The sequence below is a fragment of the Ambystoma mexicanum genome, chromosome 14 (assembly GCF_040938575.1).
Source record: "Ambystoma mexicanum isolate Mex_15411 chromosome 14, UKY_AmexF1_1, whole genome shotgun sequence".
NCBI classification, from domain to species: Eukaryota; Metazoa; Chordata; class Amphibia; order Caudata; family Ambystomatidae; genus Ambystoma; species Ambystoma mexicanum.
In genome coordinates this window covers 55,564,754-55,636,842 of record NC_090940.1, presented here as the reverse complement: position 1 = coordinate 55,636,842, position 72,089 = coordinate 55,564,754, and positions in this window count along the sequence as shown.

Sequence of the window (72,089 nt, the reverse complement as noted above, 5' to 3'; positions counted from 1 at the left end):
CATACTTTATGATGTTAAATTTGATCATCTCTCCATGGTGGTTTATTGAGAGCTGTATCTCTTTGGTTTGAAGGGTTATGGGTCCTGAAGAGAGGGGTCTTCCGTCAATTGCCTCTACAGGTTGCGTGATGTCTCGGTTTTTATATGGAATGTGGTGGTTAGTGACCCAATCTTGATCTATAAAAATCCCCATGGCTCCACAATCCACCAATGCCAAAATGGGGTAGGATTCGTTCTTGGATGGCGATAGAAAGGCCTGTAAAATCACAAGATTGTTTTGTCCAGGAGAGTTCAAGGATGGAATAGATGTGGAGCAAACATCTCTCTCCCAAAGATGCCCTCCATCTAGGATCGGGAGCTGGCGTTTCCCGAACGCCGTGGAGGAGCTAAAGGACATTCTCTCACTAGATGTTTATCTGAGGCACAATACATAGATAACCCTGTGTGGATCCGTCGCATTCTTTCTTGCGGGGATATGGGTCCACGGAAGGCCCCTAGTTGCTTGGGTTCTGGTTCATTGGCAGGGGCAGGAGTGGGCTCAGCCTTCGAAGAAGTTTCTATAGGATTTTTCTGGAAAGGCATTCTAGTTTTCTTCTTCTCTGCCTTCCTTTCCTGGATATGGAAGTCTATCTGTAGAGAGAGATCCATAAGAGCCTGGAATGAACCTGGGCGAGCCACTCTGGCAAGTTTGTCCTTGATATCTTCATTTAGCCCTCTTCGAAAAAGAGTAAAGCAGGCTTCTGAGGACCAATCCGCTTCTTTAGCCAATTGCTTAAAGCGTGTTACATAAGTAAGCCTGTCTTGGGAACCTTGTTGCAAATCAAGTAGGCATTCTTGGGCACTACAGACCTGTTCTGGGCAGTCAAACATGGTCTTAAGAGCCTTATGAATCCGTCGTAGTCATCCTGGAGGGCATCTCCAGAATTAACTAAAGGCGTAGCCCAAGTTAATGCATTCCCGGAAAGATGCGAAATCATAAAGCCCACCTTAGCCCTGGGGGTAGAAAATATGTAGGGCTTAAAAGTAAAGTGGACTAAACACGAGTCAAGGAATCCATGAAGGGTTTTTTCAGAGCCGTCGTATTTATCAACTACACCACCCAAAAATACGCTTTCTTTGGTAGCGGAATCACGGGACAAGACTAATTGTTTTAACGCAGCATTCTCGGCTTTCAGATTCTGCACTTCAGTCGTTAATTCCTGCATGCCGCGCATGAGTTCTTGAACAGCCACCTCCATGTCCGTATCGACTTCAGTTAGTTGGCGTCTCAATCTGTCACAGGTTTCCCCCTTTCTCACCTGTCTTCGTTGTTTACTGGAATTCTTTGAAGGAGCCTTCTTGCGTACGGGTCAGGTTTTGTACAACCCTGTGCGAGCGTCTTCGGTTTCCAGCGTGCGTTTAGCGTTCCGAATCCTAGAATGCTTAGAATGTCCGGGAAATCCAGGAAGTGAATGATAGTGTACTCGGAGACGGGTACACTGAAGTTTGGGATACAAGATAGGGTATAGAGGAAGGGAATGATAGAGGAAGGAAAACTAGGGCCCAGGAACCAGGAATCAAATGAGTTCAGTGAAGGCGAACTACGGAACACATGTCTATCCACTGCAAGCGGTATCGTTGAGACACACAGGGCCGCGGGCGTGGCTTCTTTATAGAATGTGCTACGTCTGGCGTGGAGGCTGGTGGACAGCGTTCTGTGTTAGACGGCCATGTTGGAATTACTACAGAGTGCAAGCTCCGATGTGTCAGGGACCAGGAAGTCCAAAAGGGACGCGTCCTACGGTTCATGACATGGAGCAGGTGTTTTGCTGGAAGTTTGAAGGGGGTTATTGCCCCTTTGGCAAAATCTGCAGATTTAAACACACAGGTGGCAAAGGTGCAGGGAACCACAGCATGCCTCCTGATGAGGGAAAGTGGTAGCGCAAAACCCAAAGAGAAGGCTAAGCGTAATTGAAACTCTCTTGCCCATGCCCATACCCATACTCCTGCATAAATTGATTCCATTCTTGAATGCATATCACAATACAGCCGACGCTAAAGTGCTTTGGGACGGTTTCAGGTGGGAGATTAAGGATCCCTTACAATGGGTCTGTGGGGAGCAGGGAAGCAGACAATTTAAAATCAGCAATGAGAATGCCTGAGGTTGAGTCACAGAAGGTTGCTAAGGAGGTCAAGCTGGGTAGGGTTGCGGGCTCATTCACGTGTCTGCAGTTGGAGAATTTTGTAGTATCGCCCCTGGGTTTGGTATCAAAGAAGGTGGAGAGGCAGTTCCTCCTCAGACAGCACCTTTCCTTCCGCAAAGGTGCGTCTTTTAACGATGGCATAGCCAAAGAGGAGTGTAGGGTTCATTATTCTTCATTTGACAATGCCATAGAATTGGTGAGAGCATCAGGGAAAGGCACTTTGGTGGGGAAGGCCGACATTGAGTCTGCCTTCAGGCTACTACCGATTCACAAGGAAAGCTATAATTTGCTGGGCTTCAAGGTAAAAGACTCTTTCTACTATGACAGGTGATTACCAATGGAGTGCGCTATTTCTTGCACATACTTTGAAAAGTTTAGTACCTTTCTGGAGTATGCTTTAAAGCAGAGGGCACAGGGCAGGGGAGTAATGCATTACCTCGATTATTTCTTGTTAATTGGGAGAGAAGGGACCGAAAAATGTGGGTCACTCATGAGCATGTTCCAGGCATTGATGGAGGAGATGGGGGGCTCCTCCCTCTGCTCTGCTGCCTCCCAACTGTCATCAGGAACTGAAAGGCCCCGTCCCTCTGCTCCGCTGCCTCCTAACTCTCAGCAGGAACTGAAAGGAGGCCCCTCCTCTGCTCCGCTGCCTCCAAACTCTCAGCAGGAACTGAAAGGCCCCTCCCTCTGCTCCACCACCTCCCAAATCTCAGCAGGAACTGAAAGGCCCCGTCCCTCTGCTCCGCTGACTCCTAACTCTGAGCAGGAACTGAAAGGCCCCTCCCTCTGCTACGCTGCCTCCTAACTCTCAGCAGGAACTGAAAGGCCCCTCCCTCTGCTCCACCACCTCCCAAATCTCAGCAGGAACTAAAAGGCCCCGTCCCTCTGCTCTGCTGACTCCTAACTCTGAGCAGGAACTGAAAGGCCCCATCCCTCTGCTCTGCTGCCTCCTAACTCTCAGCAGGAACTGAAAGGCCCCTCCCTCTGCTACGCTGCCTCCTAACTCTCAGCATGAACTGAAAAGCCCCTCCCTCTGCTCCACCACCTCCCAAATCTCAGCAGGAACTGAAAGGCCCCGTCCCTCTGCTCCGCTGCTTCCTAACTCTCAGCAGGAACGGAAAGCCCCATCCCTCTGCTCCGCTGACTCCTAACTCTGAGCAGGAACTGAAAGGCCCCATCCCTCTGCTGCCTCCTAACTCTCAGCAGGAACTGAAAGGCCCCTCCCTCTGCTACGCTGCCTCCTAACTCCCAGCAGGAACTGAAAGGCCTCTCCCTCTGCTCTGCTGACTCCTAACTCTCAGCAGGAACCGAAAGGCCCCTCCCTCTGCTACGCTGCCTCCTAACTCCCAGCAGGAACTCAAAGGCCCCTCCCTCTGCTACGCTGCCTCCTAACTCTCAGCATGAACTGAAAGGCCCCTCCCTCTGCTCCACCACCTCCCAACTCTCAGCAGGAACTGAAAGGCCCGTCCCTCTGCTCTGCTGACTCCTAACTCTCAGCAGGAACCGAAAGGCCCCTCCCTCTGCTACGCTGCCTCCTAACTCCCAGCAGGAACTCAAAGGCCCCTCCCTCTGCTACGCTGCCTCCTAACTCTCAGCATGAACTGAAAGGCCCCTCCCTCTGCTCCACCACCTCCCAACTCCCAGCAGGAACTGAAAGGCCCCTCCCTCTGCTACGCTGCCTCCTAACTCTCAGCATGAACTGAAAGGCCCCTCCCTCTGCTCCACCACCTCCCAACTCTCAGCAGGAACTGAAAGGCCCCTCCCTCTGCTACGCTGCCTCCTAACTCTCAGCAGGAACTGAAAGGAGGCCCCTCCTCTGCTCCCCTGCCTCCAAACTCTCAGCAGGAACTGAAAGGCCCCTCCCTCTGCTCCACCACCTCCCAAATCTCAGCAGGAACTGAAAGGCCCCTCCCTCTGCTCTGCTGCTTCCTAACTCTCAGCAGGAACGGAAAGCCCCATCCCTCTGCTCCGTTGACTCCTAACTCTGAGCAGGAACTTAAAGGCCCCATCCCTCTGCTCTGCTTCCTCCTAACTCTCAGCAGGAACTGAAAGGCCCCTCCCTCTGCTGCGCTGCCTCCTAACTCCCAGCAGGAACTGAAAGGCCCCTCCCTCTGCTACGCTGCCTCCTAACTCTCAGCATGAACTGAAAGGCCCCTCCCTCTGCTACGCTGCCTCCTAACTCTCAGCATGAACTGAAAGGCCCCTCCCTCTGCTCCACCACCTCCCAGCTCTCAGCAGGAACTGAAAGGCCCGTCCCTCTGCTCTGCTGACTCCTAACTCTCAGCAGGAACTGAAAGGCCCCTCCCTCTGCTACGCTGCCTCCTAACTCCCAGCAGGAACTCAAAGGCCCCTCCCTCTGCTACGCTGCCTCCTAACTCTCAGCATGAACTGAAAGGCCCCTCCCTCTGCTCCACCACCTCCCAACTCTCAGCAGGAACTGAAAGGCTCCTCCCTCTGCTCCACCACCTCCTAACTCTCAGCAGGAACTGAAAGGAACCTCCCTCTGCTACGCTGCCTCCTAACTCCCAGCAGGAACTCAAAGGCCCCTCCCTCTGCTACGCTGCCTCCTAACTCTCAGCATGAACTGAAAGGCTCCTCCCTCTGCTACGCTGCCTCCTAACTCCCAGCAGGAACTCAAAGGCCCCTCCCTCTGCTGCCTCCTAACTCTCAACAGGAACTCAAAGGCCCCCATCCCTTTGCTCCGCTGCCTCCTAACTCTCAGCAGGAACTGAAAGGCCCCTCCCTCTGCTCTGCTGCCTCCTAGCTCTCAGCAGGAACGGAAAGGCTGCATCCCTCTGCTCTGCTGCCTCCTACCTCTCAGCAGGAACTGAAAGGCCCCTCCCTCTGCTCTGCTGCCTCCTAACTCTCAGCATGAACTGAAAGGCTCCTCCCTCTGCTCTGCTGCCTCCTAACTCTGAGGAGGCACTGAAAGGCCCCTCCCTCTGCTCCGCTGCCTCCTAACTCTCAGCAGGAACTGAAAGGCCCCTCCCTCTGCTCCACCACCTCCCAACTCTCAGCAGGAACTGAAAGGCCCCTCCCTCTGCTCCGCTGCCTCCTAACTCTCAGCAGGAACTGAAAGGCCCCTCCCTCTGCTCCAGCACCTCCCAACTCTCAGCAGGAACTGAAAGGCCCCTCCCTCTGCTCTGCTGCCTCCTAGCTCTCAGCAGACCTTTAAAGCACCCATCCATCTGCGCCACCGCCTTCTAGAGTTTCTCAGGAACTGAAAGGCACTAATCTACACCTTTCTTTCCTCAGTCAAGGAAGAGTATCTACATGAATTCATTACAGGTCCTTAAAATAATTCTAAGCTTTCTTGTTGTTGTCTTTTCACATGCACTGCAGATCTGCCCCATAAACGGACACAGGGTGAAGCCTCCAAACACATTCCCATTCTTGGATGCACAACTGCTTCCTTGTACTTGATCCACAAAGCCTAAAACTAGAGGACATCTGGATATGCCTGGGGCACTTGTGAGATGCATAAGTGTAAAGTAATTCGCAAAGATGTGCCCTCCTGATTGGCTCCCGTCAAACCTTTATGAATGAAGCCAGTAATATATTACCATGGGAAGGGAATGCATGCTCCAGTGGATTTCGAGTCTGAAGCCACCGGGCGTATTCCAAGCCTTCTCGATGCAGGCCACGTGCCGGCCACCCCCGGAAATGACTATGATGCTAATTATGCACTGGTGTGCTGGGATATGTCAGCATGCCTTCAGCTCTAGCACCTGCTGGCATGTGAAATACCCTGCCCGAGACCTGGCAGCCTTGTGAAGGCAGCGCCTGTCACAGATAGCCTGATCTCCCTGCAGGCCAGGCAGCCTTTCAGTGTGCTTGCTGCACAGGCCCTCTTCTGCCTTTGAAGCATCCCAGACAGCTGGCATTGTGACAGCAGCCCTTCCAAACCTGCCCACCCCACCTTAAAATCAGCATTTGAAAGGCATACTCTCTCCAAGCCTTTGAAACAGCACCATCGCCTGCTAAAAAACTGTCCTTTTGATGCAAGGGGGGCATTATTCAGGTGTTCGCATTTCATGTCAACACCTTTCCCTTGGCAAAAAAAAAAAAAGAACTCCACTCTACACTGCGCGTACACTTTGCTCACATCCGTGTTCACTGGCAGCGTGTCCACCCGTGCCAGGGTGTGATGTGCAAACTACTGATTGCACCCTGCAGCCATCTTGGGGGTACATGGGGCTCCTCACTTAAAGAAAATATCTGCAAAGAGCAGGAGATCCTGTGACAAAATGGCCATCAGTCTGCTAGTGTTCAGGGATGAGTAGTGACTAACCTGCCTTCTCAGCACCACACGTGAGCTATACCTCCCTCGCCTCTTTGGTAGCGCAGGCTGAGAGCAGGCTACATCGCCAGGAGAGGTGCAATCTGATAACAGTAGCAGCCCAAACAGTTGAAGTACAATAGTGCAATATATAATAATGTCCAATCAAAGTTCTATACAAATATAGACTTTTAATCTAACAATAAAATGCAAACAAATGAATTAAAAAACACCAGATAAACTCATCCCTGTAAAAGAAACACATAGAATGCAGATGTTTGTGAAAAGGCTCTCTGGGCAGAAGAGCAAGAAATTGGCAACAATGTCACTGTTCAAGGATATGTAGTTGTACAAGTTAGAGAAGTGGGGCTTAAAAGTCACTATGGTCCCCAAAAGTGGACCTGGGGCCAAGACCTCTCTCTCTTTACATTACCTTAATTCTTATCTTTGATGCTTAACAATGTCAAGTTGGGCTTCTGGTCACGATGCAGTTGAGGCGATGTTGGGGTGTTCGATTTGACGCGAACCAAATGTCAGTCGGCGTCAAGTCGGTTTGAAGGTGCGGGCTCCTGATCAGTCGATGCAGCATTCAAGATGGTGTGTTGATGGCGCCCAACAGTTTGGGGCTGCGGTCCAGTCGGCGGAGTGATGATACCTCTGCAGGGTTAATTCACCATTGAAGATGGCGAGGGTATCAGCTTGCAGTAGTCAAATCAGCATTCAAGTCAATTGCTCCCTTGATTTTCATCCTGCGTTGGGATCAGGATGTTGTCCCGGGAGGATATTTCAGAGGCAATGTGTTTGCCTTGGAAACAAGATAACACAAAGCAACACAGGTTCGATCCCCGGGTCGGTGCTTAGAAACCTCTGGGTATTAAGCCCGTTATAAATAAGCAACCAAGACATATTCCTGTAACAGTGCCTCAATGCCCCCGGGCTGTGTGAGCACTATAAAAATGTAAATAAATAAATAAATGAGTCAGCCTGCTTCAGGGGATCAACCCAGCGCCTGGAGGGCTTGAAATACAAGCCGTTTGAAGATGCATAGAGTGCCAAAAACAGCCCTGCCACTGCTATGGTGGCTCGAAGTGCATCGGGAATGACCGATCCAGCTCGAAGATGTCTCAAAGTGACGAAACAGGATTCCAGCTGATTCTGGCCTTCTGGGTTGCTCAGAGTCCCAATACAGGGGCTTCCAGACAAAAAGAGTATGTCTGTTTTGCTTGGCTGGCACCTGCAAGGGATCCTTCACATCCAGTGCTCAGGGTCCTGGCACCAGTGCAGTCATTGAGGCCTTGGTGCACAGCGCTTCACTCCCATTGTTCCCCTGGGATGGTTAGGGGACATGGATCGCCTCTGCCTTTGATGCCTTCTGTCTTCACCTCCCTGGGAGGGGACTTCGGGATATACTGTATCCCCAAAAGAGGTCCAATGAATTCTTCTTGTTCTTCAGTGAGTCCAGAGATGAATCAAAGTAAGAAGGAGGACCTCTTCTTTGTGAAGGAAACATGTCACAGTAGGTTGATTCAATGCAAACCATCTGTAAGTGTACCAATCCAGGCTGTTGTCACAAGTGCCCTTTGACTTCATACCTAGAGTGCCTTGCCTGCACAAAATGAGGGTAGTAGAATTAATAGAATCAAAGAGGTGGAACCCTTCTCTCAGACCACCTGCTCTAACTGTGCCCTCTTACCATGTCTGCTGACTTAAAAGTGTCTCCACCTCTCAGCACCCTGGTGTGAGTGTGGCTTTGGTATGGCAGTGCTGGATTTGAAGCATCAATTGACAAGAGCCCCTCTGGTGGAGGTGTCTGTCACCCATTGTCCCCCATAGCAGCTGTGGAGCCAGTCACACTAGACACTAATACATATCATTCCTGTCATAGCTGTGGCCCTGTACAGAGAACTAACACTAGATGTACATCAAATCTCTGTTGGTGTATAATTGTGTTCTCTTAGGGGTCACCATGCCACAATGAAGCATGGCTTATATTTAAACATGTACATTCCACCAGAGGGATTAAGGCATACAATTATTACATTTGAGAACAGAGGTGCACACGATTATAAATCAAACTCTGCCTGTGGGAACCTTGTTCTCCAGCAGCACTCAGGAATGCAGATGTGACTTTTTAACCCCCTGTGTTCTATTGCAGGGCTGGAGCAGCAAAGGGACACATGTTCACTTTCATTTTAGCAGGGAACATTAACAAAATGGGGGGCTGATTGGCAGACCTCCCTTTCAGAGACAGAATGACATCTTTTTATGTTAATCAAAATAAAGAAAGCTATGGCTTTCACACCCTCACAGATGGCAATCCATCACAGGTCCTGAATGCAAGAACAAGTGTCTTGCAGCCCATCCTGTTGCATATGTAAATGTGAGACATGTGTCCATTGTTCACATGGGCATTTAAGTGGGAGGGGGCTAGTTGGAGCAGCTCAGTGGCATTGCCCAAAGACTGACACCAAGCTGGCCCCCCTCACTCCCCAACTAATAATCACCTGAGACAGTTTAACCGGCGTGCTTGTGGAAACTCAAAAATAACTGACAGTTGCAGGGGCCAGTGATCTATTCAGACAATGTGAAAGGAATGGGGAAATGAGAAGTCGCCTTCTATTCAAGGAGGGAAAACCACATCTCTCCACCAAAAGTTGAAGTTGTCTAAATGAGTAAAAGTGTCTCGAGGCGTGCCGACACTTTACTGTTAGTCTAACTGACATGACAAATGAAATGAGAGGCAAGCCCTGTGGTAAATAAATGCACAGAAGGGGTTTGTGCTTCAATCACTCTGAACAACATATTTGTAAAATGTTCAAATCTGTGGTCATTTTCATGTTACTTAAATGCTCTTTGATTTTATGCACAGCAGGCCAGAAACGACTTTGTTGCTATTTGACCCCTCTACGTTTCTCCGAGGTGATTTATTCACAGAAAGAGGGTCAGTTAGTCACTCACTGAGATGTTTGCATACTGAGTGAGTGTTTTATTTACATATAGCAATGTATTTACAAACCAAGCCAGAGAGAAGAATTTAGAATATGCACACTTGATCCAAGCTGGACCTCTTAAGACAATTCCTAGGGACCCAAAATGCATGCTTTCAGGATCTCATTGTGCATTGTTTGGGGCAAGTGGACCTCTCCTTTAGACCATTCCTAGCACTTAGGTCAGGACCCCTTGTTAGAGTCTGCCTCATTTTCACATCCCACTGAAAGCACTGTTCAAAACAAAACCTTGGCAATTAACCTGGCCATTTCCATGGTTGTGCCTGAACCACCATTACACAAGGAGGGCTCATCAAGCACACAGCAAAGAATGCCTGGGCTCTCTTAATGCGAGGTCTTCCTGACGCCCTGCATGACCCAGCAGGCTTCTGAAGACCTCGAAGTATTCACTTCTTCACACTGTCCTGTTCCAGACCAGGTACTTTGTTCCCTTAGGCACTTTTTTTTTTAACAATTTGTTTTATTGACAACATACATATAGGGCTGAAAGAAACGGTCCGTTCCACCAGTAAAGCACAGAAGAATAAAAGAAACAGGTTGTCAGTTTTTCCAATATTAACTCCCTTCCCACCACCCTCTTCCCTCCCACCCTAACCCAATGTCAACATACCAAGTTTTGAGAGTTCGCGAACAATAATAGCTCTGGGGAGAACGGTTGTTTTTTGCCAAGTACCAATTAGACAAATCACTTGACACAGTGGGTTCAGCTTGTTAATTGACCGGAGGGAAACAATCACAGTCTCAAGGAAGAATGGAGATAGGCATCTTGTGGAGGCAACCTAAGATACAGTCTACAGGCGCATAGAAATACAATCCTCGTGGAGAAGAACTGCAGTCCATTCTTGCACAAAGTCCGTCATGGTGTCGCACGTTATTGCGGTAATCTTTTCATATATGAAAATCGACCTGAGTTTGCAGAGCCATTCCTCTTTGGACGGGGCCAATGCACTTTTCCACTTTTGGGCGAGCGCTAGCCTCCCTGCTCTCAACATGGCCCCAATGACCTTAGGGAACGCATTCAGTTCTGTCTCCGGTGCAGGGGTGCCCAGGAGGATTTCCAATGGCAGTAAGGTCTGGCAGAACCCCTCAATTTCCTTAATCCAGCTAAGTAGTTCCGACCAATAAACCTGAATGACTGGGCATTCCCACCACATATGAAACCATGTGCCCCGTTGTTGACACCCTCTGGGGCAAAAGGGGGACACGTCCCTAAACATTTTGGACAGGGTGGCCGGGGGGCGGTTCCATGAATGGAGAATTTTGAAGTTATCTTCCATAGCAGCCGTATACAGAGAACCCGTGAAAATGCATTTAAAAATTGCCCTCCACGTATGATCATCCAGAGGCATGCCCAGCCTAGTTTCCCAGATCTTTTTGAAAGGTTGTCTACCCTCCAAGTCCGCTGTTATCAAGACGCTATAGAATAAAGATAAGGAGCCCCTCCAAGTTGTGCTTTTGGTCAGGATAGTCTCGAAAGAGGTGAGGGGGCGTTTGAGACGATCGGCCCAGCGAGGGTGGGTCAAGATCTCCTTCAAGCGTAGGTATTCGAAGACTGAGGGTGGGTTGTCCGCTAATTTGGTTCGTAACCTCTGCAATTCCTCCCATTTCCCAGGGAACATCTGTGTTTTTAATTTCCCCACTGGTTGCCTCTATCTTTTCCCTTAGTGATTTCTCCTCCCGGGCTCTTTACATCTTTTTCCCCGACCCTATCCCAATGAGGGTGCCTCTAATAGTAGCCTTAAATGCCTCCCATACTCCCATGACCCCCATGACTCCCATGACCCCAACCTCACCGTTATTATTGAGGGAAAAATAGTCCTCAATGGCCACCAGAAGGGATTGGCGGACCTCTTTGTCCTGCAGAAGAAGGTCATTACACCTCCACCGGGAACCTACTGCTGGGGCAGGGGGGAGACCCAGTCTAATTTTCACCATGTCATGGTCAGTCCAGGGGACAATCTCCACTCCCGAGTCAGTGACCTCCCTCAGAAGCGAGGTCTGAACCAAAATGTAATCAATACGAGAGAAAGCTGCGTGAGGCCTTGAGTAAAAGGTATAGTCGGGATTCCGACCCTGCTTGCAGGTGCATGTGTCATTCAGGCCCAGTTCCCTGTTCACTTCGCGAAAGGCCACAGCAAGTCTCTCGTGAAGGCGCATGTTTGGGGAGGGTCTAGCAGATTTCCTATCCCTCTCGGGGCATAGAACCGTATTAAAATCTCCCCCAACCAATAGGGTACCCTCCGAGAATGATATTATTATTTCTTTCATTCCAACCCAGAAGGTATCTTGTGCTTCATTCGGGGCATAAATGCACACCAGTGTAAACAGCCGACCCCGCACCTCCCCCTTAACCATGAGATATCGTCCATCTGGATCTTATTTCAAAGCTTTAAGCACAAAATGGGCCCCGGGGGATACCACCAAGGCTACTCCTCGCTTTTTTGACTGAGAAGATGCTGTGAATACCTGATCAATAGTTTTAGCCCTGAGCTTTGGTTCCTTGCCCCGAACCCAGTGAGTTTCCTGTACAAATAAGAAGTGAAGCCGAAGCCTTGCAAATTCCCACACCAACAACGACCTCTTTGTAGGCGAGTTGAGCCCCCGCACATTTAGCGATCCCACTGTCAAGTATTGGAGCAGATCATCCATTAATACTCTGATAAAAGCTCATAGCTCCCCTCGACAAACAACAACAGTTCCTACTCCCACCGTGCATGCCTACCCCATTAGAGGCTCGTGAAAGCCCTGGGGGTGCGTAGTAGACCCCAAAACTTGGCATTCCATAACTGTAACCCCAACATCCCAACCCCCTTACTTTCCCCCCTCCTCTCCCCTCCCCCTTGATCGCCTGGCAGGTCGTTGGTGTCATTCTATCGCCAACCAGGCCACCATTGTCTCCCCCTCCGGGCTCAATAACTCTTGAATAACAACAACTCGAGCCCCCCCCACCCCCAAGGTCATCCTTGGGTATAAACAATTGTTTCCCCCATCCACTCACGAAGTCGATTGCAGGCTTTTTCATTAAACACCACGGTTCGTTTCATGTGTCCAGGAGCCCCGGGGATGCCGGGGCCAGTCTCCTGAATTTCCTTTGGCCTCGAACCCTACGTCTTTCCCTTGGGGCCCTGGTCCCTTTTGGGACTGTCGGAGCTCGCTCACCCTCCTGGTCCCCCAGCTCCATATTCAGACCGGCCAATAGTTCGCCTGACACTCTCTGGATGTCGTCCTCCATCACCAGGGCATACTTATAGCCTTCAATCTCGAAAGAGAGTGAGAAGGGGTATCCCCACCTGTACCGGACCCCCTTGGACTGGAGCATTTTGGTCAGCTGAGAGCATAATTGGCACCTTGCCAAAGTAAAAGCTGACAGATCCTGATAGATTGAAATTTGGGCCCCTTCCCACTCCACTGGGCCTGTCTTGCGAGCCAGTTCGAGAATCTTGCTTTTCTCGGCAAAATAGTAAAAGCGAACAAGAATGGACCTGGGGCCTCTGGAGGATGCGCCCGCTCTGTGGGCCCTGTCGATGGTGGGCACATTCGTGTTGGCCCCTCCGAACAGCAGACCGACCACTGCGCTAACAGCTTTATTGATGTCCGCTTGCGTTTCACCTTCGTGCTCCGGGAATCCTAGAAAGCGCAAGTTACACCGCCGTTCCCTGTTCTCTAAGTCATCCAACTTCAAGGAGCATTTCTCTTCCCTCCTTTCAAGCTCCGCAAGGCGCATATCAAATTGGGTCTCGAAGATATCCTTGGAAGCAGTGTTATTCTCGAGTGCAAGAACTCTATCGTCTATTTTGTCAACTTTCTTGTCCAGGGTGTCCAGTCGCAGCGCTATATCTGCCCTGAAGCCTGTGATTTCCTCCAGGAGGGCCGCCATGCCCCTGGTGACAGTGCTGGTGTCCGTCGCTTCCTGGTGTGTCTGTGCCGCCATTTCAGGACGTATTTGGGGGCCCGGGGACGGACGGCGAAATCTCTGTAGTGCCTCCTTCCAGCTCATAGGCCCCCTCCGAACATCTCTGACTCGAGGGGTCTGCCTCCAATAAGCGTGTGTTCAGGGGGCCTCACCACCGGCTTCCCCTCATAGGTGCAGAATGCACCGCCACTGGTATACCACCTTGTACCTGCACTTCTGCGTCTTTCCTTGTCCTGCAAATGGGCTCTCCACCTCAGCCAGGCGGGAGATGCAAGGAGACTCCCCCAATACCCCTCCAGGTTCAATGGGAGGGGTAGTGGGCCACCCCCAGTGTTGCTCCGTTTCCTTCCACGATCTTGGGGGTTCTCAGGGTGCCGTTCTTGGTCTCCTCACCTCGTGGGCCCGCTGGTGCCACCCCGTGGGGTTGATGCCGTAACCAATCTGAGCGGGCCAGGTCCAAGTTATCCGTTTTCGTGCCTCTCTCGGCACAGTAAGCCCTCGGCGGGGCTCTCTTATTCTGCCCGATCCTGCTTTCCACGGGCCTCGCGGCTGCTCTCCAGGCTCAGGGGGACCCAGCGGCGCCGCTCCGGGCCCTCCCCAGAAGTTGCAGGCGGCTTGCGTCTGCCCCAGGGGGCGCGGGTCCAGCTACAACCCGGGTGCGCCCTGCCACCACTACCTCCCTCCGGGGAGAAGGGGGAAGGCGCCAGCCAGCGTCGCTCGGCCTAGTCACAGGCCGCTCTCTAGCCCGGGCTCCGCGTAGTTCCTCGTGGAGCCGCGGCGCCGAAGGGGGGAGGGGTCACTCTCCCTCCAAACTTCAACGGGTCACGGCTCTGCAGCGGCTCCACCGCGGAAGTCCAAATTTCGGGGTGATGTGCCCACCAACGTTGGCAAGGTGGGGGTATGGTTTGCTCCTCACTCCGGGGGTGTTGGGGGGGGCTCAAGACCCTCAAACGGTGCCCTTCGGAGGAGACGAGCTGAGATGATTCAGCACATCTCTGCGCCCCCTGGTGGATCCCCCCTTAGGCACTTTTACCTACTACCACACATTGACGTGTCCCACAGTTTAGTCCAGAATCCAGTTGTCCACTCGGGATTATGAAAATCATTTGCCACTGTGCAGGTACCTGGACGATGTGCTATGCTCCCATGATCATCCTGAGTGATTTTTTCTGGGTGTTTTATTCCGGAATTGTCCTTCCTCTTTTCCTTTATGGTGGAACCCTCCCCCCCATAATCCCATCAGCTTCAACCGTACACCCTTGCCATCTAAGCGTACACCTCTTTCCCTCTATTTTTTTTCTTCCTTTTTATTTTGCCCAAAAGTATATTTCATTTTCAAGGGGGTTTTGCACATTTCCAGAGAGTTGAATGAATTAAATAGTTGCAGACCCCCTTGTGCAATTCACTTACAGACTGGGACAACTCTATAATTAATTTGTCAATGTGTGACTACAAGAAGAGTGCAGGGCACAAGCTGTTACACTCCCAAATTAAAGGCCAGAACTGGCCTTCTAATCACCTCAGCAAGATTTTGGTAGGTGGAATAAAAGATTGAGTGAAAAGATACTGGACGACCCCCGTACTTCTACCTGCCCTCCGTGTCATATAGATCATCTTTGTTTTAAAACCGAGAGGCGGGTCTCTCGTAGAGGCTTGGAGGTGCTATGCTGTTCTGAGGAGATCAAATATTCTATAAGATCCTGGCACATTAATGTATCGTGTTATCAGACTCCTTTCCCTCTCCCATGTCATTTATTCTGTAGATGGAGAGGATTGAGGTTCTGACAGACTGCAGTAGTGTATGGGGCCCACTTTCACGGCATCAACATTTTTATAGGTGCTAACGCCCGTGCTTCCGGCCTTAGTCAAGCCTTCCTTTTGATAGGGTTTTAATATAAAGTGAATAGGAATGTTCTATAAAAATGATATCAGAAATGATATTGATTTGATATAAAATTGATATTTTATATAAAGTGGGTATAAAACGGTTATCAAAATGTTTTAATATTATTTTGAGATGATTTGATATAAAGTGAATATACATTTTATGGAAACATGTGTATAAACATTGGAGCAGTGGGTGGCGGTGCTGCCTAGATGACTATGGAGGTCGAAGTGAGCTCTGAAGACACAGCCTGTGAACTTAGGGTTTTGCATAGTGATGCAGCTATGACATCAGAGAGGGGTTTACCCTTTAATGTTATATGAAGTGGATATACATTTTATAGATATTATAGATGATGTAATGATTTTTTTATCATTTTAATGACACAGGCTAAAGAGTTAGCTTCAATGGCTAGTAACATTAAACCTAGATTTAGCTTGGATATTGAGTGCAAATATAGGCTGGCATGGGCAGCCCTATGCAAATTTGCTTCATAGACAAAGTTTGCTTTTATAGTGCTAATATAAAAGGCTTACAACTATTGGTTTTGGACAAAGCCTGTTGCTTTTAAAAAATGAAAGTATTTATGGGCAAATTGTGTTTCCTAGAGTCCATACAAAAGTACAAACTATTACCTTTGACAATGCATGTTTCTTTTAAATAATGAAAAAATATTAGCTTTATAAGGAAAGTGCATTTCACAGAGCCTATATAAAAGTCAAAAATATTGCCTCTAAAAATGTGTGTTTCTTTGAAATAATGAAAGCAATCCGCTTTATAAGCAATGTGTGCTTCCCAGAGCCCGTACAAAGTCCAAACTATTACCTTTACAATGCACGTTTCTTTTAAATATTGAAAACAATTGGCTTTACAAGCGAAGTGTGTTTCACAGAGCCTATATAAACGTCCAAAATATTGTCTTTAAAAATGCGTGTTTCTTTGAAATATTGAAAGCAGTTAGCTTTATAAGCAATGTGTGCTTTCCAGAGCCCATACAAAAGTCCAAACTATTGCCTTTGACAATGTATGTTTTTTTAAAAAAAAATAATGAAAGCAATTCCTGACCCTGTGACTATTCAGGAAATATACACGAGTCACTTGGTCTTTGCTCAACACTGAAATGCAGCCATCGGCCAATTTTTGTAGGAAGCAACAACTAGTCCCTGGCAAACTCTATAGCCACCATCTTTCTTTGGAAGCATTTCACAAATACCGGTTGTTATGGATAGAGTACACTCTCTGAATTTCAACCACAATGACAAAATATACAGATGTTGTACAAAATATTTAAATTTTTTTCTGACAGCAGTCTTGCAAGATCACAAAGTCCCAAATATTTCACTTCCAGAATGCAACATATTCAGGCTTAGCATGCTACACTTTTACCGCTCAACATTCTTTTGTTCTACATGTATTGGAAACAGGCTAAAAATAAGATGTAGGTGTATGCTCCAGAACAACATGCCAAAGAGATTCTTTCTAACACATGGGGAAAATAATGTTGGCAGACAGCCGGTTGTGAAGGCCTGAACACACTTAGCAATTAGTGTCAGCCCTATATAAGTACTGCAGGCATGAAAGTTGGCCAGATCTGCACGCTGTTTAAGTGTCCTTAAGAATACTGTTCATTGTGAGATGGAAGAAGCTGGTACATGCCTGTCAAGACACTATCAGATTGATGTGTTTTGAACCAGCGCGTGGGGGTGTCATAGATGCGCTGGAATGAATGAAGACCATTCCAGCTGATTAGCAGCCATCGCAGAAAACAATTCTTGTTTTCCTGGGTTAGCGGACCCTGAATCAATCAATCTCCTTTTGAAACTAGCTCACAGTCCTGCCCCAAGCATCACAGCTCACAGTTTGCATAACCTGAAGCTCAATTTGCATATGTTTTAAAAGGCTGTATAGAGCCCACACACCGTGTGTATAACATACTATGGGCCTCATTATACGGTAGGCGGGAAGGGTTTACCGGTACCAGTATTTTACCAGTACCGGTAAACCCTTACCGCCTTACTACGAGGCCCCTTTGCGGGTTGGGGAATTTAACGCCTGCTTTTTGCAGGCGTTAAAAACCAACCCGCAAAGGGACCAGGGAGCTAATTATGGTACCGCAATTTGCGGTACCGTAATTAGCGCCTTCCCCATTCCCATAGAGCCCTATGGGGCAAAAATGGGAATGGGGAAGGGCAATGGGGGAAGGGGGAATTACCGCCCCACCAACCGTGGAATAGGGCGGTAATTCCCCTTTCCACCAAGGCGGTGCCCGTATTTTACCGGCATGGACCAAGGTGCTAATAGCACCTTGGTCCACCGCCATCCGTGTAATGAGGCCCTATGCCTATAAGCATTATAATAATTCCTCCAGCCTATGACAGCCCCATCCCCAGCATGGCAGAACCATGCTTCACACTTGAAAACTGTAGTGACCACCATCAAAGCCTGTAGCACCGGCTGGGGGTTCAATACCACTATCTATATTGTTCCATAATGAAAGCATTGATACGGGGTGCAGCCCCAGATGTATACCCCTTTGTGACAACAAAACAGCAACATTTGTCACAGTTCCTTGAACTTAAATCCATAAGCCAATACATTCCCAAGACACCTGCTGCCAATGCAAGTTGATAAATCAGTAAAACAACTCTGTAATTGCTGGGGCCTGCAATCAACCATGCCCCGTTGATAAATCATAAAAGTAAATCTTCATTACATTGGGGGCCCCTATTCCATCAGTCCTTGTTGGGCTGCAATCCACCCATACCCCAGTTGATGAATCAAAAGAACAACTCACTTGTGTTGGGGCCCCCAATCCATTGGCCCTTGTGGAGCTGCATCCCATCACTACCCCTGTTGATGAATCATAAAAGACAATCTCAGTTGTGTTGGGGCCCCCAATTCATCAGCCCTTGCAGGGGCTGCAATCCAGCTATGCCCATTACTACATCTGCAAACCAACTCCATTGTGTTAGGGCCCCCAATTCATCAGTCCTTGCTAGGACTGGAATCCAGTAATGTCCATTGCCGCATCTGCAAAACAACTCCATTGTGTTGGGGCCCCAATCCATCTGCCCTTGCTGGAGCTGAAATCCATGCATGCCCATTGCCGATCTGGCGAAAACATGCAACCCCATCCTTGGACCATCAAAATAGCCAGGATTTGTTGAATCAGATGCACAAATCTCCATAAATCCAATGGGTGACACTTGTTGGCTGGCACAGGCTATTTCATCGGGGTCTGCCTGCTGCATCATCCATCCAATGAAGTTCACAGACCATGAGCTCACTTTGACCACCATAGTCATCCAGGCAGCACCACCACCCGTGGCTCCAATGTTTATACACATTGTTATATAACATTTATATTCACTTTATATCAAATTATCTCAACATCTTATCAAAACATTTTGATAACCGTTTTATACCCACTTTTTTTATACCCACTTTATATACAATATACATTGTATATCAAATCGATATAATTTTTTATATCATGTTTACATAAAATGTATATTCACTTTATATCAAAACCCTATCAAAAGGAAGGCAGGACAAAGGCCGGAAGCACAGGTTTGTTCCAACCTGTAAAAATGTTGGTATGCGTGAAAGGGGGCCCCATACACTGCTGACAGCAACACATCTCTGCGCATCAATATAAGGATTCTGTCTCTAATTGGAATCTGGTTGGGGCATCAACCTCTTAAAGAATTTCATTGGAATAATTGTATGCTAGATGTCGCTGCACAGCCAAATGTTACTCACAATAAAAAGAGAGCTTGTCTTGTTATCTAGAGGGTCCCGCCATAAGCCAGTTCAACTGCTTCATGGTGGCCATATTTGGGTTAGGCTACCATTTCCAGAGGTGCTATCAGAATTCTTGATAATCAGCAAGATGGCACAACAATTACATGTTATGCTGACTTGCTAGTACTACATTTGCGCCCTACTCATTAATTGGCTCATCCGGTCAATTACTGGACCATCTTCCCTCTTGCAGGTGCTTGTCGGGCAACACTAGTCTGGCACTCTAAATATATTTCCTCAGGAAGAGATGTTCTCCCTCACTCCGGGCGATCACAGCCTCACAGCTGGTGGCTACCACACTCCTTTTAATTCTGTCTAGTCTGCACTTGCTGCTTACTGGTTCCTCCAAGAAAAGCCCAACTCTCTATGAAAAGGAGCCTAAAGCAGAACACCCTGAAATTGCCCAATCAAGAACTATCCCAACAAAACTTTAAAAGGCTACATAGACTCCCAGAAGGATATTTCAACACATAATAGCGGAAAGGAGCAAAGTATTCAAGCTGACACATCCTAAATATACATGCTCAAAAAACAATAACTATATTATACAGAAAATCCAGAGCTGACCAACAAAGTAGTACTCCCTCTCTGGAGCATCTTAGATAATGTGGAAACATTGCCACCCAAAGTTGTATCCTACTGTACCCCTTGATCCCAACCCCTTTGCACCATGGTAACTATTCACCTTTTCTTACACCAAAGTGCAAATCACCTAATTATCCAACGTCCACCTGTCCCCACCCACTTTCCACATTCCTGCCATATCTGAAGGACCGTGATTAAATACCCCCAACAGAGAGAGGTGTGAAACAAGGATGCCCGTTAGGGGCCACCTTGTTCAACTTCTATATATCCGAAGTAGGAACAGCTCTGGCCGATGTCGTGTCATTTCCACCACAGATAAATGGAGTGACAATAAACCATATCTTGTATGCAGACGATATGGTGATTCTAGATCAGACTCCTATTGGCTTCCAAAGAAAACTTTCAGCTCTCAAAATTTTCACAGAGGACTTAGGCCTTGACATCAATGTGGCCAAATCGGAGATCCTAATATTAGGAAACCAAAGAGGTATATCTGCAAGTAAAAAAAAAACAACGTGGTGCATAGGTGCAAATAAATTAAACCAGGTACCCCATACAAGATATCTAGGGATCACGATCAACTCTAGCATTAACGACACCCCAATGGTAAAAAAACTCCTGAATAGCTGTAAATTACTGATAGCTCAAGGTACCATTTTACAGCAAAGATACGGCAAATTTTCCATTGAGCCGATAAGGAGATTTTATCAAGGTAAAGTGACCCCAATTCTCGTCTATGGTGCCGAGAACATGTTCAGGTGTGATTATAAAGTATGGGCCCAATGTGAAAGTCTCTTTTGGAAAAAGATTCTCCATATTCCCTTAAGTACACCTACAGCCTGTGTATTGTATGAAGTTGGAGTCTCTACCCTCAATTCAAGAATCACCTGGAATAAGCTGGCGTTATTCAGGAAGACATACGTGGAGGCAAACCTCCCATCTGTAAAATTCTTGTCGGAAGAAAATGGACATGAAAAATCGGCTTTGCATATTTGGAAACATCAGTGCAGAGAGATGCTAGCACAATTGGGCACAGACGAAAAAACTTTGTGGTGGAATCCAGACCTGGTCAAGAGGAAACTGCTCGACTGGGACTGGATTGAAATCAATGACAAAAGGTCATCACAAAAAGCTATGAAGAATACCCCTCCAGAAGCTAAAAGACGCAATACGCTTCCGTCCTATTTAATATTGTTACCCTGTAAACGCCTAAGAAGGCTATACCTGAAATTTCGTTTGAACATCTACGAAACCAAGGAAATCCTAATTCATCGCAGGAAGATTCCTATGAACAATTCAAAACACAGGTTTTGTGCAATTGAAACAGAAGATCTAAAACATCTGGTCTTGCAGTGCTCCAAATTTAAAGTCCAACGCGAAAAATGCCTCGGAAAGGAAAGATGCAGAGTTCAAACTTATGATCTAGAAGAATGGTGGTAGCACCTTCACATTGTTGAGAGCCGATCACTGGTGATTGCAACAACGAGATTCCTTGACCAAATGCAAACACGACAAGAGGCGACAACACCGTATGGGGAGAATGAGTGACCCCAATAGAAGCCACATCCAGTAAGCCAGAAAAGACACACTCAGCAAACAAATAATACTGCAACTAAAGAAAGTGTGCAAATGAACTTTCTCAACTGCCATAAGACAGGAACTAAATGAGATGAGTCAAGTGCAAGTTCACGACCAATCAGTCGCTTTTAAGTTATTTGAGCATCTTTCTCTGTTCTTTTTCTGTCACTATGGAAATTAGGAATTAAGAATGGTAAAAGTAAAAGCTTTCAAAAAGTTTGCAAAAAATAAATGAAATGAAATAAAAAAATAAAAAAAATACCCCTTTAACCAACTTGGAGCATCGCATATCTTTTTTGATAGTGTAAGATGTCTCCCAATGGGGAACAGGTAGTGCCTAACTGTTTGAAGACTACATTCCAACCAACTACACTTCCAACAAATTAAAGAGGATGTGCAAGGAAGCCAATATGTGGGAATATCCGAAGATACTTCCCAGTGACCACTCTTAAGGTCTTGGAAAAGAGAAACAGGCTTTCTCTCTTGCCCACTGAGAACACACAGCACCTTAAATGAAGTTATCCCCCAGAAACCTTGCTACAGATCAACCCACCTGGGAGCCATCAGTGACCTTAACCTGTTCACTCGAGCCCTGCCATGCAATGTCATGTTGTGACGACCTTCAACCCCTGGGTGATCCAACATCAGACTAGGAGCTCTGGGTCCTTAAGTTTCACTCATATGGTATATGCTGAAACCTTCAAAGCTGGTCACTGGCTCAACCGACTGTTTTGCTCTGACACTGAAACTTCTAGCATGGTGGCAAGGCCTCAAATACAGTCATACCACATTCTCATGCCACAGAACATCTACAACCACATCCAGTGCTGGCCCCCAAACGACTTAGCTAGGGCAACGCTGAGCCATCGAGACACAAAGGGCTCAACTGACTGCCCCAAAGCAGCCAGTATTCAGCAGAGCCAAAAAGTCTACTATGCACCTAGGAAGGAAGCAAGCAAGCAAGCAAGCAAGCAAGCAAGGAAGGAATCCAGTGCTTGATTGTATATCCGTACCTGAAGATGGCTGCTGAGCCAAACAGGTGGCTGGAAACACAGGTGAGAACTGCCAAGGCCTCATCCACGTTCCTCTATGCACCCGAGCCCCTTCTCCAGGAGCCGCAAACTTGTCTGTGCTGCTGGCCACCAGCCTCTCCCTCACCCCCACCCTTAGCCCATTCCCCCAAGACATCCCACAACCCTTCTCCCCACCCATTCCCCTACTTTATTAGTAGTCTGTTTGCTAGCTCCTGCGTAGAGGGCATTGCAGTAGTCGAGTTTCAACAATATTAAGGCTCTCGCTAGGGTAGTGCAACTCTTGGTGGAGAGGTAAGGTTTGCAAGCGTGAATCAGCTTACATGGGTATGTAGTAGCGGAAGATGTGGCATTCACTTGCTTACCCATGTTCAGGGTAGAATCTAAGAAAAAGCCTAATGTTTTAGTCTCTTTAGCCACATTAATGGTGATACCATCGATGATTGATGCATTGTACTGTGCATCAAGATTCTTGAGGTGGGATGGAGCACCTAGGATTAGGATTTCAGTCTTGTCGTCATTCAGGCATAGTCTGTGGGCCACCATCCATGCCTGAATGACTTGTTATATTTTGTTCAGAAGAGCTAAGTCTAGGTCATAGTCACCTGAAAGGGGTAGGAGTATCTGGGTATCATCTGCATAGTTGGTCTAGATGATCTCCAGATGGTCCAGTTTGTCAAATAAAGGCTTAGTGAATATTTTGTACATGGTAGGGGACACACATGAGCCCTGAGGTACACCACAAGTAATCGGCGATGGGTTAGCAGCTGCCGACTGAGAGAAAACCCTCATTGTCCTGTTGTTAAGAAAGGATTGGATGCAGTCTGCAGCTTCTTGAGAGAAGTTGGCCGCTGGTGATGGGTGCTTGCAGAGAATGGTATGGTCTACCAAATGGAAGGCAGCCAATAAGTCTAATAGGAGGAGCAGGGCACATTGCCTTTTATCAATAAGTGAGTCTATTTGCATTTTCAGATCGATCCGTGCGGTTTCAGTACCATGCAATGGTCTGAAGCCCGATTGTCTTAGTCCTAGGATCTTGTTTGATTCCAGATATTGCTGGATCTGGAAGTATGCTGCCTTATCTATGATTTTGAGGAGGAATGGGACTGTGGTAATGGGCCTGTAATTAGTAGGGATGGCAGGGTCTAGTGAGGCTTTCTTTAGCAACGGTGGGACCTAGGCGTCCTTGAGGTTAGTTGCGACTTTGCAGGTGCGGAATGATGCATTTATGTCACGCTCACCTTAGCTCTGCGGGGGTAGCAGGAGTCTCCATTCGGAACCTTCTCTTGCTTGCTAGGAGGACTGCGTCTGCAGGGGGAATCAAGAGAACCTGTGGTGAAAACAAGGACCTTGGGTAGTTGCAACCCCCTCCCTACTCTCCTAGGCCCCTCCCCCTCTGTGCACCTTTCTGCAATATGCATGTGCTCACCTAAAGAATGTAGAAGGCTAGCTCTCTGTCCTGCTTTCAATCTGTATCAGGGGCGCAATAGTCCAATCCCACCAGTTGCTTCACTGAATGGTTCTGCCCAGACCTGCTGTGGCTTGGAGAAGTACTCTGCGCTTTTGATTTGTTGTTGCTCAATGTCTTGCTCTATGTCCTCACCAGATTTTGCTGGTTGTTTCCTTGTCCTTTATTTACTGGCAAGGTTAGTGCTTCTCTCTTCTTGTCTTTACCTTACTGTGCAGCCTTTCTGCTGATGTCTGTGGCAGCTCTCTAAATGCTTTCCTTTACTAGCGTTTGCTGATGCACACTCAGTATGTGCTTCCCTTCCTTTCTTGCTTTTGTTAACCTTATTTTATAGCCTTTCCTTCTGCTGGTGTTCGTGGCAAACTTGTGTGCACTCTGTAGTACGTGGCTATCTCTTTGCTTTTCTTTCCTATCTTGTCCTTTTTCTCCTGCATACTATGTGTAACGTGCACTCCCTGTGCTTGTCTTTCCCCAGGTGTTTGATGTCCAGAGCCGTGAGAAGCAGTATGGAGGGGCCACCGAAGCCGTGAGAAGCAGTATGGAGGGGCCGCGCCTGCGGATGGGCAGCACCTGCAGAGGGGCCATGGACCCGACATGGATGCAGCTGGCTTGGAAGAACTGGCAGCCGGGACCTCGCGGGACTGGTTCAGGTAAGTATGAGGATGAGGAGCGGGTTGCCGTAGCGAGGAGCTGGCTGGCAGAAGATGGTGCCGGGGCCAGAGGAACACGGTGAGCGTTGCGCTGTCTGTTGACAGTAACAACGCAAAGCGTGGATCGAAGGCTGGGTGTGGCTTAAATAGTCAGCCACACCCAGGGATTGAAGAAACTAGACTGCAGCTCTCAAGTATGCCGCTGACTCATTTCTTCTCCATGTTAAATTGTGATTGGATCCAAGAGGGCCATGCTCTGGTCCAACTGGGTTCCCTGGTGCTAGAGGAACATTGGAGAGGTCTAATAAACCAATGAGGGGCTCTAGGAACGTGTGTGTGGTTTTATTTTAAGGTTGGTGGAAGCAGGGGCAGAAAGAGTTGTGACAGTACTCCCTCCCAAGGCCCCCCTCAGATTGGAAACTCCGGGCCAGGTTTGTCTGGATGTGTGTGATGGAATTTTTTAACCAATCGGGGAGCGTGGACATGTTCACTGGGTTCCCAGGATGTGTCTTGCGGACCGTAACCTTTCCACTCAATCAAGTAATACAGTCTGGATTTGACAATCTTGGAATCAAGTATGTTCCTGACGTCATATTCTAGTTCCCTGTCTATGATTGTAGGTGTTGGGGGTGCTTGTACCCATGTGTTAGGTTGAACAGGTTCCAGGAGGGAAACGTGGAATACCAGGTCTAATCACAAATTTGCTGGCAGAGTTAGCTTTACTGCCACTGGGTTGATGATCGACTCAACGATATACGGGCCTAGATACCTTGGACGGAATGTTCGGGGCCCTTTCAATGGAATGTGTTTGGAGGCTAACCACACGGCATCTCCAATTTGATACTCTGGTGATGTCTTTCGATGCTGGTCTGCATATTTCTTCTGTATTCCTTTAGTTTGTGCCATTAGTTCCACAACCTCTTTAAATGCTCGTCTGATGGTTGAATGTAAGGTCTTTACTGCTGGCATCTCTAACTCTTCGGGTGGATCGAGTACTGATGTTGGTGGATGCCGCCCGTACAGAATGTAAAATGGGCTTTATCCGGTAGTGGAATGCTGCGAGTTGTTGTACGCATATTCCACAATCCATAGGACATCTTTCCAAGTGTTCTCGGATTGGTGGAGAAGACATCTGAGGTATTGCTCAAGTGTTTGATTTGTGCGTTCTGTTTGGCCATCGGTATGAGGGTGGTGACTGGTTGATAGGCGTACATCTATCCGGGCCAATTCACAACACTTCTGCCAGAATTTAGAAACAAACTGACTGCCACGGTCGGAAATTCCGATAGTTGGGAAGCCATGTAATCTGACTATTTGTTCCAAGAAGGTTTTGTTACACTCACCTGATTCCCACAGGGGCGTCGGTCTGAACTGGACAGCTGTGGCCTCCACCAATGTGACGCGTAGTGCCGAGATGACGGACTGGACTGCCCACCTAGCTTCGTTTGCTTGGCACATAGGAATATTCTTCTGCAAATGGAGAAAGGGAATTAACCACCCGTGGAGTTGAGCGTTAACCCTCCCCCACTCCCGCTGTTCTCCCCACTGATCACCTTTGATGTCCCCTCTTATAGTCTCACCTAATGGTTTGGAAAGATGAGCTCTCCATCCTGCATTGAGCGCAGGGGCGCGTTGATAACCAGTTGCTTCACTGGCTCGAAGGAATTGGTGAGTACCAGAACAATATTGACTCTGAGATTCCCAGCAAGACGCCGCAAGTATGTAGTTCGTAAGAGTTCAAATGTCTGACTTTCACTCTTGTCCGATTCCTTGCAGGTTGCAGCTTGACCCTAGCGAAGAGTTCCTCGTGGCAACCGGTAATATTCAGGTAAGGATTTGTATTATCCAACACATTTCGATAAAATAATGTAACCTGTTGCTTTCTCCCTTATTCAGGCGCTGAGAGAAAATATGAAGTGTCGGGGAATAATGCCTCTGGCAGTAAAATTAGGTAAGTCTATTCTGGTGAGGAGGTTTCCCCTTGTTTGTCCCTTTGTTTCACCTTGCAGTCCTTTTGTTTCCCCTTAGGGGCCGGGGTTCGGCGAGGATGCAGTGGAAGCTGCGCCGACCCGTGAAGAGGAATAGTACCCCCGGTGGTAAATCAGGTAAGTCTATGGGGGGTAACTAATATTGCCTCTGTGCATTCCCTTGGTTCACCTTGCTGTTCTTGTCTTCCCCTTAGGTGCCGGAGTGGGGCGGGAGCATGCAGAAGGATGCGGTGGAATGTGAAGATGTTGCGAAGGCCGGTGAGATCAGCACGGCGCTGCTGCAGGCGAGGCGACGCGCATAAAATAACTTCTTTCTTCCAACTCGAAGACGCGATGGATCGGGAATTCAGGTAAGGATCAAATGTATTGCTCTTGTTCTAAACTTTTCTCCTTCTCTCCCCTTTTTCTAGGAGCTCTGGACTCGAGGCGGGCATGGCAGAAGACTGGATGCAGACTTGCAGGCACGGTGAGCGTTACGCTGCTGGATGCAGAATAATGCGAAGCGTGTGCTGCTCTTCGGTCGTGGTTTAAATAGCCTCCAAAGTAGTCCCAGGTAAGTATTCCTCCCCAGCCCCACCCGAGTAAAAAATAGTCCCTTAGGTAAAGTAGTCCCTTCCAAGCCTCCTTTGGCTTGGAGCTCTTGCAGCATGGCCTGCATCAGGTGAGTTTGCAGCATGGTCTGCATCAGGTAAGTTTTAATCTATGAGCCTGGCGCCTATGGCGCCAGGACTGACTCTCCATATGAGCCTGGCGCCATAGGCGCCAGGACTGCACCCAAATAGCCCCTAGCAGGGGTTGTTGGGTTTGCTTAGCACAACGTGATGCCTGCTTCCGGGGTTGCTGGACTTGGTCTGGGTCCCCGGGGGTAGGCATCATGACAGCACTTCCCCCCAAGGCCCCTCCTAAAGTCGTTCTTCCCTGTGGTTTCGGTTTGTCTGGGAAATTTTGGTGGAATTTTTTTACCAATCGGGGTGCATGAACGTGGTCACTAGGTTCCCATGATCTTTCCTGTGGTCCGTAACGTTTCCAGTCGATTAAATAAAAAAGTTTTGACTTCATCAGCTTGGAGTCCAGGATGTTCTTAACTTCAAATTCGGGTTCCTTGTCTACAAGGATGGGGTCTGGTGGCTTTGTTAGTCTTGTCCCTGGTTGCACTGGCTTCAAAGGTGACACATGAAAGACGGGTGAATTTGCATATTAGCAGGTAAATCCAACTTGACAGCCACTGGGTTGATAATGGCCTTAATAGAGTAAGGTCCCAAATATCTGGGGTTAAAGGTCCGTGTTCCCTTTAGAGGTATATGTTTTGTGGCTAACCATACTTGGTCCCCTATCTGGTATTGTGGAGTATCACTTCTATGCCGATCAGCATCTTTCTTGTAATTTGCTTTCGCCTTTTTTAAATGTTCAGTTGCTTCCTTAAAGGCTTGTGTAATCGTAGCATGCAGATGGTCCACTGCGGGCATTTCTAAGTGTTGGGGTGAGTCAAGGTCTGAGGTTCGATGATGGTGCCCATATAAGGTATAAAAGGGGCTTTGTCCAGTTCCAGAATGTACTGAATTATTGTATGCATATTTGGCGAGCCAAAGAATGTCTTTCCAATTACTCTCAGTCTGATGTAACATACAACGCAAGTATTGTTCGAGAGTCTGGTTGGTCCTCTCTGTTTGACCATTGGTTTGGGGGTGGTGACTGGTCGATAACCTCACATCGATTTGCACCAATTGACAACATTTTTTCCAGAAATGTGAAATTAATTGACTGCCCCGGTCAGAGACCAATACAGACGGAAATCCGTGTATGCAAACAATGTTTTCGAGGAACTCTTTGGCCAGGATTGAAGCTGAAGGTAATCCCTTTAAAGGAATAAAGTGGGCCATCTTTGAAAAAAGATCCACAATAACTAGAATGGTGTTAAATCCACTGCATGGGGGTAGGTCAGTAATAAAGTCTAACGATAAGGTGTGCCATGGTATAGGCGGAATGTCTAAAGGTTGTAAGAGTTCAGCTGTTTTTTTCTTTTGACTTTTGTTTTGGGCGCAAATGCCACAAGACATCACAAATGATTTAATATCCTTTCGCCAGGTGGGCCACCAGAATTGTCTCTTAATCTTAGCTTCAGTTTTTGCAATACCTGGGTGCCCCTCCATTAGGGTATCATGATAACGGGAAATTACTAGTTCTAGTTCTTGTAGTTCCTTATGTGGCAGAAATAGCCGCCCTTGGTAACAAGGCAGGTCATTGGAGACAGAGTATTCCAGGCCTTTCTTTACCCAGTCCTGCAGGGCTGTAGGATCAAAGAGTTGTTGGATCTTTACCTGAATGTCCTCTAGTGTCTGGAGAGTTGTCATGCCAAGAATCCTTTGTTCGGAAATTATAGGTACTGGTTCTGTGTTCACTTCTGCCTCTCCCATCCCTATTCGGGATAAGGCGTGTGCTTTACCATTCTTACAACCTGGTCGATAGGTTATCACGAAATCGAACTCGGCAAAGAACAATGCCCATCGGAGTTGGCATGACGATTGGGCCTTGGCTGTCTTTAAATACTGTAAGTTCCGGTGATCGGTGATCACAGTAATGGTATGCCTGGCACCGAGAAGATAGTGCCGCCAAGCCTTGAAGGCGGATTTAATGGCTAATAACTCCTTATCGGTAACTGCATAGTTTAACTCGGGTGCCGAGAACATTCTGGACCAAAATGCTACTGGGTGAAGCTGGCCAGTTTCAGGGTCCTTTTGAGACAGGACAGCTCCCATGGCTAGACTGGATGCATCAGTTTCCACTATGTATGGAAGGCATTTTCAGCTTCTTCAGTCCACATAAAGCGTTTAGATTTTCGCAAGAGTGCTGTGATGGGATGTACAACATGTGAAAAATCCGGGATAAATCTGCGGTAGAAATTGGCAAAGCCAAGCATGCTTTGTACTCCTTTAACTGAACTTGGTGATGGCCACTTAAGAATTGCGTCCACCTTTCGTGAGTTCATTCGGACTCCTCTTGGGGTCAGGATAAACCCAAGGAATTCAACTTCTGTGGCATGAAAAACGCATTTTTCCAGTTTCGCATATAGTTTGTGCTGGCGCAATTTCTCAAGGACTGCTCGGACATGCTTCACATGGTCAGATTCTGAAGAGGAGTATACTAAAATATCATCGATATATACGACAACACCAATGTCAATGAGTTCACGAAGGACATCGTTCATGAAGTATTGGAAGGCTGCTGATGCATTGCACAACCCGAAAGGCATCACCTGGTATTCGAATAACCCATACTTAGTGCGAAAACTAGTCTTGCATTCATCGCCCTCTTTTACACGTACCAGATGGTATGCCCCCCGGAGAGCTAGCTTAGTGTATATGCAAGCGTCCTTCACTTGGTCTAGTAATTCAGGGATCAGAGGCAATGGGTATCGGTTCTTAACAGTTATCTGGTTCAATGCGCGGTAGTCTATGCACATTCTGAGGTCACCTTCCTTTTTGGGCACGAAGAACAAAGCTGAAGATGCAGGGGACTTGGATGGGCGAATGAAGCCATTAGCAAGGTACTGGTCTAGGTATTGTCGTAGGTGAAGGTTCTCAGGTTCCGTAAGGGCGTAGATCCTGGTACAAGGGGGTTGCGCACCGGGTATGAGATTGATTTGACAATTGTACGATCTGTGAGGTGGTAAGGTGTTTGCCTGTTCTTTTTGGAAGACATCCTGGAATTCTTAGTATTCTGGAGGTAGTTGCACGACTGCTGTGGTTACTGGGGCCAGGCCTGCATTCAGATTTTTCTTTGGGTAACAGGTTTGTGCACAATCCGGGAAGGTTATTCTCTTCTCTCGCCAATGAATACAAGGATTATGTGTTTCCAACCAAGGTATCCCCAGTATTATTTGGAACTGTGGGGCTTAGATTAGATCAAACACAATAGTCTCTCGATGCCCATCATGACCCAATAGTGTCATCTCTGCGGTGGAATGAGTTACAGGCCCAGAGGCAATTTCAGTTCCATCGACTGTGCTGATGACATCTGAGGTGGTTTTTCAGCAGAGCTAGATTCATCCTGGAAGCCAATTCGTAGTCCACATAGTTTCCTATGGCCCCGCTATCAATGTATGCCCTTACTGCGTGCATACACAATGGCTGCCTTGGATCTACGAGGACCATTGGTATGATGAAATGCGAGGTCTGAGTATCCTTCTTCAAGCTCGGCAAGGGGTGGTTTTACAGGGCAATCCCATAGATAATGCCCAGAAGTTCCACAATATAGACACAATTACATTTGCCGTCTCCTTTTTCTTTCCTTCTGGGTTAAGGGTCCTTTAACCCCTCCGATGTGCATGGGTTCTGAAGCATATGCTCTTTTGAGGTTAGAGTGGGTCTTGACCAACACCCGATTCTCAAACTTGGCTCGATCAGCCTTTCTGTTCTGAAGTCTGTGATCTAACTGGACCACTAAGTCTATATATTCAGCGCAGTCTTGTGGTGGGTTCACGACTTGAGCCAAGACATCCTTGAGTTCTCCTCGAAGCCCACGATGAAATAACGTGATTCGTTTTACCTCAGGCCATCCAGTTTCCACTATCAACCTATTAAAGGTTGCGATGTAGGATAGAAGGTCCTGGTTACCTTGCCGTAGGGACAAATGTTCGTTATCCAGGGCCTGTCCTTGGGAGTGCCGGGCAAATAGTCTTTCCATGCTCATTTGAAAGCCCTGAAAATCCCGAAGAATTGGGTGATCCTGAGTAACTAGTGGAATTGACCAATCAGCTGCACTGCCGCTGAGATATGACAATACGAAGGCTACCTTGGCTTGATCGCTTGGGAAGGCTCCGGGTCTGCATAAAAAGTGCAAGCGGCATTTGTTCATAAACACGGCAAACCTTTTGGGATCTCCGGCAAAGCATTCGGGCGGAGCTAATGGAATACTTCCTGGTAGGTTTATTTGCACAGGGTTACTCGATGACATAGGAGCTGGATTCCCCCGAGCCCTGGTAGGGGTGCTTGTCCAGCCTGGCTTTGCAGTAGTTGCCCAGCAAGGTCATCAGTTCGCTCCTTTGACAAAATCAGTTCTCTCCTAAGAGTATTGGTTTCTTGACGGGCGGATGCACTTCAGCCCTCAGTTCCCCTAGTAATTGGGCCAATTGGTCAGTTTCTGAGGTATCCATAACGCCCGGGTGGGAATTTGTGGGTAGGCTTCGCGTTCTGTTATGCTCACCTGGCTCCCACAGGGGCGTCGATCTGAACTGGACAGCTGAGGCCTCACCAATGTGACGCGTAGTGCCGAGATGACGGACTGGACTGGCCCACCTAGCTTCGTTTCCTTGGCCCGTAGGAATATTCTTCTGCAAATGGAGAAAGGGAATTAACCACCCATGGAGTTGAGTGTTAACCCTCCCCCACTCCCGCTGTTCTCCCCACTGATCACCTTTGATGTCCCCTCTTATAGTCTCACCTGATGGTTTGGAAAGATGAGCTCTACATCCTGCATTGAGCGCATGGGCGCATTGATAACCAGTTGCTTCACTGGCTGGAAGGAATTGGTGAGTTCCAGAACAATTTTGACTCTGAGATTCCCAGCAAGACGCCGTAAGTATGTAGTTCGTAAGAGTTCAAATGTCTGACTTTCACTCTTGTCCGATTCCTTGCAGGTTGCAGCTTGACCCTAGCGAAGAGTTCCTCATGGCAACCGGTAATATTCAGGTAAGGATTTGTATTATCCAACACAGTTCGATAAAATAATGTCAATATGTAACCTGTTGCTTTCTCCCTTATTCAGGCCCTGAGAGAAAATATGAAGTTTCAGGGAATAATGCTGGGGTTCGGCGAGGATGCAGTGGAAGCTGCGCCGACCCGTGAAGAGGAATAGTACCCCCGGTGGTAAATTAGGTAAGTCTATGGGGGGTAACTAATATTGCCTCTGTGCATTCCCTTGGCTCACCTTGCTGTTCTTGTCTTCCCCTTAGGTGCCGGAGTGAGGCGGGAGCATGCAAAACGATGCGGTGGAATGTGAAGATGCTGCGAAGGCTGGTGAGTTCAGCGCGGCGCTGCTGCAGGCGAAGCGATGCGCATAAAATAACTTCTTTCTTCCAGCTCGAAGGCGCGATGGATCGGGAATTTAGGTAAGGATCAAAGTTATTGCTCTTGTTCTAACCTTTTCTCCTTCTCTCCCCTTTTTCTAGGAGCTCCAGACTCGAGGCGGGCGTGGCAGAAGACTGGATGCAGACTTGCAGGAAAGGTGAGCGTTACGCTGCTGGATGCAGAATAACTTGAAGCGTGTGCTGCTCTTCTAGTGTGGTTTAAATAGCCTGCAAAGTAGTCCCAGGTAAGTATTCCTCTCCAGCCCCACCCGAGTAAAAAATAGTCCCTTACGTAAAGTAGTCCCTTCCAAGCCTCCTTTGGCTTGGAGCTCTTTCAGCATGGTCTGCATCAGGTGAGTTTGCAGCATGGTCTGCATCAGGTAAGTTTTAATCTATGAGCCTGGCGCCTATGGCGCCAGGACTGACTCTCCATATGAGCCTGGCGCCATAGGCGCCAGGACTGCACCCAAATAGCCCCTAGCAGGAGTTGTTGGGTTTGCTTAGCATAACGTGATGCCTGCTTCCGGGGTTGCTGGACTTGGTCTGGGTCCCCGGGGTAGGCATCATGACAGGTTTTTGCCAAGGTGAGTGCTGTGGGTAGTCCTTTCAATGGAATAAAGTGGGCCATCTTCGAAAAAGGTCCACCACAACCAGTATAGTATTGTAGCCATTACAGGGAGGAAGGTCAGTAACGAAATCTAAGGACAGGGTATGCCATGCCATCGGTGGAACAGCTAACGGGCGTAGGAGGCCTGCTGGTTTCTGTTTTTGGGATTTGTTTTGCGCACAGACACCGCATGAGAGCACAAAACGAATGACGTCCCTCCACCAGGTGGGCCACCAATAGGTTCTTTGTATCTTGGCCATGGTTTTGGCTATTCCAGGGTGTCCTTCCAGTAATGTGTTGTGATAGGTGGTAATGACTTTTTCTCGTTGAGCTTCCATCGGAAGATTTATACGTTCTCGAAAACATGGCAAACCGTTGCGTAATGTGTGTTGTTCGCTCTTGGTGCTCCATGCCTGAAGTTCTTCCTCCTTCATGTGGCGAAATATATCGGTCTTCAGATTGTCCAGTGGTGCAGGTGTGGTGACTCCAAGTATCTTGCTTTCTGGTATTATGGCGATCAGTTTGATTTGTTCGTATCCTTTGTCTCCATCGCCTAGCCACGATAGCGCATCAGCTTTACCGTTGTGCAGCCCTGGCCGGTATGTGATGACATAGTCGTGTTCTGCAAAGAATAACGCCCAGCGGAGCTTGCGAGATGATTGTGCCTTAGCTGACTTCAGGTATTGCAATTGTGATGGTCAGTGATGACGGTGACCGTGTGTTGGGCTCCTAGGAGGTAATGCCTCCATTCCCGGAAGGTGGCTTGGATTGCCAAAAGTTCTTTATCGGTGATTGCATAGTTTATTTCAGCTGGATAGAATTTCCTTGACCAGAATGTGACCGGATATAACTGGCCGGTGTCGGGATCTTTCTGTGAAAGAACTGCACCCATGGCGGTGCTGGAGGCATCTGTCTCGACTATGTAAGGAAGGTCTGGTCTTGGGTGGCGTAGAATCGGAGCTGAGGTAAACTTTGATTTCAGAGTCTGGAAAGCTGTTTCTGCCTCTATGGGCCAGTCAAAACATTAACTTTTTCGTAGCAGGGAGGTGATCGGATGAACGACCTGAGAAAAGCCTGGTATGAAACGGCGATAAAAATTTGCAAAGCCTAGGAAGCTCTGAATCCCTTTCATGGAGGTGGGAGAAGGCCAGTTTAAAATTGCATCCACTTTCCTGTTGGCCATTCTGATTCCTTGAGGGGTCAGGATAAATCCTAAGAACTCCACCTCAGACACATGGAAGGCGCATTTCTCTAGTTTTGCGTAGAGTTGATGTTTTCTGAGTCTATCAAGTATGGCCCGCACATGGTTGACGTGTTCCTGTTTGGTGGTTGAATACACCAGGATGTCGTCCATGTAAACCACAGCACAGACGTCTAGCAGATCTCTTAGTATGTCGTTCATAACATTTTGGAAAGCAGCAGGGGCATTGCATAGCCCAAAAGGCATTACCTGGTACTCGTAAAGACTGTATTTTGTCCGGAATGCTGTTTTGCATTCATCCCCACTCTTGACCCGCACCAGGTGATATGCCCCTCATAGATCCAACTTGGTGTAAATTTGGGCACCCTTCACCTGGTCCAACAGCTCTGGGATGAGTGGCAGGGGGTACCGGTTCTTGATCGTCACCTGATTTAATAACCAATAATCAATGCAGGCCCTAAAATCCCCCTCTTTCTTCGGGACGAAGAAAAGAGGCGAGGCTGCTGGGGACTTAGAGGATCGGATAAAACTGTTTGCCAAATACTACTCTAGGTATGCCTTCAGGTGGGTGTTCTCTTGTTCGGTCAGCGCGTAAATTTGGCTGCATGGAACCTGGGCATCAGGAACAAGGTCAATGTGGCAATCATATGCCCGATGTGGTGGCAGGGTGTTAGCCTGCTCTTTCTGGAAGACGTCCTGGTAATCAGCATATGCGAAGGGCAGAACACCTAGGAGACCGAGCACTTCTTTCTTTCTTGCGATACTTTGGGCCTCATTACACAGATGGCGGAGAACCATGGCGCTATTAGCGCCATGGTTCATGCCGGTAAAATACCGGCACCGCCTTGGCGGAAAGGGGAATTACCGCCCCATTCCAAGGTTGGCAGGGCGGTAATTCCCCCTTCCACCATTGCCCTTCCCCATTCCCATTTTTGCCCCATAGGGCTCAATGGGAATGGGGAAGGCGCTAATTACGGTACCGCAAATTGCGGTACCGTAATTAGCTCCCTGGGTCCCTTTGCGGATTGGGGGATTTAACGCCTGCTTTTTGCAAAGGGACCTCGTAGTAAGGCGGTAAGGATTTACCGGTACCGGTATTTTACTGGTACTGGTAAATCCTTACCGCCATCCGTTTAATGAGGCCCTTTGTCTTTGATCCTCCTGCGCCACCATGTCTTTGTAACAGGAACCAAAACTCTCCTTGGAGAAGGTTAACACCCTCACTCGCCAATCGATTTGCGGGTTATGGGCCTCCAACAACGGAATCCCCAGGATCATACGAAACTGAGGGGCGCTTATCAGATTGAAGGCAATGTCTTCTCTGTGACCATCGTGGCAAAGGATTGTTACGAATTCTGTGCAGGGGGTTACTGGTCCAGAGGACAGCTGGGTACCATCAACTGCTGTTACGTTCTTCGACATGGCCTTTGGATGAGTGAGAAGACCAATTTGGGCCGCAAGATCCTGATCGATGTAATTGCCTACTGCCCCACTGTCTATCTATGCCTCAAGGGCATGCATGCGAGAGGGCTGCTGCTGACTAATCAAGATTACTGGATGACGAGATGAGAGGTCTGTAGGTCCTTCCCCTTGCTCGACAAATGGACCTCTATGTCTGCCGGGCGTTGGTGTTTTCTGAGTCGGACTTAGCTTCCTCAGCGTCCAATGCTCCTAGCATCCTCCTAGGTGGTTTCACGGAGCAATCCCACAGGAAGTGTCCTGCCTTGCCACAATACAATCACAGTTGTTGCTGACGCCTTTTCTCCCGTTCCGCCTTTCTTCTGATCTGGCTCGGTCAGCCTTCCGGTCTTGCAGTCTGTGATCAAGCTGCACCACGAGATCAATACATTCTGCACAATCATCGGGAGGATTCACTACTTGGGCAAGAAAGTCCTTTAATTCCCCCCGTAGTCCTCGATGAAAGAGCGTGTTCCTCTTTTCCTCTGGCCAGTTGGTTTCTGCCAATAGTCTATTAAACGTGGCTATGTATGTTAACAGGTCTTGGTTTCCCTGTCGTAGTGACAGGAGTTTGTTGTCCAGAGTTTGGCCCCTAGTGTGGCGGGCAAACAACTTCTCCAACTCTCGCTGAAAACCCACGAAATTGCGTAACAATGGGTCATCCCGGTTCACCACAGGAATGGACCGACCAGTCCGCTGCGCTTCCCCCAAATAAGACAAAACGAAGGCAAGTTGTGATTGTTCATTAGGAAACGCCCCTGGCCTGCATAAGAAATGCAGACGGCACTGATTCATAAAGACCGCAAATTTGTTAGGATCTCCGGAAAATCGTTCGTGTGGGGCTAGCGGTACTGCCCCTGGAAGGACTACTTGCACTGGAGCTGTTAATGGGTTGACAGAAGGCTGGTTGCCTGGCAATGGTGCTTGACCAGCTTGATGCTGCAGCATTTGTCGTGCTATTTCTTCAGTTCGGTCTCTATTTACGACTAGTTCCCGCCGCAAGGCGTTTGTCTCTTGCCAGGCAGCATGGACCTCGGCCAGTAATTCCCCTAACAACTGTGCTAAGTGGTCAGTATCCGAAGTCTCCATGATACCCGGGCAGAGGTTTCAAAGTTGGCTTTGCGTTCTATCACGCTCACCTTAGCTCTGCGGGCGTATCAGCAGTCTCCGTTCGGAACCTTCTCTTCCTTGCTAGGTGGACTGCGTCTGCAGGGGGAATCAAGAGAACCGGTGGTGAAAACAAGGACCTTGGGTAGTTGCAACCCCCCTCCCTACTCTCGTAGGCCTTTCCGCCTCTGTGAACCTTTCCCCACTATGCGTGTGCTCACCTTAAGGGCCTCATTACACGGTAGGTGGTGAACCATGGCGCTATTAGCGCCATGGTTCATGCCGGTAAAATACTGGCACCGCCTTGGTGGAAAGGGGAATTACCGCCCTATTCCAAGGTTGGCGGGGCGGTAATTCCCCCTTCCACCATTGCCCTTCCCCATTCCCATTTTTGCCCCATAGGGCATAATGGGAATGGGGAAGTTTCTAATTACGGTACCACAAATTTGCGGTGCCGTAATTAGCACCGAGATCCCTTTGCGGGTTGGTTTTTAACGCCTGCAAAAAGCAGGCGTTAAAGTACCTACCCGCAAAGGGACCTCATAATAAGGCGGTAAGGGTTAACGGTCACCAACCATTACCGGTGACCGTTAACCCTTACCGCCTTCCGTGTAATGAGGCCCTAAGAATTTAGAAGTCTAGCTCTCCATCCTGCTTTCAATCTGTAGCAGGGGCGCAGTAGTCAAATCCCACCAGTTGCTTCACTGAATGGTTCTGCCCAGACCTGCTGTGGCTTGGAGAAGTACTCTGCGCTTTTGATTTCTTGCTCTATGTCCTCACCAGATTTTGCCGGTTGTTTCCTTGTCCTTTATTTACTGACAAGGTTAGTGCTTCTCTCTTCTTGTCTTTACCTTACTGTGCAGCCTTTCTGCTGATGTCCGTGGCTGCTCTGTAAATGCTTTCCTTTACTAGCGTTTGCTGATGCACACTCAGTATGTGCTTCCCTTCCTTTCTTGCTTTTGTTAACCTTATTATGCAGCCTTTCCTTCTGCTGGTGTTCGTGGCTAACTTGTGTGCACTCTGTAGTACGTGGCTTTCTCTGCGCTTTTCTTTCCTTTCTTGTCCTTTTTGTCCTCCATACTCTGTGTAAAGTGCGCTCCCTGTGCTTGTCTTTCCCCAGGTGTTTGATGCCTGGAGCCATGAGAAGCAGTATGGAGGGGCCGCCGAAGCCGTGAGAAGCAGTATGCAGGTGCTGCGCCTGCGGAGGGGCAGCGCCTGCAGAGGGGCCGCGGACCCGATGTGGATGCAGCTGGCTTGGAAGAACTGGCAGCCGGGACCTCGCGGGGCTGGTTCAGGTAAGTATGAGGATGAGGAGCGGGTTGCAGTAGCGAGGAGCTGGCTGGCAGAAGATGGTGCCGGGGCCGGAGGAACACGGTGGGCGTTCTGCTGTCTGTTGACAGTAACAACGCAAAGCGTGGATCGAAGCCTGGGTGTGGCTTAAATAGTCAGCCACACCCAGGGATTGAAGAAACTAGACTGCGGCTCTCAAGTATACCGCTGACTCATTTCTTCTCCATGTTAAGTCATGATTGGATCAAAGAGCGCCATGCTCTGGTCCAACTGGGTTCCCTGGTGCTAGAGCAGGGGTGCACAACTGATTTTGACAGAGGGCCGAAAGTACCTTACATGAGGGCTATAGTGGGCCGAAAAGTAAAAGTGGGCGGGGCGGTAGGCGGGACATGTCAGGAGGCTTTTTCAACCCCCAATTTGTATTAAACACATGGAAAAAGATATGTTTTTGAGGGGTAACGATTTTTATTGCATTTCAAACTTACATTTTGTACTACACATTTTCCATTGCTATCATTTATTTCTAACTGTGCCTGTTTTAGCTTTATTATTGAGTTCACTCTTGGAGTGCAACACTATGCCCCATGGCTCCCATCCCCAACCAAACACTATGCCCCATGGCCCCCTCACCCCCAACCAAACACTATGCCCCATGGCTCCCATCCCCAACCAAACACTATGCCCCATGGCCCCCTCACCCCCAACCAAACACTATGCCCCATGGCTCCCATCCCCAACCAAACACTATGCCCCATGGCCCCCTCACCCCCAACCAAACACTATGCCCCATGGCTCCCATCCCCAACCAAACACTATGCTCCATGGCCCCCTCACCCCCAACCAAACACTATGCCCCATGGCCCCCATCCCCAACCAAACACTATGCCCCATGGCCCCCTCACCCCCAACCAAACACTATGCCCCATGGCCCCCTCACCCCCAACCAAACACTATGCCCCATGGCTCCCACCCCCAAACAAACACTATGCCCCGTGGCCCCCTAAACCCCAACCAAACACTATGCCCCATGGCTCCCACCCCCAACCAAACACTATGCCCCAAACACACTCAAGCATGCACCCATACAGACCCGAACCCCCCACCCCCCAACTCAGCACACACACAAACATGCACCCATACAGACCCGAACCCCCCACCCCCCAACTCAGCACACAAACATGCACCCATACAGACCCGAACTCCAAACCCACCCCAACTCCAAACCCCCACCCCCAACTCAGCACACACACACTCAAGCATGCACACATACAGACCCGAACCCCCCACCCCCCAACTCAGCACACACTCAAACATGCACCCATACAGACCCAAACCCCCCACCCCCCAAATCAGCACACACACAAACATGCACCCATACAGACCCGAACCCCATACCCCCCAACTCAGCACACACTCAAACATGCACCCATACAGACCCGAACCCCCCACCCCCCAAATCAGCACACACACAAACATGCACCCATACAGACCCGAACCCCCCACCCCCCCAACTCAGCACACACACTCAAGCATGCACCCATACAGACCCGAACCCCCCACACCCCCAACTCAGCACACACACAAACATGCACCCATACAGACCCGAACTCCAAACCCACCCCAACTCCAAACCCCCACCCCCAACTCAGCACACACACACTCAAGCATGCACCCATACAGACCCGAACCCCCCAACTCAGCACACACTCAAACATGCACCCATACAGACCCGAACCCCCCACCCCCCAAATCAGCACACACACAAACATGCACCCATACAGACCCGAACCCCCCACCCCCCAACTCAGCACACACACAAACATGCACCCATACAGACCCGAACTCCAAACCCACCCCAACTCCAAACCCCCACCCCCAACTCAGCACACACACACTCAAACATGCACCCATACAGACCCGAACCCCCCACCCCCCAAATCAGCACACACACAAACATGCACCCATACAGACCCGAACCCCCCACCCCCCCCAACTCAGCACACACTCAAGCATGCACCCATACAGACCCGAACCCCCCACCCCCCAACTCAGCACACAAACATGCACCCATACAGACCCAAACCCCCCACCCCCCCAACTCAGCACACAAACATGCACCCATACAGACCCAAACCCCCCACCCCCCCAACTCAGCACACACACAAACATGCACCCATACAGACCCAAACCCCCCACCCCCCCAAATCAGCACACACACAAACATGCACCCATACAGACCCGAACCCCCCACCCCCCCAAATCAGCACACACACAAACATGCACCCATACAGACCCGAACCCCCCACCCCCCAAATCAGCACACACACAAACATGCACCCATACAGACCCGAACCCCCCACCCCCCAACTCAGCACACACACAAACATGCACCCATACAGACCCGAACTCCAAACCCACCCCAACTCCAAACCCCCACCCCCAACTCAGCACACACACACTCAAACATGCACCCATACAGACCCGAACCCCCCACCCCCCAAATCAGCACACACACAAACATGCACCCATACAGACCCGAACCCCCCACCCCCCCAACTCAGCACACACTCAAGCATGCACCCATACAGACCCGAACCCCCCACCCCCCCAACTCAGCACACAAACATGCACCCATACAGACCCAAACCCCCCACCCCCCCAACTCAGCACACAAACATGCACCCATACAGACCCAAACCCCCCACCCCCCAACTCAGCACACACACAAACATGCACCCATACAGACCCAAACCCCCCACCCCCCCAAATCAGCACACACACAAACATGCACCCATACAGACCCGAACCCCCCACCCCCCCAACTCAGCACACAAAAAACATTCAAATCAAAACATTCATACACATCCGACACACATCCAACACCCCCCACCCCCGCATCTCAACATACACACAAAATACATTCAAATACAAACATTCACACCCCCCACATCTCAACATACACACAAAATACAAATACAAACATTCATACACATCCGACACACCCCCCCACCCCCGCATCTCAACATACACTCAAAATACATTCAAACACAAACATTCATACACATCCGACACCCCCCCACCCCCGCATCTCAACATACACTCAAAATACATTCAAACACAAACATTCATACACATCCGACACCCCCCCCACCCCCGCATCTCAACATACACACAAAATACATTCAAACACAAACATTCATACACATCCGACACCCCCCCCACCCCCGCATCTCAACATACACTCAAAATACATTCAAACACAAACATTCATACACATCCGACACCCCCCCCACCCCCGCATCTCAACATACACTCAAAATACATTCAAACACAAGCATTCATACACACCCCCTTCCCCCCATACACACACAAACATAAAGCAAAACAAACCCGACACACAAACACAAACAGACCACTTACCGGAGACGTGCTGGAAGGCAGGCAGGTAAGCTGGAAGTCGCTGGAATCGCACTACGGCTGGCATGGTCCAAGGCTGAAATGCCTTCCGGCATCAAGCCTTATGGACCACGCCAGCCGTAGTGCTGGCCCTCCATTGGTGCAGCACTCACGCATTACGTGGCTCGTAGGAGCGACGTGATGCATGTGTGTGCTGAGCCAATGAGGGCCAGTGTTTTCACCGGCCCGGAAGTCAACAAAGACTTTCCTAATGGAGGGCGGCCACGCGGGCCGCCCATTAGGAAAGTCTTTGTGCCTCGCGGGCCGGTCAAAAGGGCATGGCGGGCCGCAACTGGCCCGCGGGCCGTATGTTGTGCACCCATGTGCTAGAGGAACATTGGAGAGGTCTAATAAACCAATGAGGGGCTCTAGGAACGTGTGTGTGTGTGTGGTTTTATTTTAAGGTTGGTGGAAGCAGGGGCAGAAAGAGTTGTGACAATTTATTAATTTAGTGATGAAAGCAGTGAGGTCTCTGGCGGCCTCTTAAATTATTTGGGCAGGGCAGATATCGCCTTGGAATCTTGAAGGTTTGAGGGATGCAATGATTTTTTCCACCTCTGTAGTTGTGACTTGTGAAAATTTAAATTCAGGGGTGCATTTAAGACTGTGTTTTTCATATTCTTGGGCTATGTCTGTTTTTTGTAAATTGAGTCTTTTGGCAGCGATTTTATTTTGGAGGGTGGCAATTTTGCTTGACAAGGCATTTTGTATGTCAGTACACCATACTTTATCCTTGATACAGGCATCTTCCTGCGCTATAGGGGATTCCAATTCCCTTAGGATCACAAAGAGTTTTTTGGTGCTAGAACTGGATTTGATGAGCCTGGCATTGTCTCTTTCTCTTTTGGTTCGTATGATTTTGGCTTTATTTTTGTTTGTTAACTCGGTTAAGTTTGTTTGTTTATTTGTAGGGCGCCCAAACCCTTAGGTAGCCGGATATTTCCAGTTTGTTTTCTTTAGAACGAAGATTTCTCCAAAACAATTCTAGTTTTCTTTTTTCTGCACGCATGCTTTTTAGCTGTGGGGTGAACCAAGTGTTCAGATGGGCTTTTGGTTTACTTTTTCTCAGTTCAAGAGGCGCAAAGGTGTCAAGGGCTTGATTCATGGCAGAGTTGTACAGTTCGACTAGCTCTGCTGGGTCGGCTGATTCGTGAGAGACTTTCAGGGATGGTTTTAGAAGAGGCATGAGCTTATCAGTAGTTATAACTCGTTTGCTCCTCGTGAGGAGAGGCGGCGCTATCTGCTTCATTCTAGAGTCTGTTCATTTAGTCTGAGTGGTGAAGGGGATGAGGTGGTGATCGGTCCAAATTAGGGGTAGTATGGACTGGATGGAGGTGTCAGAGTTAAGGTCAGATACCCAATCTAGTATTCTACCTTTCTCATGGGTAGGTTGATTGACTCTTTGTGTAAAGCCCAATTCAGTTAAGGAATTAGATAATGCCTTGGCCTGAAGGTCATTTGGATCATGATAGCCCAAATTGAAGTCACCCAGTAGCAATATTTGCGACGTAGGTTTAGTGTTCTCTGAGAGTCGGGACATGATATCTTCTTTGAAAGATCCAATAGGGCCCGGAGGTCTATAGATTAGGTGAATGGTTAGGGTACTAGTCTTAGACGTGGCGAGTTTGACTGTGAGTAATTTGCAGGACTCAATGATAGGCGAGGTAGTTACTCTGAGCCCAAGGCTTGCTTTTGCGATGAAGTCAATGCTGCCCCCTTTCAAGGTGACTCTATCAGCTCTCACAATAGTGTAACTGTCAGGTATGGCTAATAGGAGGGTCGTGTCCTGCAGCCTCGTGTAACCAACTCTCTGTTACAGCAAGGAGCTCCAAGTCTCCTAAATTGATTAAATCCGCAATATCTGTGGCATGGGCCACCAGCGATCTGGTGTTGATTAAAGCATCTTTTAGATGGGAGCTGGTCGCTTCCAAGGGGTTGAGTTGAACCTTTCCTTGGTTAACATTTTTATTCATGGTATACTCTGGTGTTGAGTTGTTCATCATTTTAGGCGTGCAATATTTGTGTTGAGGATTAGGCTTCAGGGAGAGGTTTATGTTAAGTCTAGCACCGAGCCTGGCAATTCTGTCCCTGATATTGCAAAGTTGGTTAGGTGTGGGTTCCCTAGCATAAAGGTTAATCCATTGTGAAGGCGTTAAGGTTGCGTCTGCTTTCGAAAAGATGTCAGAGTTGACATTAGGGGCCTTGAAGGTTAGACTTAGTTCAGGTAGAAATGTCGTTGGTTTGATGCTAAGGTGGTCTGAGTTAATGTTGAGGGAAGGTAAGAATTTAGATGGTTTAATTCCTGGTATGGAATATGAGGTCATGTTTAAAGTTACTTTAGCGATCTCAGGGATTGGATGTAGGGTCACTGTATCATGAAGTCGGGTCTGTAGTTAGTTAAGCAGGAGGATAACTAGTAGTCGGCTGGTGGTGTACATATTATAGTCAAGAAATGGCTATTGTATTAGGTTGGATACGCCGGTAGCAAAGGAGTATTTGGAGTCTATAATATATCACAGGTTATATTGCAGCTAGCTTCTATATGTCTCCACTACCTTGCATTTCCGCATGTATACATTTACTTCCTCTTCTCACTTGTTCCTTTGATACTCATGAGTTCTTCAGACTTGATTACATGTTTCTCTTGTTGCTTCAGTCACATCTTTTATTCTTTTGAATATTCATAGATCGTTTTAGTGCGTCCATGTGTCTTTACTTCAAGACGTCGAGCTGAGAGACAAAGGGAGGACCGCACTTCTGCTGCTACTTGATCTCTCAGCCGCATTTGATCTGGTTGATCATAAGGTCCTCTGCAGACACCTTGATTCAGCTGCCCACTTTCCCCAGGGAGCCATTAGATGGATTGAATCCTTCCTGAGTGAGAGAACGATGAGAGTGTTCTCCACATCGGCAGCTGCTGACCCGGCCCCTATTCTGTGTGGTGTTCCTCAGGGCTCATGTGTCTCGCCAACTCTCTAAAATATTTTCAACAAGCCCGTGTTTGATGATCTGGACCTTCTGGGTGTCACCTACACAATTTTGCAGACGACACTCAGATTCTCCTCTCGCTTTCTGGGGATCATAGTAAGGACACAGAGTTGGTGAACAAGGTATATTTTATCGTCCAAGCATGGATGGCCACTCATGGCCTATGCTTGAACGATGATAAGACTGAGTTGTTGATCTTGGGTTCTCAGGCCAACATCAAAAAACTAGGACAGGAGTTTGCCTCATTTAATATCGATGGGAATCCCATTAAAGTCTCCAAGGAGGTAAAAACCCTTGGTTTCTATTTGGACTCTACATTGTCTTTTGACAAACAGATAAAAACCTTAAAATCATCCACGGCCTACACCTGCAAGCTGCTAAGAGCAGGCAAACCATTCCTCTCAGATGATAGTTGTCTGACTCTGGCCAGAGCCTTAATACTCTCCAGAATTGACTATTGTAATGCCCTTTATAGTGGGGCTAACAAAACTACCATCCGGAAACTCCAGATACTACAAAATAATGCCTTAAGAGCAGCCCTAGGGACTAATAAAAGAACCCATATTTCCTCCCTCAGACGCCAACATAAATGGTTATCTACAGGTAATAAAATTCAGCTCAAGACGCTGTCTCTGACTCACAAAGACCTTAACAATGCTGCCCCTAGTTACCTTTCAGAAAAATTCCAAAGAAGAATCTCTACTAGACCAACTAGAGCTGGCAATACCAATTGTCTGATTATACCTAGATATAGGCTCACTACTATGGGTGGTAACAGTTTCCCTGTAAAGGCAGCGAAACTATGGAACACTATTCCTCAAGACCTGCGTAGGGACCAACCTTTCCCATCCTTTAGGAAAGATTTTAACAAACACATTATCTCAACCGACCCATAGTCTCCCACCCGTTAGTCCTTCATCTACTATCCGCATGTAACGGTATGGTACCTTTGAATTATGTGTGGAATTTGCTCCACTGAGTCTAACTGTTACATGGTAGTGGAACATATTGTAATCTGTATATTTGAACTTTGTTTACTGTTGGAATTTATATCGCCTTACTCTACCCGATTCCGAGGGTGCCACAGAGTGACTCTTCTGTAACTTGTAAATGTGTACATTATATATTGCTGTAATTATATAGCCACCATATTTGCCTTCTGAACTATGCGTTGCAGCGACCGTAATTACCATTATATTTGCATATCTTTGTATATTGTATAACTCTGTATATTGTATAACTATGTAAGCCTTGCATCTTCATAATGTTTGCGCCCTATTACCTCTGGGTCTGGAGCGCGTAATTAAGTGAATAAACAAAGAAACAAACAAACAAACTCTGCAGCTGTTAGATTTTCTTTACAGCTCTTCAATGTTCATTGCGGTATGTCAACATCCGTCTACTGACTCAGTACGAAGGTACATTCGATACAGTTGTCTGAGTGCATAACGTCTCTCATTCACTCGATGCGGCATCAGGACAATGCCTGGTGTCATACATATGACTCTTTTACTATCGTTCGACGTAGCTGAAGGGGTGGAGCTTAAACAGTGACGTATTTGTCTGCTCCTCTAGAATTCCATAGAATTAGGCTCAGTCTATCATCTAGAAACGTGACCCACTAATATTTGGGGGTTTCCATGTCAACCTTTGGGTAACGCCCAAATATTTGCCGGTTGCAGGGTGATCCGGAGTATCATTGCAAGCTTGCAGTGGGATTCGGGATGCTAGACCAGACCTAGCTATAGAAAAAAATAACATTTCCGGAACAGTTCACTAGAAATACTACTCCTGTCATGCGCACATCCTGATGCCCGAGGACAGAACTATAAGGGGCATCAGGATGTCATTGTTTTGCGGAAAAAAAACATTTCTGAAAACATTGATTTGGAAGCAAAAAAATATTACTGTCATGTTTTGGGTAGAAGTAAAATTGTAGGGTGATCCGCCTGCTACCGGAGAGTATTTAATCACTCAATATGCACCACAGGCTGTATTTTAAAAAATATTTTAAGGGGCAAATACCTGCAACTTAATGATGAGGGCAAATGGTGAAAAATGTTTTATTTTAAATATTGTCTTTTTTTACCATTACTGACAATCTCATAATGAGGTATTATGTCTAGATCCCGTCTGTTGAAGGCCGCATACCAAAAAGGCAGTGTTTTTTAGCCCAATTTGGTGCTGCCTTTAATTGCCGGGAAAATTACTATTTTGGGAGTTATTACCTGCACACCTCACCGTGGCCCCCTATCTTGTCCTGTGTTGGTGGAATTTCATTTGCATTGGGGGATTTCACCCCCTCCCAACTTCCCTCTTGTGCCCCCTCGCTCATCCCTTCCATGCCATGCACATAGCATGCCCCACATACACATACATGCACACACACACCCTCTCTCTCTCTCTCTCTCTCCTCTCTCTCTCTCTCTCTCTCTCCTCTCTCTCCCCTCTCTCTCTCCCCTCTCTCTCTCTCCCTCTCTCTCTATCTCCCTCCTCTCTCTCTACCTCTCCTCCCTCTCTCTCTCTCTCCCCCTCTCCCACTCTCTCCTCTCTCTCTCCTCTATCTCCTCTCTCACCTCTCTCTCTCTCTCTCTCTCTCTCTCCTCTCTCTCTCTCCTCACTAACCTCTCTCTCTCTCCCCTCTCTCCTCTCTCTCCTCTCTCACCTCTCTCTCTCCTCTCTCTCTGTCCTCTCTCTCTCCTCTCTCTCCTCTCTCTCCTCTCTCACCTCTCTCTCTCTCTCCTCTTTCTCTCCTCTCTCTCTACTTCTCTCTCTCTCCCTCTCTCTCCCTCTCTCTCCTCTCTCTCTCCTCTCTCACCTCTCTCTCCTCTCTCCCCTCTCTCTCCTCTCTTCTCACCTCCCTATCTCTCTTCTCTCTCCTCTCTCTCTCTCTCCTCTTTCTCCCCTCTCTCTCTCCCTCCCTCTCTCCCTCTCTCTCTCTCTCTCTCTCTCTCTCCTCTCTCTCTCTCTCTCTCTCTCCTCTCTTTCTCCTTTCTCTCTCCTTTCTCTCTCCTCTCTCTCGTCTCTCACCTCTCTCTCCCTCTCGCGCTCTCTCTCTCCTCTCTCTCTCCCTCTCTCTCTCTCTCCCTCCTCCCTCTCTCGCTCTCTCTCTCTCTCTCTCTCCTTTCTCCCCTCTCTCACCTCTCTCTCCTCTCTCTCTCCTCTCTCTCTCCTCTCACCTCTCTCTCTCTTCTCCCTCTCCCCTCTCTCTCTCTCTCTCTCTCTCTCTCTCTCGCTCCTTTCTCCTCTCTCACCTCTTTCTCTCTCTCTCTCTCTCTCTCTCTCTCTCCTCTCTCTCTCTCTCTCTCCCCCCTCTCTATCTCTCTCTCTCCTCTCTCCCCTCTCTCACTCCCTCTCTCTCTCCCTCTCTCCTCTCTCTCTGTCATGATCTCTGCTTCCAAAAGATCAGGGTTTTCCCAACTCCCTTGGAAGCAGATCAATAACCCAGGTTCCGAGTGCCAACCAGTCCCAATTGGGACCTTTTGGACCCAGTCCTGGCGCCAGTGGCACCAGGCTCATAAATATGCCCAGTCCCAGCGCTGGAAGCGCCGGGCTCATAATGCTTGGGTGGACTTACCTGCAGCAGACCATGCTGCTTACTTGCCTGCCAGTTGAGCCTCTGATCCTCTTCTGTTTGGAACTACTTTTCCTGTTGGGTGGGGCAGGAGCCACTCCCTAGATTCAGAACACTGGAACTAAGCACTACAGGAGGCTATTTAAACCACACCCGATGGATGAATCTTGCTTTGCGTTATTCTGCATCCTCTGCAGCAGAACGCTCATCGTGTCTTCTGCATCTGATCCTGGGCCTAAGGAAAAAGGCTTACCATCCTGAATCCAGTCTTCAGCAACACCTATAAAGACAAGAAAGAACAGGTTAGCATTACGGTCTTCAGTGACAGCTCTTCACTTACCTGGTCCATCGGCTGTCACCAACGCCTCGCGGTGCATTCCGGCATCTGAAAGACAAAGGCTTACCTACTCTTTGTGCGCTCCGGAGGTCTTCACACTGCATTCCGGCATCTGAAAGACAAAAGCTTACCAACTCTTTGCACGCTCCGGAGGCCTTCGGCGCTGCATCCCGCATCTGAAAGACAAAACAAGGTGCGTTTAAAGACATTGGGGAACTTTAACACTCACGTGCCATTACTCCTTTCCACATCTAACCCAGTGGGTATTCCGGCACCCTGCAGCTGCTCCGAACTTGTACCTGCAAAATAAAAAGACAGTTAGAGCGCATCGTGAAGCAGGCAACAAGCGCTTACTTACGTGCTTCCAGGCACTTCTATTCATCACACGGGCTCCATCTTCAACTCACTTCAGCCCGTCATCAGCCATCGCCGGAACCCTGCAAAACAAGAAACATCATTACTAAAGACTTTAAAGACATTAGAGTTACTCGAAACTTACCATTCGTGCAGTAAACGACGGACAGCAGTCCTCTGAAGTCAAGAGGCCTGCTCCCCTTATCCAGTGAAGAAACTGGTTACAGCACCCTGCCCCGAGGCAGATGGAGAGCACGGCGTTCACTTACCTAAGGTGAGAGCGTTAACCTTTGGGGTTCTACAAGAGAAGAGACAGGGAACAAGAGAGAGACATTCAATAACCCAGTTCCTTAATCCCATATTTTCTATCTGCAGACATCTTACCCTTCAAGTCAGACATACAGTGCACAGAGGTCCAGCCCAAAGAGCCAGCCGTGTGTTGCACATCACCTTTGAAGATACGGTATACGCCCAGTCAAGACCGGCGCCTCTACGGGAATCAGGTGAGCGTTACAGAACGCAAAGCCTACCACAAAACTCCCGTCCAGGCGCTATGGAAACCTCGGTTACCGACCAGCTAGCCCAGTTACTTGGGGAACTAAGGGCAGAAGTGCATGCAGCCCGTCAGGAAACGAACGCTCTAAGAAGGGAACTGATTATTTCCAAGGAGCGAATAGATGATCTTGCTAGACAATTGCTACAGTCACAAGCCGGACAGACCCCGTTACCCGCATCTGGGGGAAATCTTCCTTCTACATCCTCTATGAATCCAGTGCAGATCAACCTACCTGGGAATGTACCTCTGGCTCCGCCCGAACGATTTTCTGGTGACCCAAAGAGGTTTGCTGTATTTATCAATCAGTGCCGGTTGCATTTCTTATGCCGGCCAGCAGCCTTTCCAACTGATCAAGCTAAAGTAGCTTTCGTGCTTTCGTACCTTAGTGGCAATGCGGCAGACTGGTTGATCCCTCTAGTAAATCAAGATGATCCGGTCCTCCATGATTTTCAAGCTTTTCAGCTCAGTATGGAAAAACTGTTCGCAAGACATTCACAGGGGCAGGCCTTGGACAATGAGCTTCTTTCGTTGCGACAAGGTAATCAAGACCTTTTGGCTTATATTGTGTCTTTCAACAGACTGATAGTGGAAACTCAATGGCCTGAGGACAAAAGGATTACGCTGTTTTATAGAGGTCTACGTGGAGAGCTCAAAGATGTGTTAGCCCAAGTAGTGAATCCCCCACAAGATTGTTCGGACTATATAGACTTAGTTGTTCAAATAGATCACAGACTGCAGAACAGGAAGGCCGATCGTTCCAAGTTTGATGCTCGAGTATTTTCCAAACCGCCAACTCCTTCCAAAGGAGTAGACTCCGGGGAACCCATGCAAATAGGGGATCTGAAAGGTCCTCTAACACAAAAGGAGCGGGAAAGGAGAAAACAGTTGCAATTATGCCTCTATTGCGGAAACTCAGGGCACTTTCTTCGAGACTGTCCGGTGAAACCTGCCAAGAAGGCAGTAGGAGCTGCAGTTACCAAAGTTACAAACTCTGAGCAGGGAAACGACCTCGCCCGACAAGAATAGAGGTCCTCTTGCCGAGCGTGAAAACCAGTTCTGTGACCTCGCATTTCGTGATACCTATGGTCCTCATTAGCCCTGATAATCCGGATCGATTACATGCAATTGAAGTTTACGTCGACAGCGGTGCCATCGGCAATTATGTGGATCATGACATGGTTTTGAGGATGAATCTAACTCTTTGTCCCAAGGCTGTAAAGGACGTCATTACTACGGTGGATGGTACGGAGATAGCCTCCGGGCCAGTAACGCATACCACTCAAGAGGTGACGCTAGTAAGTCAAGATGGACACCATGAGAAGATCGTGTTCGATGTGATCAAGGCCCCTCAGTTTCAGATTATTCTAGGAATACCTTGGTTAGAGAAACACAATCCTCTGATCGATTGGCGAGCAAGAACGGTCCAGTTTCCAGAATGTGTCTCTACTTGTCACCCTCCACCTGGTGTTGCACTGGCAGCAATTTCTTCAGAGACTCCCCAGTTACCTCCCGAATACCTAGAATACCAAGATGTTTTCCGGAAGGATCAGGCTAACTCTCTACCTCCTCATAGGTCTTATGACTGCCAGATAGACCTGATACCTGGATCTACTCCTCCTTGTAGTAGAATTTATGCCCTCACCGAGCCTGAGAACCTTCACCTTCGACAATACCTGGATCAATACCTGGCAAATGGGTTTATTCGTCCTTCCAAGTCCCCTGCTTCTTCAGCTTTGTTCTTCGTTCCAAAAAAGGAAGGAGACCTTAGAACTTGTATAGATTATCGCTCCCTGAACCAGATCACCGTTAAGAATAGATATCCGTTACCTTTGATCCCTGAACTCCTGGACCAAGTCAGAAAAGCATGCATATATACAAAGCTGGATCTTAGAGGAGCTTACCACTTGGTACGAGTAAAAGAGGGCGATGAATGGAAGACGGCCTTCCACACCAAGTATGGGCTATTTGAATATCAGGTCATGCCCTTCGGACTTTGCAATGCCCCGGCCGCCTTTCAATATTTTATGAACAATGTCCTCAGAGAGCTCATAGATGTGTGTGTTGTTGTTTACATTGACGACATCCTCGTTTATTCTTCATCGGAATCTGAACATCGGAAACACGTGAAAATGGTCCTCGAAAGATTGCGTCAACACAAACTTTTCGCTAAGTTGGAAAAATGTGTTTTCAACGTGACTGAAGTTGAATTCTTGGGATTCATATTATCACCTGGCGGAGTGCGTATGGATTCAAAGAAGGTCGATGCAGTTCTCAAATGGCCATCACCATCCTCCGTAAAAGGTGTGCAAAGCATGTTAGGCTTTGCTAACTTTTACCGCAGGTTTATCCCCGAATTCTCTCGAATAGTCCAGCCCATCACTGCCTTGTTAAAGAAAAACAAACGTTTTGAATGGTCTACCGAGGCGGAACAAGCTTTCCAGGATTTGAAGACTAAATTTATCTCTGCACCAATCTTAAAACACCCTCGCCCCGAACTCTCCTACATCGTGGAAACTGATGCTTCAAGCCTTGCCATGGGGGCAGTTCCATCACAAAAGGACCCGGTAACCAATCAGTTGCATCCCGTGGCAATTTGGTCCCGCAAATTCTCGCCTCCTGAATTCAATTACACGATTACTGACAAGGAACTTCTGGCTATCAAGTCTGCCTTTAAGGCTTGGCGGCATTATCTGCTGCGGGCCCGACACACCGTTACTGTAATTACGGATCACCGAAACCTGCAATATTTGAAAACCGCAAAAGCCCAATCCTCTAGACAACTCCGTTGGGCATTATTCTTTGCCGAGTTTGACTTCATAATTACCTATCGACCTGGTACAAAGAACGGTAAAGCTGATGCCCTTTCTCGGATGGCAGTGGAAGAACACTTGATCAACCCTAAACCTGTACCAATCATTCCCGAACAAAGAATTCTGGGTGTAATCGCCACAGAATCCATAGAGGAAGTTAAGGATAAAGCCAGGCAACTTGTAACTCCAGCAGACATACAGAATTGGCATCTGCAGGGAAAGGACTTTGCAGTAAAGGACAACTTATTGTATTTCCAAGAACGATTATACCTACCCAGCACAGATTTACAGAAAAAAGTAATCGCTTGTTATCACGATTCTTTAATGGAAGGACATCCCGGTATGGCCAAGACCTCAGAAAAGATCAAGCGCTACTTCTGGTGGCCGTCTTGGAAAAAAGATATCAGAGACTTTATAATGTCCTGTGGAGTATGCGCCCAAAACAAGAGTCAAAAGGAAAGACCAGCAGGCCTCTTACGCCCTATTGACATCCCACCTCGCCCTTGGCATACGCTTTCTATGGACTTCATCACCGATCTACCTCCATGCTCCGGATACAATACGATTCTAGTAATCGTGGACTTATTCTCCAAGATGGCGCATTTCATTCCGCTCAAAGGCTTGCCAACAGCAGCAACTCTGGCCCGAGAATTTCTCGAAAACATCGTCCGACTGCACAGTTTTCCTTCGGTTCTAATTTCGGATCGAGGTAGTCAATTTATTTCTCATTTTTGGCGAAGTTGCTGTCGGTCGGCTCAAATTGATGTGAGACTATCGACCAGTCACCACCCTCAGACCGACGGACAAACCGAGAGGACCAATCAAACTCTGGAACAGTATTTACACTGCATGCTGCAACAAACTGAAAAAACTTGGAAAGACATCCTTTGGATAGCCGAATATGCCTACAATAACTCTGTCCATTCGGGAACTGGGAAAACCCTGTTTTTTCTTTTGTCCGGCAGTCACCCTCGAACCTCGGAGTTGGATCCCCTCCAAGATCTTGAAACACCAGCAGTAGACTACCTGCATTCTACAATCACCCAAGCCTTTAAGGAAGCTGTTTCTCACCTTCAAAGGGCTAAAGAACAATACAAGAAAGGAGCAGATCAACATCGGAAGGAAGCCCCTCAATATCAAGTAGGGGATCAAGTCTGGTTATCCACCAAATATCTACCTCTAAAAGGGCCACGCACATTCAACCCAAGATACCTTGGTCCCTATTCCATCACTACCATAGTAAACCCAGTAGCGGTCAAGTTGGACTTGCCCCCGCACATGAAGATACATCCGGTCTTCCACGTCTCTCTATTAAAACCCGTGCAACCTCAAACCCGACTAACTAAATCTCCAAAACCTATCCTAGTTGATGGAGAACTCGAGTTTGAAGTCAAAAGCATTCTGGACTCCAAGATCTCCAAATCTAAACTATTTTACCTAATTGACTGGAAAGGCTATGGCCCCCAAGAGAGATCCTGGGAACCTGCTGAATATGTCCACGCTCCTCGCCTAATCAAAAGATTTCACCGAACATTTCCTGACAAGCCAAAACCCCCGGAGGAGCCCGGTTTGGGAGGGGCCTTGAGGGGGGGTACTGTCATGATCTCTGCTTCCAAAAGGTTAGGGTTTTCCCAACTCCCTTGGAAGCAGATCCATAACCCAGGTTCCGAGTGCCAACCAGTCCCAATTGGGACCTTTTGGACCCAGTCCTGGCGTCAGTGGCACCAGGCTCATAAATATGCCCAGTCCCAGCTCTGGAAGTGCCGGGCTCATAATGCTTGGGTGGACTTACCTGCAGCAGACCATGCTGCTTACTTGCCTGCCAGTTGAGCCTCTGATCCTCTTCTGTTTGGAACTACTTTTCCTGTTGGGTGGGGCAGGAGCCACTCCCTAGATTCAGAACACTGGAACTCTTCTGGAAAGCAGGAACTCTTTTCTTACCTAGGCGTGGCTGTGGAAGGAGACACCTAAGCACTACAGGAGGCTATTTAAACCACACCCGATGGATGAATCTTGCTTTGCGTTATTCTGCATCCTCTGCAGCAGAACGCTCATCGTGTCTTCTGCATCTGATCCTGGGCCTAAGGAAAAAGGCTTACCATCCTGAATCCAGTCTTCAGCAACACCTATAAAGACAAGAAAGAACAGGTTAGCATTACGGTCTTCAGTGACAGCTCTTCACTTACCTGGTCCATCGGCTGTCACCAACGCCTCGCGGTGCATTCCGGCATCTGAAAGACAAAGGCTTACCTACTCTTCGTGCGGTCCGGAGGTCTTCACACTGCATTCCGGCATCTGAAAGACAAAAGCTTACCAACTCTTCGCACGCTCCGGAGGCCTTCGGCGCTGCATCCCGCATCTGAAAGACAAAACAAGGTGCGTTTAAAGACATTGGGGAACTTTAATACTCACGTGCCATTACTCCTTTCCACATCTAACCCAGTGGGTATTCCGGCACCCTGCAGCCGCTCCGAACTTGTACCTGCAAAATAAAAAGACAGTTAGAGCGCATCGTGAAGCAGGCAACAAGCGCTTACTTACGTGCTTCCAGGCGCTTCTATTCATCACACGGGCTCCATCTTCAACTCACTTCAGCCCGTCATCAGCCATCGCCGGAACCCTGCAAAACAAGAAACATCATTACTAAAGACTTTAAAGACATTAGAGTTACTCGAAACTTACCGTTCGTGCAGTAAATGACAGACAGCAGTCCTCTGAAGTTAAGAGGCCTGCTCCCCTTATCCAGTGAAGAAACTGGTTACAGCACCCTGCCCCGAGGCAGATGGAGAGCACGGCGTTCACTTACCTAAGGTGAGAGCGTTAACCTTTGGGGTTCTACAGGAGAAGAGAAAGGGAAGAAGAGAGAGACATTCAATAACCCAGTTCCTTAATCCCATATTTTCTATCTGCAGACATCTTACCCTTCAAATCAGACATACAGTGCACAGAGGTCCAGCCCAAAGAGCCAGCCGTGTGTTGCACATGACCTTTGAAGATACGGTATACGCCCAGTCAAGACCGGCGCCTCTACGGGAATCAGGTGAGCGTTACACTCTCCTCTCTCACCTCTCTCTCTCTCCTCTCTCTCCTCTCACCTCTCTCCCTCCCTCTCGCTCTCTCTCTCTCCCTCTCTCTCTCTCCTCCCTCTCTCTCTCTCTCTCTCTCGCTCCTCTCTCTCCTCACTCACCTCTCTCCTCTCTCTCTCCCCCTCTCTCTCTCTCTCTCTCTCCTCTCTCTCTCTTCCTCTCTCACCTCTCTCCTCCCTCTCCTCCCTCTCTCTCTCTCTCTCTCTCTCTCCTTTCTCCCTCCTCTCTCTCCTTCTTCTCTCTCTCTCCTTCTTCTCTCTCTCCTCTCTCTCCTCTCTCTCTCCTCTCTCTCTCTCCTCCCTCTCTCTCTCTCTCTCGCTCCTCTCTCTCCTCTCTCACCTCTCTCCTCTCTCTCTCTCTCTCTCTCCCCCTCTCACTCTCTCTCTCTCCTCTCTCTCCTCTCTCTCCTCTCTCTCTCCTCTCTCTCTCCTTCCTCTCTCACCTCTCTCCTCCCTCTCCTCCCTCTCCTCTCTCTCTCTCTTTCTCTCTCTCTCTCTCTCTCCTCTCTCTCTCTCTCTCTCTCCTTTCTCCCCTCTCTCTCTCCTCTCTCTCCTTCTTCTCGCTCTCTCCTTCTCTTTCTCTCCTCTCTCTCTCTCCTCTCTCTCTCCTCTCTCTCTCTCTCTCGCTCTATCTCTCACCTGCTGTTCCACCTGTGTCTTCCCTCTTTGGGCTGGCGCACCCTGTGTGGTGTAGGATGGGGCTTGGCCGGCTTCAGAAGTCTGCAGCTTTTAGTATGTGTCATCTTTTGGCCGCACACTATGGATCACGGGTAAAAGACGGCCTATCCAGAATGAGTCGCCTACTGGTTCTTTTTTAAAATGTTTTACTCCTATCTTTCAGGGATTGGTTTTGCTGCAGGCTCATCACCGACGTGAAATAACCAACCTTTGATACGCCTCTGCTTTTGATGTGGAGTCGGTGGATTTCTTGCTGGTGAGGGGTGTTATTATAACAAGGCTTTGTCAAATAGAGCATGGCTGGGCATGGGTCATGGGCATGGGCCATCAGACGGTTCCCTTCAGTGTGTGTGAGACCAGGCTGGACTTTTCAGGTCATGCCGCCAACACCTCCTTGCGAGCACGCGGAACGCCATTTTAGCCCACTGACGGCGTGCTGAGCTTAACAACTCAGCACTTATTTGCAACGTTTTTGCAATTTAAGATAAGAATATAGCAACAGTATTGTAACCTCATCAAACTTCAAAATTGAATTTTGTTTTCTTTGATTGGTCAAGCTGGACTTTAGATGCAATCGCCAAGAAAGCATATTGAAATCGCACATTAGCCTTGAAAAAGACCTTAGTAGGTGGAAACACGTGTTGGCTGAAACTCAATTGTTGTATCAAGAAAATAGCAACAAACTGTTCTTTGTTATATTTTTGATCTTTGTCATTTCTTGTTGGGAGCACACGCAGGCCAGGACACCCGTCGTGTTCACTTTTCAGTTTTGCTTGTGACGTTTGGGCCGTGCCACTGTGGTGTCTAATCCCGTGCTGCCCCTTTATCTAATTTGTTATAATCCCCATTCTCTATCAGGTAAAACGGAGTTGCTCATGCCTGCCGGAACCCTCCGCACATTCTCCCTGCAATCCCAATTCTAGATGGAAGCCACAGGCCACTACAAACTTCACAAACTGGTGTAGGGTTACCAGACGTCCTGGTTTTCCCGGGACAGTCCCGGGAAATCACCCTCCGTCCCGGGGTTCTGGGAGTTTTTTAATTTCATAAACCCCTTCCCGGGATTGGAAGGGTGGGTGGCTACAGTCCCGGTTTTTGCCGGGACCTGATATCAAAATCCTGAAATTGGCTCCGGTGTGACTCTTCCTGCTTGTGAATGGGGGCGTGAATGCTTTCCTCCCTTTCCTCCCCATTCCCCTCCCCAGCCGCTCTCCACCAATGAGAGGAGTGTGCCTGTGAGCAGACACCCCCCCACGCCTCCAGCAACAGGCCAACGACATAGAAGTAGGACAACAGTTTTATTTGTGTTTAATTTAGTCCTACTTCTATGTCTATGGCCTGTCCCTTTTTTTATCTGGTCCCCATAAGCTGGAAACTGGTGTCACTCCTTACAAGGGTGAAGTCCGAAGGATTTTTGGACTGGTTATCCCTTTAAAGTCAATGGATATGCACATTGCTTTGGAAGTTGACAACAGTTTGCAGGTAGGGTGGTCCCACTGAAGTCAATGAAAACATTTCTTAGCGAGAGATGATGGTTTACTGCGTGGGTGACCACATTCAAATCCATGGAGAAGAGCGTTGTTTTAGCAGGTGATGAGTTGCTGCGAGCATTCCCCTATTTAGGTTTATGGATTTTCTGGATGGGTGACCATGAGTCCAGGAAGAGTTGCACACTCCAAATGAGCAGGAACTGAGGGGCATGCAGATGACATTAGAGGGAGGTCACAGAATCAGAAGCCCCGCCCCCCCCTCCATTTTATGGCTTGATGGTATTTAAAAGCTGTTCTCTCCAGCTCTCTGGCAACCCTGTGCTGTGCAGATATGCTTCAAAGTGTGCAGACATGAACAAAAAGAGTTGAACTCATTTAGATAAGGAGGCAAGATAAATGTGCAGATAAGAGGCATAGGCGCTAATCCACCCCCAAGCTCCCCCTTTGCGCCCGCCGTTTTAGGGAATCGTTTTTCAGAAGGTCACAGTTAAACTTGTGTTTTTCGTCATCATGGTGTGCTGATTACGTGCAGATTTGACTGGGTTCCTAAGCTGTTCTGTTTGTCAGCTCCTGTTAATAGGAATCCTGCTATCGTTGAGGCCAGTGGGTGGTAACATATATTCCTGCTTAGTCCAAGAGCTGAAGGTCACTACATAGGAAGGGAATATATTTTGATTACAAACGCCAAATTATTGCTTGCTCAATAGCCATACATTTCACTTTCAGAGAAGAAAATCACAAAAGTTTAAAGACCTTCTTCATCAGATGGTAAAAACTGTATTATCAGTGAAACAAACGGTTTTTGCACTTTGAGCAAAATTAGATGATATTTGGTTCGACATTTGCTTAGCTGGCGAATTGCTGCTAATCAACCCCAATTTCACCAAAACCTTTCGCTATCGCAAATGTTTGTATTTGTTTTATAATAACGAATCAATTCGGAATAGTATTAATTCCACCAAAAAACAAATTGATTAAAAACAAAAAAACGCCTAGTTTAAAAAAACGTAAACCATTGATAAAACGAACTGATAAACAAACGACTCCACCGGAAAATACTCCACCATTCGCTTTATGGCCAAAGAGCAAATTGTTTGCATTTCAAAAACATTTTGTATTCTCCAAAAAGACTTTCGGCCAGCCCCAATGTTTGCCCCACAGAAGACGGGCAGCAATTTTATTTATTTATTTTATTTTTGGATTTGTAGAGCGCACTGCAGCCCTCTAGGCAACGAGGCGCTATAAGTATACTTAAGGAGGCTTGCTTTTGGGTTACAATAAGCGGCCCAATGTGTGAAGCTTAACAATTGGGAAGCCAAGGGGTGAGCAAGAGGAATACTGGGCAGATAAGGTGAGGTTAAACCCTTAGAGAAGTGTCATCTATGTCCAGCTCTGTAGGCCTAGTCTGTGGTACTGCATCAGAGTTCAGAGGCCGCACCTGGAGAGTTATGTGCTGGGTTCTGGAGGCCACATCCGGATTATCGTGCCCAGTTCTGGAGGCCACATCCGTCCATTCCAAAAAAGGTAGCAGGCGCTCCTCTCCAGAAAGAACGTGGCATGATAACCTGTTCTCAGAGGAGAGTTTGCAGCACATGCTTTTTGCTCACTGAACCTTTCACAGATGGGAAATATCCATTTGCATATCAGTCTTTGTCCTGCCCACATGGGCAGCCCAGCACCGAAATGCTATGGCAATTCCTCTCTGAACAAGAGTACCACCAGCAACCCCATACACGTGTTTCAGCCTTGCTGAGCCTCATCAGTGAGGTGGTGCTGTGCCTCTCTAAGCACAGTGAGCAGGGAGTCCACGTCTGGTTGCCCCCAGGGTGACCAACCCCAAGTTCCTTGCAAATATTTAAAAAAGGTAGCAGGCGCTCCTCTCCAGAAAGAACAAGGCATGATAACCTGTTCTGAGAGGAGAGTTTGCAGCACACACTTTTTGCTCACTGTACCTTTCACAGATGGGAAATATCCAGCCATTCTCCTCCTCCCCTATAGACAGTTATAGGTTCCTTTGGGAGTCACACATATATTGGAAGTATTGCTTCTACCTTTTGAAGTCTACACCTGGCTTATTGTGCCTTGGTTTTGAATGTAATTCCTTTTTTTTTTTTACAGTGTTTCATTCTGGATGGAGCTCACTCCGCTGTATTCTGTTGTGGTGACTCTCATCACTCTTTTTTTGGCCTGGTCTTTCAGATCTCTCTGCCAGTTAATGCCCAGAGGATGAAATCCGGGCCTGCGCTTGGCAACGAAAGGGCATCTCTCAGGCAGAATGAGAAAAAAAAGATTGGAAAGAGCTGAATTCTCTCGGAGGAGGTCGGCAATTTCCAGCAACACCTGTTCCAGCCAGCTGCCCACTGTTATGGGTCAATTTCCACCAAGTCCTCCGGAAATTAAAGCAAAAAGCTTTATTCAAACTCTGTCCTGAGAGGGCGGCGCTGTCCTTTTTTTGTGTTAGACTGAACATTGAAAGCGTTGTGATATCAGTCTGGAAATTACAAGTGCCATCCGAACCGACAGCGAATCTTCCAAGCTCGGGCTTCAGAAGCGCCAAAGAGGAAATTGACTCAAGTCCTCGAGGATCTGTCTTTCATTTTTCAGAGATAATTGTATTTGCATAATCCCCGTCCTGTGTAGCCGCTCCTGCCCTGTTCCTGGCCAGGGATGATACAGAATCTGGGATGGGAAGTTCGCCTGCATGCAGGTGGCGCAGGAATCTGGGGAGGCGGGATGTGGCGGGAGTGCAGGCAACGGGAGAACTTGTGTAAGTGGAGAGCTGAATGGCCGGTGAAGATGAAATTCTTCCACGCCATCCTCAAAGGAGAAGGGGCAGCATTTGGCAAAAGCTCAGCAGTTTGACGGACTCTTTTTTTGGAGTTTGACGTCAGGACACTGAGCGTAGACGCCTAATCCTTCAGATTAAAGCATCTGCTGCGCTATGATTAAGCCAGGTTGGAAGGGAAGGGGGGGTTAGTTTTTTTCTACACTCTACCCTTTGGTGTACAGAGATGGCACTGTGTGAGAATTACTTTGTGTTTAATGGCCTGTTCTATAAACAAATACATGGAACTGCTATGGGGTCCGCTGTGGCACCAACTCTTGCAAATTTGTATGTCGAAACGATTGAACTACATGTCATCCTGACCAAAATGAATCCATATAGAAAATACATAAAATTATGGAAAAGATTTATTGATGATATTTTAATTATTTGGACAGGTGACATGAAAAACTTTGATGCCTTCACAGTGTGGCTGAATTCACAAAATCCCTTTTTGAAATTTACTCACACAACTAGTTATGAAGAAATCAATTTCATGGACTTGACTATCTTTGTGAACAGTTTACAATCAGTACTTCAAGTAAAACCATTCCTCAAAGATATTGACAAAAACTCAATGTTACTCTACTCTAGTTTCCACCCCAAACACACGAGACAAAATTTACCTTTTGGCCAATTCCTACGGATGAAACGGAACAGTGCAACTAAAGGTGATTTTGTGGAAGAAGCTAACATGCCAAGGTGGGCATCCAAACAAAGTGATCAAGACAGCTTACAAAAGAGCATATAACAATAACAAAGACGCTATTTTGGAATACAGAGAGAAGAAACCAAATGACGATAAGATTGTGTTTGTCAGCACATATAGCCCATTGTCTAATGAAATAACCATAATTGTGAAACACAATTGGCATGTATTAGAAAAAGGTGAATGCCCTTTGGCACCAACTAAATGCACTTTTAGAAGAAGCAAAAATCTACAAGAGCTGACTACTAGTAATGATGTGCTTCTGAAACTTCCCATCCAATCCACATTAACGGAAAGCTGGGGTCTCCCCAAAACCAAAGGTCGTTGTCCTGTGGTCACTGCAACTGTTGTGCACAAACTAGCAGAACCAAAGACATAGATCTGGGTTTAAACAAAATATGGGAACAAAGAGTGTTGACCAATTGTAACTCCTCAATGGTAGTGTATGCCATCTGGTGCCCTTGTGATAGACGGTATATTGGAAAAACTGAAAGGAAAGTTAAAGTGAGAATAGGAGAACACAAAAGCTGTACAAGAAACAACACCATTAATGCACCTTTAGTGGGCCACTTTACAAGCCTTGGACACAAACCTGAAGAACTGAGATGGACAGTTGTCTTGAAAATTGGACTGACCCAGGACCTGAATCATGACAAACGAACACTAATTATACAAGAACAGAAAATTATTTTTTTAACCAAAAGTTATCCTTTGGGGTTGAATGAAAATATTGACTGGAGTGTTTTTATTAACTAGCACATATTGTATGAATAGAATGTATCATCATTGACTTGATTTGAACATGCAGATTCATTTTGTGCCAGAGATATATCTCGCGTAATGTTATAATACTTAACCAGAGACAGCCCTTGCCATTTGACAGTTGTGTATGCAGACAAGGGCGTTGAATGTGCAACAACTACACCCCAGCACATATATCGACGTTTAGACTGTTTTTTATTAGTAATATGATGTAGTATAGTGGATCAGTACGATGCCTTTATTTTGCCTTAAAAACTATTGATATATATTATCAACTGCTGCATATACATGAGCGTACCTGCACACAATACATTTGACACACACACTAACCTGATACTACCTCCATCCACTACGATAATCGTAACCGACATTAGAACGCCGGATAGATCTGCACCCCTTTACAGCAGGTCTACGTTCAGGTCCTTCATTAGTGTTCCTGTCTACACGCATGCGCAGCAAACCTTGCGTACTAGATTTAGCGTGCTGTGTAACCATAGCAACGGTTTCACAGCACTCGATCAACAGACCGCAGTCGAAGCTGCGCACAGATGGCGTTCCACCCCTCTGCGACTCTGCAGGTACTTGCGCCTCACCAACTCATGCTTTAGAAGCTTCTCACACCCGATGTAATGGGTGTCTCGAGCAGCACGATTAGCACGCTATTATCTACCGAGTTATAAGGTACAATTGAATCGTAGCCCGTATCAAACACGAGTCTGCTGGCAACCTTACACCCATATGCCTCTGACATTACAGTATGACACGGCAGCTACCTCCAGCCTCGCAGCGTACTATTTACTACTGCTATTACCCGGTTAGAGTTTTAATATGCACCTCTATTCCCTAGCTACTGGGCCTTTCTCTCAACATATTTCAATTAATATGTTATCGCTTTACATGAACCACCTAGTATTTTACTTTTAATACGTACGTGCACCACTTATTACACCTGAGTACCACGTATTTTCCTGAATACGTGTATATGTAGCAAGGACACGCGGCGGCAAGACAGAGTGCCCATATTTGCCGATATTTACTCGCTTGCTACGTTGGGTTGTCGGCATTAGGAGAAATGATTTACCATTTTAAACATCTTTCAGTAAGGAGCACCTTGAGAGTGGCTGCCTATTTTGTAGTGACTGTATCCATGCCCACCCGCTGAGACACCTGTATCTATTTATTTACTTTACAGGACTACACTATAAATCCTGATCTCCAGTACTCTTTACCACATCCAAGTGAGACGGAGAAGACTAAGGGCCTCATTACACGGTAGGCGGTAAGGGTTTACCGGTACCGGTATTTTACCGGTACTGGTAAATCCTTACCGCCTTACTACGAGGTCCCTTTGCGGGTTGGGGAATTTAACGCCTGCTTTTTGCAGGCGTTAAAAACCAACCCGCAAAGGGACCCAGGGAGCTAATTACGGTACCGCAATTTGCGGTACCGTAATTAGCGCCTTCCCCATTCCCATTATGCCCTATGGGGCAAAAATGGGAATGGGGAAGGGCAATGTTGGAAGGGGGAATTACCGCCCCGCCAACCTTGGAATGGGGCGGTAATTCCCCTTTCCACCAAGGCGGTGCCGGTATTTTACCGGCATGAACCATGGCGCTAATAGCGCCATGGTTCTCCAACTACCATGTAATGAGGCCCTAAGTGTCTACTTGACTTCGAGTTATTTGTCAAGTAAGTTCTAATCACAAAATGAGACTCTTCCCTTCCCATATTCACCGTCTGGTGTACTGTCGAAGACTTTGTATTTAGCCAGCCTTTCACGTGTTGGGATTATAGGACCATGTGTTCTGTGTTTTTCTTGTCTACAGGGACCCCCTAGGACTGCTACACTGAGAATCTATGCAACTACCTAGGAATGCTTACTGACATTAAGAGACGGTAAGCCCCCAGAGTGAAATTAACTAAAATAATTATCATTGCACTCTATATAAACAACCACCCTAATCTAAATGTAGTCTGTTTCCGTAATTAGGTTTGGCCTGGATATATCTCCTTACACCAAAGTCAGGAGTCTGTGGAATATCAACTCTATAAGATTGTCCACTGGAAAACATTATCTAAACCTTCACACTGCAACAATTGCTTCGACTTACCAAGTCACCTACACGAACAATACAAATTGGTGCGTGGACTTTGGTCCACCCCAATTCACCCACTCCCCTGAAGAAGTTCCTGACACTAAACCCTAAGGGACATAGGAACGAAACATGTTGGGCATTTATAGATACTGATGTAAAGTATCTCAAGGAGTATCAAAAATACTGGAATAGATGCATTTTAGGTACTTTTAAGACTAAGGCACCTAGATTTGAGTCACCTGTGAATGAAGGTCTCAGATGTTGTAATTGTGTCGCCTTTTCTAACCAAACAAATCAAGTTATTAATAACCTGATGTCATTTTTGTATATATGTACACTTGATGTAAACTAAGTATCTATAAGAGAGAGATACAGATTTACAACACATTTTGCACATTACCAATTGGTGGTGATTAACACTTAGCACTTTTATGAGCACTAGTCACTTTCTTAGATTTTATATGTCAGTTTTTATGTATTTGTTTTTAAACATTACATTTTCTATTAAATATTACCCATTTTTAACAGCATTATTTATGAAGTCAGGTTGTATTTTCCTTGAACTTCGAGTTGCTACTGTTTGAACTGTTCTTGCAACTGTGATAACCCTAACACTATCCAGAGAATTACTTGCACAAACCGATCATAGGTGTGTGAGCCTTGCTGTTTTTGTTCTTATTTAAGATATGTCAGGTTTGCTCCCTCTGAACCTTTAGATTTACCCGATTTCCCTCTAATTATTGCTGGGTGGTTAGTTTGCGCCAACACCAGAGATGAACAACTATAGCCCTCCTCACCCTCTTAACCCTGAAAAAAAAGGATCTGGCCGGCCTCTGATTTCACTTGCCACCTACTCATACCAACACCCACTCGTTGCCCACTGCACTCTTCAAATGCCTGTAGTCGCTACATCCTCTGCATCCAGTACCATTATCATCTCCTGGGCCCCCCCAAAAAAGCCAAATGGACAGCATGTACAAATGGTTATGAGCTATTATGCGCCGTCACTGCACCCTACTCCAAGTATAGTCCCTGGGCTCCCCCACCAGCTCCCATCACAGTCGCTGGGCTCCCTCCTCCCATTCCTACCCAGTCCCTGGGCTCTCCCCACCCCAGGACACACCCTGGGATCTCCCCACCCTGCTCCCACCACTATCCCATGGTTCCCACCCATTCTGCTCCCATCACAGTCCCAGTGCTCCCACCCATCCTGCTCCCACCACAGTCCCTGGACTCCCCCACCCCATTCCCAACATTGTCCCAGGGCCAGTGGGAGCTGGTGAATTTTTTAAGTGGAGGGACATAAATATTTCCCACAAAATGCCATAGCGACCGAGCGCAGCGAAGGTGCCCGAACCAATCAAGAAGGGTCCGGGGGGTTTTCCCACCTTGATTTCTTTTAAAAACAATGGGTTAAAATGTTGCATTTTAGAGCATACTTGAAAAAAAAGGGTAAAAAGCCAAACCGTTTGCAATTGGCGCTGGGTGACTAAGGGGGGAACCATGGTATTTGTGACTGGATATCTATGATAGATAAAGAAAATACCATCCTTGTCCCCTGGGCTCCACAGTGCCTCAGAAGGAGATCTGATTTTGGCAGGTGGGTAGGGGATTGTGCAACAACAACCCTCCTTTTCACCTCTAACCCCCACTTGCCAAAATCAGCTCAACGGACCAAAACACACACACACACCTTCACACAGCAATAACTCTATCATTCATATGAGCACCCATCACCATACACTCACTCATAACACATTCCCTGGGCACAGAGGCGTACATGATAATCTCCATAGTTCCCTAGAGGCCATTCCACGCCTGCCCAGGGCACAGAGGCATACCGCAAAATCTCCAGAGTTCCCTAGAGGCCAGTCCATCCCAGCCCAGAGTGCAGAGGCATAACAGGAAATCTCCCGAGTTCCCTATAGGCCAGTCCACGCCTGCACAGGGTGCAGAGGCATACTGGGAAATCTCCAGAGTTCCCTAGAGGCCATTCCACCCCTGCACAGGGTGCAGAGGCATACTTGGAAATCTCCAGAGTTCCCTAGATGCCAGTCCACCCCAGCCCAGGGTGCAGAGGCATACTTGGAAATCTCCAGAGTTCCCTAGAGGCCAGTCCACCCCTGCACAGGGTGCAGAGGCATACTTGGAAATCTCCAGAGTTCCCTAGAGGCCAGTCCACCCCTGCACAGGGTGCAGAGGCATAACAGGAAATCTCCAGAGTTCCTTTCCGTAGAGGCCATTACACCCCCGCACAGGGAGCAGAGGCATACTGGGAAATCTCCAGAGTTCCCTAGAGGCCAGTCCAACCCTGCACAGGGTGCAGAGGCATACTGGGAAATCTCCAGAGTTCCCTAGAGGCCATTCCACCCCTGCACAGGGTGCAGAGGCATACTTGGAAATTTCCAGAGTTCCCTAGATGCCAGTCCACCCCAGCCCAGGGTGCAGAGGCATACTTGGAAATCTCCAAAGTTCCCTAGAGGCCAGTCCATCCCTGCACAGGGTGCAGAGGCATACTGGGAAATCTCCAGAGTTCCTTTCCGTAGAGGCCATTACACCCCCGCACAGGGAGCAGAGGCATACTGGGAAATCTCCAGAGTTCCCTAGAGGCCAGTCCAACCCTGCACAGGGTGCAGAGGCATACTGGGAAATCTCCAGAGTTCCCTAGAGGCCATTCCACCCCTGCACAGGGTGCAGAGGCATACTTGGAAATTTCCAGAGTTCCCTAGATGCCAGTCCACCCCAGCCCAGGGTGCAGAGGCATACTTGGAAATCTCCAGAGTTCCCTAGAGGCCAGTCCACCCCTGCACAGGGTGCAGAGGCATACTGGGAAATCTCCAGAGTTCCTTTCCGTAGAGGCCATTACACCCCCGCACAGGGAGCAGAGGCATACTGGGAAATCTCCAGAGTTCCCTAGAGGCCAGTCCACCCCTGCACAGGGTGCAGAGGCATAACAGGAAATCTCCAGAGTTCCTTTCCGTAGAGGCCATTACACCCCCGCACAGGGAGCAGAGGCATACTGGGAAATCTCCAGAGTTCCCTAGAGGCCAGTCCAACCCTGCACAGGGTGCAGAGGCATACTGGGAAATCTCCAGAGTTCCCTAGAGGCCATTCCACCCCTGCACAGGGTGCAGAGGCATACTTGGAAATTTCCAGAGTTCCCTAGATGCCAGTCCACCCCAGCCCAGGGTGCAGAGGCATACTTGGAAATCTCCAGAGTTCCCTAGAGGCCAGTCCATCCCTGCACAGGGTGCAGAGGCATACTGGGAATCTCCAGAGTTCCTTTCCGTAGAGGCCATTACACCCCCGCACAGGGAGCAGAGGCATACTGGGAAATCTCCAGAGTTCCCTAGAGGCCAGTCCACCCCTGCACAGGGTGCAGAGGCATAACAGGAAATCTCCAGAGTTCCTTTCCGTAGAGGCCATTACACCCCCGCACAGGGAGCAGAGGCATACTGGGAAATCTCCAGAGTTCCCTAGAGGCCAGTCCAACCCTGCACAGGGTGCAGAGGCATACTGGGAAATCTCCAGAGTTCCCTAGAGGCCATTCCACCCCTGCACAGGGTGCAGAGGCATACTTGGAAATTTCCAGAGTTCCCTAGATGCCAGTCCACCCCAGCCCAGGGTGCAGAGGCATACTTGGAAATCTCCAGAGTTCCCTAGAGGCCAGTCCATCCCTGCACAGGGTGCAGAGGCATACTGGGAAATCTCCAGAGTTCCTTTCCGTAGAGGCCATTACACCCCCGCACAGGGAGCAGAGGCATACTGGGAAATCTCCAGAGTTCCCTAGAGGCCAGTCCAACCCTGCACAGGGTGCAGAGGCATACTGGGAAATCTCCAGAGTTCCCTAGAGGCCATTCCACCCCTGCACAGGGTGCAGAGGCATACTTGGAAATTTCCAGAGTTCCCTAGATGCCAGTCCACCCCAGCCCAGGGTGCAGAGGCATACTTGGAAATCTCCAGAGTTCCCTAGAGGCCAGTCCACCCCTGCACAGGGTGCAGAGGCATACTGGGAAATCTCCAGAGTTCCTTTCCGTAGAGGCCATTACACCTCCGCACAGGGAGCAGAGGCATACTGGGAAATCTCCAGAGTTCCCTAGAGGCCAGTCCACCCCTGCACAGGGTGCAGAGGCATACTGGGCAATCTCCAGAGTTCCCTAGAGGCCATTCCACCCCTGCACAGGGTGCAGAGGCATACTTGGAAATCTCCAGAGTTCCCTAGATGCCAGTCCACCCCAGCCCAGGATGCAGAGGCATACCGGTAAAACTCCAGAGTTCCCTAGAGGCCAGTCCACCCCTGCACAGGGTGCAGAGGCATACTGGAAAATCTCCAGAGTTCCCTAGAGGCCAGTCCACCCCTGCACAGGGTGCAGAGGCATACTGGGAAATCTCCAGATTTCCCTAGAGGCCATTCCACCCCTGCACAGGGTGCAGAGGCATACTTGGAAATCTCCAGAGTTCCCTAGATGCCAGTCCACCCCAGCCCATGGTGCAGAGGCATACCGGTAAAACTCCAGAGTTCCCTAGAGGCCAGTCCACCCCTGCACAGGGTGCAGAGGCATAACAGGAAATCTCCAGAGTTCCTTTCCGTAGAGGCCATTACACCCCCGCACAGGGAGCAGAGGCATACTGGGAAATCTCCAGTGTTCCCTAGAGGCCAGTCCACCCCTGCACAGGGTGCAGAGGCATACTGGGACATCTCCAGAGTTCCCTAGAGGCCATTCCACCCCTGCACAGGGTGCAGAGGCATACTTGGAAATCTCCGGAGTTCCCTAGATGCCAGTCCACCCCAGCCCAGGGTGCAGAGGCATACCGGTAAAACTCCAGAGTTCCCTAGAGGCCAGTCCACCCCTGCACAGGGTGCAGAGGCATACTGGAAAATCTCCAGAGTTCCCTAGAGGCCAGTCCACCCCTGCACAGGGTGCAGAGGCATACTGGGAAATCTCCAGAGTTCCCTAGAGGCCATTCCACCCCTGCACAAGGTGCAGAGGCATACTTGGAAATCTCCAGAGTTCCCTAGATGCCAGTCCACCCCAGCCCAGGGTGCAGAGGCATACCGGTAAAACTCCAGAGTTCCCTAGAGGCCAGTCCACCCCTGCACAGGGTGCAGAGGCATACTTGGAAATCTCCAGAGTTCCCTAGAGGCCAGTCCACCCCAGCCCAGGGTGCAGAGGCATAACAGGAAATCTCCAGAGTTCCTTTCCGTAGAGGCCATTACACCCCCACACAGGGAGCAGAGGCATACTGGGAAATCTCCAGAGTTCCCTAGAGGCCAGTCCACCCCTGCACAGGGTGCAGAGGCATACTGGGAAATCTCCAGAGTTCCCTAGAGGCCATTCCACCCCTGCACAGGGTGCAGAGTCATACTTGGAAATCTCCAGAGTTCCCTAGATGCCAGTCCACCCCAGCCCAGGGTGCAGAGGCATACCGGTAAAACTCCAGAGTTCCCTAGAGGCCAGTCCACCCCTGCACAGGGTGCAGAGGCATACTGGGAAATCTCCAGAGTTCCCTAGAGGCCATTCCACCCCTGCACAGGGTGCAGAGGCATACTTGGAAATCTCCAGAGTTCCCTAGATGCCAGTCCACCCCAGCCCAGGGTGCAGAGGCATACTGGTAAAACTCCAGAGTTCCCTAGAGGCCAGTCCACCCCTGCACAGGGTGCAGAGGCATACTTGGAAATCTCCAGAGTTCCTTTCCGTAGAGGCCATTACACCCCCGCACAGGGAGCAGAGGCATACTGGGAAATCTCCAGAGTTCCCTAGAGGCCAGTCCACCCCTGCACAAGGTGCAGAGGCATACTGGGAAATCTCCAGAGTTCCCTAGAGGCCAGTCCACCCCTGTTTGCATCTTGAGTTAGAGATTTTAGGTTTGTCAAATGAAAAACATGTGTAGCATTAATTGTGCCTGTCAGTGTCCTTCTTCATTTAGAAGGCCTTGGTTCGGCTTTCTAATCCTGGCTGATGGGGTCTTCCATTATGGTTCTCTAAGGATGTCTGTGAATAGGAGACTGGGCATGTGCGTGGCATGGCTTCCCCTCTCAGCACCCCCCTTGTAAAAAATGAAATGAGCCGATACCCAGTGTGCATTAGGTACGCAGTGACTTAGGAATACTGCCTTTTTATCACAGACATATTTATCACATCCAAATATGTGTGCTTATTGTTATGTTCCCACAATACACTTTGATTTTATGCAGAGGAGCCAGGAACCCTCACTGGTGCTTTTTGTCCCCTTCCCCTTTCCCAAAGGGGTAACCATGAATCAGCCAGACTATCCACCTGAGAATGATGGTCATCTTTCAGAAAATAATTTACATGGTTTTTCTGGGTTTTAATAATTACCATTTCTCAGTAAAACACGTGTAAGATTCTTATTATGGCTACAATGTGCACTGGAAGTAATCATTAGAAATTAATATTGAACAATTTAAAAAAAAGGCAGTTTACAATGTTAGCACAATGAAATTGATTTCATTTGTTTAGTAGTGTTACCAAGTGGACAGTGTCATGTCTCTCAAAATGTCCTTTCTTCGTGGAAAAGGTCTTGCTCAGAGTAAAACCAGCAACCTGTGTCTTCTGTGAGCAGCAAGGCAGTGTTTAGCTTTGTGTGATGGCCACTGATTGCAGGAACACTCATACATGACAATAAGCAGGAAATAAGTACAGTTGCAGAGACTGCAGCCTGGCTCTCTGGTCCCTTACAAGGCCTACCTGTGCCCCACTTACCTCCCTGCCATGCTGACAATGTACCCTCCATCAGTGGGATGGCAAGAGTCCTGTAGGACACAGGCAGTGGAAATGCAAGTCTCCAATTATCAAGGCGGTCCCTACCTCGGGGGGATGCCCCTGACAATGATGGGGTCATTCAACTTGTAACCATAAAAACCCCTTCAAGATATTTGTGTTTTATATCTGGTCGCTCTGCTGCTAGCGACGTCTGGATTGGATGTGAGAAAAACTCACCTGACAACGTATCTCTCTCTAAATAAATTAATTAATAGATGCCTAAAGGTTAAAGCAAGCCAAAACCACAAAGGCATGAGTGACGCGTGTTCCTTGTCAATCATCTTCCTCAGCACAGTACCAAAAAAAAGTACAACCACAAAAAATAAAACGTTTCCTTTCAATAATAATAATAACGGAGAATAAAAGCAGACTGTTGCTGGTCTTGCAGTGCAGCAGCTGGCATCAGGAAATCGAAACGCAGCAGCGGTGCAAGGTGGTGGCTGGGACAGTGAGAAGATAAAGGCAAGAGGAAGACCGGACCGGACTGAGGAGATGGCAGACCTGGTGAGGAGAAGGAGAGCAGCAGCAAGAGACAAAGCTGTGAACTGGCTCATAGCAAAGGCGCCAGTGTAGGGAGAGAAGGAGCAGGAAGAAGTGGTAGCGTGGGAAAATCTGGAGGGTGAAGACTACATCCCAGACACTCCTCCAGAGAGTGGGTAGCCTAGAGCCCCAGGGGAAGGAGAGCGAGACATTGGGGGAATACTCCGAAGCACCAGGTAGAATGGACGGGACACTAAAAAGGAAAAGCACAGAGGTGGAGACCGACCCACCAGCAGCCAAGAGACCGCAAAGGATCAGGAAGGCATTGCGGAAGGGGGCAGAAGCTAATGGTGAAATGGAATCGCCGAAGCAGAAGCTTCTAGGGGCCTTAACAGTGGCGGTAGAACAGGACGAATTGCGTGAGAAAATTGCAAAATGGTAGAAATGCATGAAGAAAGAGCGCCGAAAGGGTTTGCATGAGAGCTGATAGGTTAATATTGAAATGAAATTACTGCAAGGACAACTATGGGTTGCAAGCGGGGAAGGGTGGTGAAGTGAGTACGAACATAGTGCTGGTTGAACAAAGGAGGGGCCCAATAGAAAAACGCAGTGGCCGATTCCAGTGGGGGAATGCAGGTGAAGAGCGCAGCGGCACCCAGGAAGTGGGGAGCCAAGTGCAAGTTCAGGCACGCATGCAGCATATGCGGCAGAGACCACACGGCCGCCCGGTGTGGAAGTAAGGAGCAACACGAACCCAATCAGAGGGAGCAAGCAAAGCGGAAGGGAGGTGGAACCTAGTTGAGGGAAACAGCCCTAAACCTCATCATGCTCGGGACATGGCGACCTCTGCTTCTTTCATGACAGAGTAGCATCCGAGAGACTCTTGAGGGGCTGCCCTACGGAGGATCCAATAGAGCATCAGGGCAATGAGGAGACTATCATGCTAGGAAGCAACTACAGATCAGGCAGAAAAAGGGCAATGGGTCAGGAGGATTTGAAGGAAGAG